We start from the raw sequence: 72,089 nt of genomic DNA on the forward strand, positions 1-72,089 counted from the left end.
TCCCGTACCGAGTACGAAAAGCTGTCTTAGGGACATCGGATGCCCTAATCCTCAATTGATGGTAACTAAATCTCAAATCAATCTTTGAAAATACCTTGGAACCCTGAAGCTGATAAAACAAATCATTAATCCTCGGCAATGGATACTTGTTCTTGATTGTGACCTTGTTCAACAGTCGATAATCTATACACATCCTCATCGATCCATCCTTCTTTTTAACGAACAACATCGACGTACCCTAAGGCAAAGCACTAGGTCTAATAAAGCCTTTATCAAGCAAGTCCTGCAACTGCTCCTTCAATTCTTTCAACTCAGGCGGGACCATTCGATATGGCGGAATAGAAATGGGCTAGGTTCCTAGAGCCAAATCAATGCATAAGTCGATATCCTTGTCAGGTGGCATGCCCGGCAGGTCTAAAGGAAATACCTCAGGGAACTCATGAACAATATGCACATAATCCATAGAAGGAACCTCAGTACTAGAATCACGAACATACACCAAATAGGCCAAACATCCCTTATCAACCATATGCCGAGCCTTCATATATGAGATAACCCTGCTGGTAGAATGACCAGGAGTCCCTCTCCACTCTAAACGAGGTAAGCCCGACAAAGCTAAGGTCATAGTCTTGGCATGACAGTCCAAGATAGCGTGGTAAGGTGATAACCAGTCCATCCCCAATATGACATCAAAATCAACCATATCCAAAAGTAACAAATCTACTCGAGTCTCAAGACCCCCAATCACAACTATACATGAATTATGGACATGATCTACCACGATAGAATCACCCACTGGTGTAGACATATATACAGGAGCACTCAAGGAATCACTAGGCATGACCAGATAAGGTGCAAAATAAGATGACACATAGGAGTATGTAGATCTTGGATCAAATAGAACTGAAGCATCTCTATGACAAAATAGAATAGTACCTGTGATAACTGCATCAGAAACCTCACCCTCAGGCCTGGCTGGAAGAGCATAACATCGAGGCTGGGCCCTACCACTCTGAACTGCATCTCTAGGATGGCCTCCTGCTGGCTGGCCTCCATCTCTAGTGGCCTGACCTCCACCTCTAATACTTCTTCCTCCACATCTAGCACCTCTACCTCTACCTCTAGCTGGATGAGCGGGCGGTGGAACACTCGATGCCTGAACCATGGCTCGGGAACCCTGATAGTGAGAGCTACTCGATGCTCGAGGGCAAGATCTAGCAATATGCCTCGTATCGCCGCAAGTATAATAAGCCATCGGTTGCTGAGACTGCTAACCCTGCCGGCCTAAATAACCACTCTGAAAATTTTGGAGCGGAGGTGCACTAATAGGAGTTGACGGTGCACTGTAGGGCAGCTGATCAAAATACTACATGTAAGAACCACAGCCACCTAGAGCACCATAAGAAGCCTGAAGTGCTGAATGAAATGGCCTGAAGGGATGGCCCCTACCAAAATAATCCTTACCTCCAGATGAGGCACCACTGAATCTGCCCGAGTGACGAGGCCTCTTGTGAGACCCCTGACCACCCCCTGTGATAGAACCATCTCAACTCTCCTAGCCACATTGGCCGTATCTTGAAAAGAAATCTCGCTCCCCGTCTCCTTAGCCATCTACAATCGAATAGGCTGAACGAGTACCTCAATGAACCTCCTCACTCTCTCTCTCAGTGGGAAGTATAAGAAGAGCATGATGGTCCAAGTCGATGAAACTGGTCTCGTACTGAGTGACGGTCATAGAACCCTGTTGGAGATGCTCAAACTACCTCCGATAGTTCTCCCTATGAGTGATAGGAAGAAACTTCACCAAAAATAGTTGAGAGAACTGATCCCAAGTCAAAGCCGGTGACCCAGCTGGTCTAGGCAAACAATAATCTCTCCACCAAGTCTTGGCAGATCCAGATAGATGAAAAGCAGCAAAGTCGACCCTATTGGTCTCTACTATCCCCATGTTCCATAGAACCTCATGATAGGTGTCCAAATAATCATGGGGATCCTCAGAGGATGTACCACCAAAAGTAGTGGTGAAGATCTTGGAGAACATGTCCAACCTTCACAAGGCATCAACAGACATAGTTGGTCCCTCTCCGGTCTATGCCATAACACCAGGCTGAACTACCCAAACTGGCTGAGCTACTGGAGTTTGAAACTGGGGAGCCATCTGCTTCGGAGTGCGAACAACAGGAGTCTAAGCTCCTCCTCTAGCCTGAGAGATGGCTGGTGGTACAGGAAGCAAGTCTACATGGGTGACACTCTCCATAAGGCCCACCAAATGGACCAGAGCATCCTGAAGTACCGAGGTGGCGATGAACCCCTCTAGGACCTGAGCTGGTCCTGCTGGAACTATCTGGGCTGGAACCTCATCGTCAAAATCAACCTGAGGCTCTGCCACTGGTGCTACTGCTCGAGATTTGGGCTGAGCTCTGCCTCTGCCTCGGGCCCTAGCACGACCTCGACCTCTGCCCCTTGCAGGAGCTGCTACTAGGGGCTCAGGTTGCTGGTCAGCTGATAAAGCAGTACATGTTCTCACCATCTGCGAAAGATCAGAGTGGAAGTTCAATTAGCATTGAGAAATCAAGTCGCACGACAGGAAAGAATAGATGTGAAGTTTTTCCTGACTCAATAGCCTTGGGGGATAAATACAGACGTCTCCGTACCGATCCCTCAGACTCTACTAAGCTTGTCCGTGAATTGTGAGACCTAAGAAACCTAGAGCTCTAATACCATCTTGTCACGACCCAGATTTCCCACCTTTGGGGGACGTGATGGCGCCTACTAGTGAAACCTAAGTAAGCCAATCATTCCACGTATCTAACCCTTTTCATTTTTAATCTCTTCACGATTGTGAGTTAACACTTTATAAACAATGGAAATAAATAATCGGAAGAATGAAATGTAATAATTTAATATAATATCGGTACAAATCCATAAACACAAACTACTCAGAACTGGTGTCACAATCTCACAGACTGTGTAAGAATACTACAAATAGGGGTGTGAAAGATAAATACAAAGTTGTTTTTGAAATACATAAAAGAAACAGAATGGAAAGATAAATGCAGCACTACCTCGGGTCTCCGCCACTGGACTGAAGGTAGCAACCTCACTGTGGTCCAAAAGCTGCAACACCGGGATCTGCACACAGTGCTATAGTATCAGCACAACCGACCCCATGTGCTGGTAAGTGCCTAGCCTAACCTCAACGAAGTAGTGACGAGGCTAGGACAAGACTACCAAATAAACCTGTGCAGTTATATCATATACAATAAGTAATAATGACAGAAACTAGCAGTTAAAGATGGGAATGGGAAACATGCTACGTGGAGTATCATGTATAAACAAAAATATCATTAAAGAAGTGAAAGGAACACAAAAATTCAACTGTAAGCAAGAATAAGGAAATCAAAGACAAGTGCACGGTATCACCCTTCGTGATTTTACTCTCATCCTCACCATAAGAATCAATATAATCAGCACGACATCACCCTTCGTGATTTTACCTCACATAATCATGGCACGGAATTATTCTTCGTGCATTATCACTCATATTATGGCACGACATTGTACATCATGCGGCATGGCGTCACCCTTCGTGTTTTAACCTCACAATATAGGCACGATATCACCCTTCGTACATTAACACTCTCAAAATCATGCACGATATCACCCTACGTGCTTTACTCTCTTCCTCACCCAAGCAACAATCATAAAGCATTTTGGGCAAGGGAATCAACAATGTCACAATAAAATCCCTACAAATATCCAGGCAAGGGAAACGATATCATGAGTAAAATATCCCGGCAAGGGAGATAATATCAAAAGCAATAACATCCCGGCAAGGGAGACAATATCATAAACCTATTCTCTTTTTCACAATTACTTCACAACTCAATTCTCAACTCGAGCCAATGCTCTACAATGTTCAATTATCAATAATACTTCCACAAGCCTTGTTCAACAATAGAAATCAACATATAAAGCATTAACAATATGAAATAGAGTCACATCAATCATGGTATAAGACTCACGGTCATGCTTGACACCGACGTATAGATACTCGTCACCACACCTATACGTCATACTCAACAATTAACACACAACAAATAAGACTCAACTCCTAATCCCTCAAGCTAAGGTTAGACCAAACACTTATCTCAAAGCCACGAACACAACCAAGCCTCAACTACCGCTTTGCCTCTTGTTTCCACCACTAATTCACTTGTATTTAGCCACAATTTACTTAATAATATTAATAAATGCTAAATGAATCAATTCTAATACATGAAAATAGGTTTTCAAATGATTTCCCCAAAAAGTCAAAAATTGACCCCGGGTCGACATGGTCAAAACTCGAGGTTCGAACCAAAACCCGATTACCCATTCACCCACGAACTCAAATATATAATTTGTTTTGAAATCGGACCTCAAATCGAGGTCCAAATCCCCAAAATTTGAAAATCGTAAGTTCTACCCAAAACACCCAATTTCCCCAATGAAAACCCTTGATTTTGAATTGAAATCATGTAAAAATATGTTATAGATTGAAGAAAATGAGTTAGAAACGACTTACAATTGATTTGGAGAAGAACTTCTCTTTCAAAAATCGCCCAAGAGAGCTTAGGGTTTAAGAGAGTTTGAAAAATGAAGTCCCAATTAACTGGTCGCAGATGTCGCAATTGCGAACCCCTTCAGGACATGTTGTCTTCGCATTTGCGAGGGAATAATCGCATTAGCGACACAACCCATTTCGCATTTGCGAAAAAAGTGTCGTATTTGCGACCAAGGCCTGCCCAGGCTAGGTTCGTATTTGTGATGCCTGGGTCGTAATTCCCATGCCTAAGGACTTCGCAATTGCGAAGCCTGATCTCGCAATTGCGAGATCAGAGGCCTGGGCAAAAATACCAGATACCAGCACCTTTCCCTAAGTCTAATTTCACTCCGTGGCCTATCCAAAACTTACCCGAGCCCTCGGGGTTCCAAACCAAACGTGCATGCAAGTCCAAAAACATCATAAGAACTTGCTCGTGCAATAAAATCATCAAAATAACACCAACAACTATGAATTAAACCTCAAATTCATGAAATCACTCAAGAACATTGAAATTACTATTTTCTCAAATAAAGGTCCGATTTATACCAAACGAACTCCGATTCTTACCAAACTTCACAGATTCAACTTAATTATTATTTCAAACTTGTACAGAGCTCCGAAACCAAGATACGAGCCCAATAACATCAAGAAATTGCATCAATTCACTTCTAAAAGCCTTTATATTTTAGAAAACAATTTTCTTTAAAAAATCATTTCTCGGGCTTGGGACCTCAGAATTTGATTCCGGGCATAGGCCCAAGTCCCATATTTTACTACTGACCCTACGAGATCATCGGATTACGGGTCCGGGTCCGTTTACCAAAAATGTTGACCAAAGTCAACTTTAATCAATTTTAAAAGCCAATTTCCTTATTTCACTTAATTTTCACATAAGAGCTTTCCGAAAATGCGTCTGGTCCACGCACACAAATCGAGGTGAGACAAAAAGAGAGTTTTAAGGCTTCGGAACACATAAGTACTTTTAAAACAAGTGATGACCTTTTGGGTCATCACAACAACAGTGATGCTGGTACATCTTCCAAGTTAGCTCCCATCGAACACAACAACGTCGACATCCGAAATCTGCACACAATGTGCAGGAAGTGTTGTATAAGTACAACCGACCCCATGTACTCAATAAGTAACAAACCTAAACTGAGGTTGAAAGTAGTGACGAGCTGAAACATAGGTCGGGTCCAACACCAATATCTAATAACAGTTCATCACAATGTATAGCATATAGTAAGGAAGTAACTCAGAAATAAAGTTTTTCGCGTTTTCACAGTTTTCCCAAAATAGTTCCGCCTTTCAACAATATTAGTGAAAACTCAATTTCTTTACTAAGGACGTCGTGAAGTATGAGATAGTTTAAAAATTTGTATTTCCCTTTTCAAAAATCCTTTCCACAATAAGCAAGATGTTTCATTTTCTTTCCAAATAGCAAGTGTGAGATACCTCTCTACGACCACATATCAATGTATGTAAAAATGTCATGAATGACGTGATACCGTACAACATGAGAAACATGTGACTCGATGCATGTATGTCATATATGCATGCCAATGTCATGTATCTCAGAGTTGAATCATGTACTCACACTCTCAGAATACTCAATCTCACTATCTCACACTTTTCACTCATCATGCTCAACCACTCAGTACTGTATATGGCTCAATATGACCCAGGGAAGATCTATCCCAGAATATATATATAACTGACTATAAGCCACCTAGTACCGAGGAAAAAATAGGCCAATCCAGCCTCATGGAGAAGATCCATCTCCAGGTATATATACATAAATGATCAACCACTCGGCACTGTGTAATACTTGTTGCGGCGTGCAATCCGATCTATATATATATATATATATATATATATATATATATATAGCCCTAAGACTCGTTGAGGCGTGCAACCCGATCCATATACATATAGCCATAAGACTCGTTGCGGCGTGCAATCCGATCCATGTGTTTATAGTCGACTACACTCACTGGGGGGTGTATAGACTCCGGAGGGGCTCCTTCAGCCCAAGCGCTAAAATCTGCACGGACGACTCACGTGCTATCATATACCTACACTCAGTGGGGGTGTGCAGACTCCTGGAGGGGCTCCTTTAGCCCAAGCGCTATAATCTACATGGTGTGCAACCCGATCCCATAATATATACAGCCCTAAGGCTCGTTGCGGCGTGCAACCTGATCCAATATAGATAATCAGCCCGAAGGCTTGTTGCGGCGTGCAACCCAATCAAATATATATATATATATATATATATATAATATCACTCTCACTCAGGCCCTCGGCCTCACTCAGTCATCAATCTCTCCAGTCTCACTCACGGGCTCACAATGTCATGAACTAGCCCGACAACAATGATATGATGTATCAATAAACAACCACTGAGACTGAAATATGATATGAATGCATGATTATAACTGAGTACGAAATATCAATGAAAATCAGTAAGGTGACAACAAGAAACAACCACTATGGGTCCCAACAATATCAGCATGAAAGCCTAAACAGGATATCTAACATGATGTACAGCTCAAGTTACTTTATCACATGGTGAGAACATAAATATCAACAAAGTAGGGCCACTGTACGGTGCCCTGAAGACAACGAGGTCTCAATTCACAAGGTGCATGCCCACACGCCCGTTACCTAGCATGTGCGTCACCTCAACACCAATCACATAGCACATAATTCAGGATTTTATACCCTCAACACTAAGATTAAAAGAATTACTTATCTCAAACCGTGACTCCGCTATGCCCTTGCCTCGCGAATCGGTCTCTTCACGCCTCGAATATTGCCACAATTAATTTGAATAAGTCAACACAAATTATAGGAATTAATTCCATATGAAAGCACTAATTCTCCAAAAAAATCCGAAATTTAACTCAAAAATTGCCCGTGGGGCCCACGTCTTCGAATCCGATGAAACTCACGGAATCCGACGAAACTCACAAAATCTGACAACCCATTCAACCACGAGTCCAACTATACTAAAATTACTAAATTCCGATAACAATTAAGCCTCCAAATCCTCCAATCTTATTTTCAAATCCCAAGGTCCAAATCCCCAACTTACACCTCAAAAACATGTAATCTAGTCGGATTATTCGATAATAATTCAATGTTATGGAGTACAAATGATCATAAGTGACTTACCTCAAGATTTCCCATGATTTCTTGCTCAAAAATTGCTCCAAGCCGTATTTCGCCCAAAAATGTCAAAAAGAGCAAAAAATATAACAGCATTAAAAACTCGATTCTGGTCGCTAAAGGCCCAATTCCCGTAGCTAAAAGTGTCAAATCTGGTCGTTAAATGTGCGCACCAGATCCTGTTGTACCAACAGTTTTAATTCCACTAAAAATACTCTAACTCCATTATACAAACTCGGAATTCGACGATTCTTTTTTCTATGTGTAACAAATAATAATACGAACCTAGTCCTTTAATCGAAACTCAATTCGAAGCTCATTTGCTCAATGCGATACCCATTTCGCTCATTAAACAATTAACTCATGTTCCGCGTTAAAACTCAATCGCGACTTGATGAAATTAGGCCAAACTTTTTAGATCACTCCTATAATTCATTATAAAAATCCCAGAAGTCTCGAAATCAAATTTCGATCTCTAGAACTAAAAATGGACCTTTGGATCATTACATGCTTATGCTCAAAACACCAAAATCTTCCAAAACTCTTCCAAAACTTATCCGGGCCTCATGGGACCCCAACCAAGTATACTAACAAGTCCCACATTATGACACAAACATAGTCGATGCCGCAAATTACATCAAACAATGCTAAAACCGTGAATCACACCCCAAATCAAGCTTAATGAAACTAAGAACTTCCAACTTCTATATTCGATGTCGAAACCTTTCAAATCAAGTCCGATTGACCTCAAATTTTGGACACAAGTCATAAATGATAAAACAAATCTATAAAAAATTTCAGAACTGGATTCCGACCACGATATCAAAAAGTCAACTCCCCGATCAAACTTCAACACTTAAATTTCTATTTTAGCTATTTCACGCCTAATTTAACTATAGACTTCCAAAAAGAATTTCGGACACGCTCCTAAGTCCAAAATCACCATACGGAGCTATTGGAATAATCAAAAATCCATTTCGGGCTCATTTACACATATTTTACCATCCGGTCCATTTATTCAACTTAAACTTCCAAAACATGGATTGTTCTTTCAATTAAATTTTGAATCATCTGAAAACAAAACTTGACCACTCTTGCAAGTCATAATACACAAAACGACGTTACTCAAGACTTCAAATAGCTGAACGGGATAAAATACTAAAAACGACAGGTCGGGTCGTTACATGTCTATTATAATAGCATGAGCACATAAAAGAGATGCCAGATGCCTATAATTAAAATTAACTTATTGAATTAAGCTTCTCTACAACAGTTATATTGACATATATAAAAATGGATAAAAATAAGCAAGAATATAACATACTATTTAGACAATTTTTGTGATATATAGACACATATGAAAATAGGTAGAAAGAAAACACAGTATTTTGATTTAAACACATTCTGTGAACCGTGAACATGAGAAAATTTATAAACAAAAGGGTAATTTAATGTTCTAGAACATTTTTCAGTTTAACTAAGATCCTTTCAAACGTGGATGTGATAAAAACAATTGTAAAAAAGATTCAGGATTGTAAGCTGCAAATTTCCTTAAAAGCGAAAAGTGGTGCTAGTATTTTCATACAATGTTAAAAAACTCATTGTCAATATTTCATGACAGAGGCTCTAATATTATTTTTAATTTTCAGTAGTCTAACACTTGTTACTATTGACTCCTCAATGTTTTTCCTTCTTTCCTTTTATCATTTTTTGGTCTTCTTTTCAGTTTGAGAGGAACACGATAACTTCTCGAGCCTTTGGTTCGCTTAGCTTTTAGTAGCAAATAACAAAAATGGTCAATATCTTGTTCATAAATATATGGATTCTTCCGAAGTTTTCATCTTTCACATGTTGATCAATGAGATATGAAATATTTTTTTTAGAATTTTTTCTTGTCAAAATCTGTTCGATTTCTTCTGCCGTTTTTTCATCAGAAACTATTTCTTCCAATAATACACTATATGTTATACAAGAGTCAGCTTCCGTCCCAACACTATCGTCGCTAAGAACTTTTGACCCATTCTTCTCTATGAACACACCATATACTAAGTTTCTTTGATTCAGAGTTACCATGCTAACCATTTATAATGAACTAATTAACGTATATAATTAACTACCATCGTTAGTAAATTAATATGTCAATTCAAAGCATAATTGGCCATTGCTTTGTAATTTATATGTAACCCGAATAATGTTTTGGTCAACGGAAGAGTCGTAACACCAGCATATTCAGCGGCTGATCATCTAATACACATCTGTTTGTTATCAATTATCAACCTAAAATTGAGTCTTTTTATATAAAGTAATTAAGATAGTAGACATCTTGTTCAAACTTTATGAGAGAAAGTTCCATTAAATTTATAATCCTTGTGCAAAATTAATTGTCAGCGAGTGGATAATTCACCATTTTTCAGCAATATTGTGTGAAATCAGTATGAATTAGAGCTTCAATTTAAAGAATTTAATGTTTAGCTAGTTTATTTCAAAATATTAAATATTAGGCAGTCCTAGTGTATTACGATTTTATTCAATGTGAAAAATAATTTAAGCCTAATCCCAATAAATTTTAATTTATTTTAGTCCAATGTGATTTAATCTTGATCGTGCATTGTAAATGTGATCCTATAGTCCTTCCTTTGATTTACTGTTATGCTAGCTTATAATTATTAATATAGTTATCTTATTAATAAAAAAAAATATAATGTCCTAAACTTAGAAAAGAGGGTCAAAATCAGATTTTTAATACTATAAAATCAAAGACAAAACCGTTTAAGTACGTTGGATTGTAATAAAATACTGTGTAGAATGTATAGAAATTCTTTTGAATAACAATGCATTATTAGTTTCGGGTAACAAACTCAAAATATTTTAAGAAAATAAAATTAGTTGAACCTTTATTTTCCACGTCTTGGAATTCAAATGAAAACTAAGAAGTTTCTTCAATTTTGTAAATTAATTATTTTAATTTTAATACTTCGAAAAATCTACTATATACAATTGAACTAACTTCATTCAATTCTAACGTATTTGTTCCACTTTTAGCTAGAGGAAAGATTAGAATATTTAGTTTTAGAATTTACTTTTTCTTATTCATTCATAATTCTATTTCTTCCGCTATTAAGTCCCTATTCTACTACAACTCGTCATCCTATCGCATCTATTTTCCGTTGTGTCCTTCCATTATAAGTTCTTGTCAAAATTAATATAAATAGTTAAGGGTATACAAGTCGATTAATAGTTTAGCGATATTTTAGTCACTCAATATTTAGCACGAAATATTTGTACTTTCATAATAATATAAATATTGTGATGATCAAAAAGGTCATCTCTTATTTTAGAAGTCAAATCTATGTTTTGAGGCCTTAAAACTCTCCTTTTGTCTCACTTCGATTTGCGTGCACAGTCCGGGCACGTTTCCGGAAAGTTTTTATGTGAAATTTAAGAGAAATATTTAATTTGGCCTTTAAAATTAATTAAAGTTGACTTCGATCAATATTTAGGGAAAACGGATCCGGACCCGTAATTTGATGGTTCCGTAGGGTTCGTAGTAAGATATGGGACTTGGGCGTATGCCCGGAATCGAATTCCGAGATCCCTAGCCCGAGAAAATTTTTTTTAAAGAAAATTATTTGCTGAAAAATATAAAGAATTTTGAAAATGAAATGATATGTGATCTTGATGGTATCAGGCTTGTATTTTAGTACCGGGGCCCAGTATAGGTTTAAAATAATATTTAAGTCGAATTTGTGAAATTTGGTAAGAATCGAAGTTGATCATTATATAAATCGGACCCTGTTGATATCCAATTTTTCCCTCATATATTTAAAATGCATACATACTTTCAAAATGGTGCATGAACATCAATCAGTATTTTTTCATAATTTTTCTGTAATTTTAAAAGTATTTTAATTAATTTATTCTAGTATTTTATTATCTAAATAATTACTAATTGCATCAGAAACGATTTTATGGTAATTCTATTGCTTAATGTTATTGTTTTATATTTTACTAAGCTTTAATTATTTCATGAATAGCCCATTCACATGTTAGGGTTATAATTGCAATAACTTTGCAATAATAGCCTATGTGTGCATAATTACCTTATTTCTCAAGAAAATAATATTTTGTATTTTTATAATATTAAATAATTATTTTAAATTATTTTCATGCATAATTAGTATTTTCTTATCATTTATTAGCTATTTTATAAATTATTTTATCAAATAAATGGGTATTTAACAAATAGCCTTTTTTAATTTTGTTTCAATTCCGGAACTAGCCCAAAATTTACCCTTAGCCCAATTGTATATATAGCCCAATACCCAATTTTCCCTACCCAATTAACTACCCGACCCAAAAACCCCCTTAAATCAGGACCGTTGATCTCCCCAGCCCTTTTAATTAGCCTAACCTGTCTAAACCCTAATCACTTCCCACCAAACGCTGCCCTAAACGCTCTCATCTCCCTGTCAAACCCTAAAGTCACCGTCCCACCCAAACACCCCAAGAATCCCTGTTCTAATGGGATTCTCCCATTATTCCCTTACCATTCTAGGTTTCTTCCCTTATTTGGCTCTCGATTCTGGAATAACTTAGGTACTTGCTTAAATCTGGCAAGTATCTCGATTTGGTTCCGTCTGAATCCGTATTTTCCTTTTGAATCTGGACAATCTCAAGTCCATGCGCGTATTTGTAACGTGTCTCTCATATCTCTCTTGATTCACTAAGCCCTAAAGGTTATGGTTTCAGATCCTCTTTGATTTGAACCAAATCTGGTTCAAATCATGTCTTTTAAACATGTTTCTTCATCTATTTTTGCTCTATTATTTATGGATCTGTTGATCTTTTACCGATTATGTGATTTACTCAGACCTAGGGTTTCAAACCCTTACTTTACTCGAATTAAAACTGATTCAATTATGAGTTTTCCTTTAATAAACTCTTATATATGTTTATTTAGTACGAATCTTTATTATTCTCTTTTATTTTGGCTGATTTGGTGTTTACCTAAAACTAGGGTTTTCAGATCTCTTTAGATTGAACTAAAATCGGTTCGATTCCCTAATTTTAAGAGTTATTATGTCTATGTTCGCCCTATATTTTATCATGTGACCGATTTTTTTTTGTATTTCTGTCAATACTCATTTTCCTAAAAAATAGGGTTTGAAACTTTTCTCTTTTCCTTACAGGGTCTGATGAATCTTTCCTTTTCTGTGTTCGATTACTATATTTTTCTTGTGTTTCTCTAATTTTTTCCTTTAGTATTTTCTTTAAATATTCTGAACGATTTTTGTTTTGGTATTTTTGTGCATTTGCCTTAAATATTCAGAACGATTTTGTATGTTTCCCTAATTGTCGATTCTAGTATTTGCCTTAAATGTTCCGAAAAATAATTTGTGTGTTTCCCTGATTTACTGAATCCTTGATTTATGCCCTTAATCACTTCTAATTGATTTCGGAATAACTCTTTATCGTATTTGACTACTGATTGAGTCCATTAACTGATGCTAGCCCAATTTTACGCCGGTTAATTTATCCATGTCGACCTAAACTGATTGCTGATTGATTTTAATGCCTTATTTGTGCGTGATTGGTTCATTACCTTTTGTGTTCTGCCCTATTGCATGCTATAAACTCTTCCCCTTCTCCCTTTTGGAGGACAGACTTCAGAATTCGCCTATTTCTCACTACAAACTTAAGCTCTCTTTCTCTCTCTTACTTCTGTGCTAAGTGACTGTTATTTGGCCGGTTAAAAGCCAAGGCCAAGCTATTCTGGAACCAGCCTATTTCTGTATATTTACTTTCTCCTCTGCTGGTATATGCTAACTCCTATTATCTCGTTCTGTTCTGTATGTTCATGTAGTCCATTTTACCACAACCTTCAACAAGCTCTTGCTTGATATATGATTCCTAACCATTTCTATGCCTTAGCTCTTGTAATCTTACTCTGCTCCGTATGATTATATGATTAATTCACCTCAAATCTCGATATGCTTCTGTTTTGTCATATGTTTCTTGCTTGCTTTCTTCCTAACTAGTATGCCTAACTCATGTTAAAATTATCCATTTCTGTATGCTAGTGTGGATAGTTTATCCTAACATGCTTCTGTTTGAGCCATGATTTCCATGTGCTTCTTTCTAGACTGGTCTGCTTTAATTTCCTACTGTCCTGCTCTATGTGTTTGTTTGATTGGTCATCTTAGCTTCAGCATGCTTTTGTTCAAATATGTCTACATGTTCCCACCTAGTGGTAATTAATAAGCCAAATCAACTTCAGACATTTGAAACCTTGCTGATTCAGTTGTATGCCTCTATGATACTGCAAATATATGGTCAGTTCTGTTTGTACCCCCACTCTTTTGTGATTGCTTTAGTTGAACCAGTGTTCACACCAATCTGTCTGGACTCTGCTTGTCTAAGTAGAATTCTACTTCTGTTTGCTCTTGAAAATAAACCCTTTTTTTTCATAAAACTATCCCCTACCCTTGTATACTATTTTCAACTCCTACTCTTAGTTAACTAGGGTCCTGCTACCCCTCGTGTGAGCACTGATTAGGGTCCATGAGACTCATCTGAACTCTGACACATTAGGGTTGGTTTTCCAATCCTTGGTGAATTTTGTTGAACATCTGATTCTGGTGTGAGCATTGCCCGGGGTCCCTGAGGCCCTTAGGAAATTTGACACATCAGAAACCAGTTTTATGTGTTATGGGTAGGCTACCACTATGCTCAGGGGTGATATGTTTGAAGGCTTGGTTCCCAAGTTGATATTGGGCCTATGAAGGCTTTCTGTAGTATAATGGTTCTTTCATTATGTAATTCATTCATATTGTTCTGTAATAATAATCTTTGTAAAACAAATATTGGGGTTAATAGTAAAGCTGGGAAGGGTTTTATATATCTTTGTTGGGATCGAGTAGAAATCATACCTATAGGATTGTTGTGATTATGCATTAGAAATCATGTCTATAGGTTGCTGTGATGATTGTTTACTTATATGCATTTGAAGCCATGCCTATATGACTTATCTCATTCTTTAAAATCCTTAATCTCCATACTTTGCATCACTATAAGCCCTGTTTCTAAGTCATTTCTAAATTTTGCCTCAATAATTATGTTTTCAAAACCTTCATGTGTGCATTAGAAATCATGTTTCTTGGAATTTCCTTGTTGAACTCTCTTGGCAACTGATTAACGCTTTTACTTTCCTAGAAATCATGCCTATAGGAAACATATATAAAATCAGTCTTGATACTTAGACATCATGCATATAGGAAATAAGTATAAAAACAGCAACAACATTAAATATCATGCCTATAGAGAAAAGTGTACAAAATCAGTTTTCTGTCTCATGAAATAACATTTGTGAATAGTTGCCAACACTTAGAAAGCATGTCCGTAGGGTCTAAAAGACAAAATCTGTTTGTTTATAAAATTATGGTGTGATCAACGTTTAGATGCCACATATATAGGATTCTGCCCGTTATCACTTAGGTAAGCCTGTAGGACAATTAAATCCTGGGTTTAAAATCGTGATTTTCTTGCTGCTTGAAACGTGCTTAGATTCAGTAAGTGATAAAATCAGTAGGCAAACTGATATGTTTTCACTGCCTCACCTTAATAAAACTGCTGCATATTCTGTTTTATACTTATTTAGATATCTTCCATATAGGACTCCTAAAATTATAAAAACGGCTTGTTTGAATGGTGTGCATTTGTTTTGTCTATTTAAGGAGGTAAATATGAGCCCCTTTATTTCTCTTTATGTGACAGTCCTACCTGTTTTTGTTTGTCGCTTAGATTTTCTCCTTTTAAGAACCATAGGTGAGTCTAGAACCATATTAAATAGAGGTCCTAAACACCTCCAAGGCCACAGGTAAGGGACGGGTAGTGCACGCATAGGATATGTATTCGATCTTGTTAGCACGCTTAGGTAATAATTAAGGGGAGGGTAATCGGGTAGCAAAGGATATGATGACCTGTGCGCTAATGCTATGTGTAGCACCTCTATTTGAGGAAAGTTTACCGAGTATTGCACAGAAGTGATCTTATAGGCCAATAAACCTGGGACCCGCTTTTTACTCCTCGTTTTAAAAGTAATATTGGTTTGTTTATCTGCTTATAAGACTAATTCGCTTAAATTGAGTTTGGCCGGGACCCACCGTTGTGGACCTCGAAGGGTGCCTAGCACCTTCCCCTCAAGGTAATTTTGAGTCCTTACCCAATCTCTGATAATGTAAACTAGTACACGAGTTATTTGTTCTAGGTGCCCTAACGCACCTTAATCCGTTAGGTGGCGGCTCTTCAAATCTCATACCCAATTCCCAAAAGGAAAGGAGTTGTCCCAAAAATGTCGAAACCCGGACTCCGCGAGGAAAAAGTTGGCACGACATACCCTAGGTTGAGAAAATAGAAAATTTGAACTATCTTATGAATTTCATGAATTTGAGGTTAACTTCGTAGTTGTTGATGTTATTTGATGATTTAATCGCATAAACAAGTCCGTATGATATTTTTAGACTTGCGTGCATGTTTGGTTTGGAGCCCCGAAGACTCGGGCGAGTTTTGGATAGGCTACAGAGTGATTAGAACTTAGGAAACTCAGCTGATGCATTTGGTATTTTGCACAGGCCTCTGATCTCGCAATTGCGAGATCAGGCTTCGCAATTGCGAAGTGAACAGGCCTGGGAAATGCGACAATAATGTCGTAAATGCGAACCAGGCCTGGGCAGGCCACCATCGCAAATGCGAACTTTTGGCCGGAAATTGCGAAGGCTCTTCTGTCGCAAATGCAATATTTTCATCGCAAATGCGAATGCAGCAGTAATTTTTCTGAACTCCAGATCGCAATTACGATAACTGCGACCTGTTAAGTGAGATTTCAGACGGGATTTTCATCATTTTTCAATTCTATCAAACCCTAAACATCCCTAGGTGATTTTTTAAAGACCCAAACTTCTCCAAATCATAGGTAAGTGATTGCTAACTCATCTTCTTCAATCTAATTCATCTTTTTACATGACTTCACTTTAAAATCTAGGGGTTTTCATGGAAAATTGGGTGCTCTTGGGTAGAAATTAGGATTTACAAATTTTTGGGATTTGGACCTCAATTTGAGGTCGGATTTCAAAACCAATTGCATATTTGAGTTCGTGGGTGAATGGATAATCGGGTTTTGTTTTGAACTTCGAGTTTTTGACCAAGCGGGCCCAGGGTCGATTTTTGACTTTTTGGGGAAAATATTGTGAAATCTATATTCATGCATTAGAATTGTTTTATTAAGCATTTATTGATGTTATTAAGTAAATTATGACTAAATACAAGCGTATTGGAAGTGGAACCGAGAGATAAAGCGGTAATTGAGGCTTGATTTTGTCCATGGAATTGAGGTAAGTGTTTGTTCTAACCTTAGCTTGAGGGAATAGGAGTTGTGGTTTTATTTGCTACGTGTTAGTGTTGAGTACGACGTATAGGTGTGGTGACGAGTATCTATACGTTGGTGTCAAGCATGCCCGCGAGTCTTATACCATGATTGTTGTGACTCTAATATGTACTGTTCATGCATAAATTGATGATTATCAATGTTGAACAAGACTTATGATAACATTCTTGCTAATTGACCATTGTTGAGTATTGACTCAAGTTGAGATTTATTTTGTGAAGTATTTGTTGAAACGATATTGGTTATAGCTGATTCCCTTGCCGAGATGTTATTGTTTATACTATTGATTCCCTTGCCGGGACGTATTATTTCTATTGTTTTGGTGAGGAAGAGTGTAAAGCACAAAGGGTGATGTCGTGCATGATATTATGAGTGAGTGTTAATGCATGAAGGGTGATGTCGTGCCATGATTATGAGAGGTAATGCACGGAGCGGGGAGGCTCGGTTCGATGCAGTATGGGTTATTGTGGATAGGTTGACCAAGTCAGTGCATTTCATTCCTATGGCAGTTTCCTATTGCTCGGAGCGGTTGACTGAGATCTATATCTGAGAGATTGTTCGTCTTTATGGGATGCCCATGTCTCGCAGTTTACCTCATATTTCTGGAGGGCAGTGCAACGTGAGTTGGGTACACGGGTCGAGTTGAGCACAACATTTTATTCTTAGATGGACGGAAAGTCCGAATGTACCATTCAGATTTTGGAGGATATGCTTCGAGCATGTGTTATTGAATTTGGAGGTTCATGGGATTAGTTCTTGCCATTAGCGGAGTTTGGCTACAACAACAACTATCACTTAAGCATCCAGATGGCTCCCTATGAGGCATTATATAGTAGACGGTGTCAATTGCTAGTTGGGTGCTTTGAGCCGGGGGAGGCTCGGTTGTTGGATACAGATTTGGTGCACGATGCCTTTGACAAGGTTAAGATCATTCAGGATAGGCTTCGTACAGCTCAGTCCAAGCAAAAGAGTTATGCCGACCGTAAGGTTCGGGACGTGGCATTCATGGTCGGAGAGCGAGTGTTGCTTCGGGTGTCGCCCATGAAGGGCGTGATGAGATTTGGAAAGAAGGGAAAGCTAAGCCCTAGGTTCATCGGTCCTTTTGAGATTCTTGATCGAGTGGGAGAGGTGGCATACAGACATGCATTGCCGCCGAGTTTATCAGCTGTGCATCCAGTATTTCATGTGTCCATGCTTCGGAAGTATCACGACGATCCATCCCACGTGTTAGACTTCAGCACTGTCCAGTTGGACAAGGACTTGACCTATGAGGAGAAGCCAATAGCTATTCTAGACCGGCAGGTTCGTCAGTTGAGATCGAAGAATTTCCCTTCAGTTCATGTGTAGTGGAGAGGTCAGCCTGTTGAGGCAGCGACCTAGGAGTCCGAGTCCAATATGTGGAGCCGATATCCCCATCTTTTCAAGGACTCAGGTACTTTTCTATGTCCGTTCGAGGACGAATGGTTATTTTAGAGGTGGAGAATGTGATGACCCAAAATGTCATCTCTTGTTTTAGAAGTCAAATCTATGTTCCGAGACCTTACAAACCTCCTTTTGTCTTACTTCGATTTACGTGTGCAGTCCGGCGGCATTTTCGGAAAGCTTTTATGTGAAATTTAAGAGAAATATTAAATTTGGCCTTTACAATTAATTAAAGTTGACTTCGGTCAGTATTTTTGGTAAACGGACCCGAACCCGTGATTTGACGGTCTCGTAGGGTCCCTAGTAAAATATGGGACTTTGGCGTATGCCCGGAATCAAATTCCGAGGTCCCTAGCCCAAGAAAAGAATTTTTTAAAAAATTATTTGCTGGAAAATATAAAGATTTTTGAATGAAATGACGTATGATCTTGTTGGTATCGGGCCCGTATTTTGGTTCCGGAGCCCGGTACAGATTTAAAATAATATTTAAGTCGAATTTGTGAAATTTGGTAAGAATCGGAGTTGATTTGATATAAATCGGACCCTAGGTTGAGAAAATAGAAAATTGGAACTATCTTATGAATTTCATGAATTTGAGGTTAAATTCGTAGTTGTTGGTGTTATTTTGATGATTTAATTGCACAAGCAAGTCCGTATGTTTTTAGACTTGCGTGCATGTTTGGTTTGGAGCCCCGAGGGCTCGGATGAGTTTTGGACAGGCCACAGAGTGATTAGAACTTAGGAAACTCAGCTGATGCATTTGGCTTCGCAATTGCGAAGTGAACATGCCTGGGAAATGCAAAAATAATGTCGCAAATGCGAACCAGGCCTGGGCAGGCCATCCTCACAAATGCGAACTTTTGGCCGGAAATTGCGAAGGCCCTTCTGTCGTAAATGCGAAGGCAGCAGTAATTCAAAGGGTTCGTAATTGCGAACCCCTGATCGCAATTGCGATAACTGCGACCTATTAAGTGAGATTTCAGACGGGATTTTCATCATTTTTCAATTCTATCAACCCCTAAACATCCCTAGGCGATTTTTCAAAGACCCAAACTTCTTCAAATCATAGGTAAGTGATTTCTAACTTATCTTCTTCAATCTAATTCATCTTTTTACATGATTTCACTTCAAAATCTAGGGTTTTTCATGGAAAATTGGGTGTTCTTGGGTAGAAATTAGGATTTTCAAATTTTTGGGATTTAGACCTCAATTTGAGGTCAGATTTCAAAATCAATTAATTATTTGAGTTCGTGGGTGAATGGGTAATCGGGTTTTGGTTCGAACTCGAGTTTTGACCAAGCGGGCCCAGGGTCGATTTTTGACTTTTTGGGAAAAATATTGGGAAATCTATATTCATGCATTAGAATTGGTTTATTTAGCATTTATTGATGTTATTAAGTAAATTATGACTAAATACAAGCGGATTGGAAGTGGAACCGAGAAGTAAAGCGGTAATTGAGGCTTGATTTTGTCCATGGAATTGAGGTAAGTGTTTGGTCTAACCTTAGCTTGAGGGAATATGAGTTGTGGTCTTATTTGCTACGTGATAGTGTTGAGTACGACGTATAGGTGTGGTGACGAGTATCTATACATTGGTGTCAAGCATGCCTGAGAGTCTTATACCATGATTGTTGTGACTCTAATATGTAATGTTCATGCATAAATTGATGATTATTAATGTTGTACAAGACTTATGATAACTTTCTTGGTAATTGACCATTGTTGAGTATTGACTCAAGTTGAGATTTATTTTGTGAAGTAACTGTTGAAACGATATTGGTTATAGATGATTCCCTTGCCGGGATGTTATTATTTCTACTGTTGATTCCCTTGCCAGGACGTAGTATTTCTATTATTTTGGTGAGGAAGAGTGTAAATCACGAAGGGTGCTGCCATGCATGATATTGTGAGTGAGTTTTAATACATGAAGGTGCCGATATTATGAGTGTTAATGCACGAAGGGTGATGCCGTCCTATGATTTGAGAGTTAATGCACGAAAGGTGATGCCGTGCCGATATTTTGAGATTTAATGCACGAAGGGTGATGTTGTGCCATGATTATGAGAGGTAATGCACGAAGGGTGATGTCGTGCCATTTCTGTTGTTTCATACGGTCAGAATGAGAGTAAAAGCACGATGGGTGATGTCGTGCACGTGTTACTGTTTCATTATTCTTATTGATACAAATATGATGTTCATTATGCTTCTCTATTAATTTATTGTTAGAATTTGATATTCCCCGCAGCATGACCCCTTCCCATCTTTATCTATTATTTCCTGTTATTACTGTTCTGTTTGTATATGATCTAACTATACATGTTTATATGGTTGTCGTGTCCTAGCCTCGTCACTACTTCGCAGAGGTTAGGCTCGACACTTACCAATACATGGGGTCGGTTGTACTGATACTGTACTCTGCACTCTTTTGTGCAGATTTCGATGCTGGAACTTGAGAGTAGCTTGAGGTAGCTGCCTTTACTCTAGGGAGACCAAGGTAGATCTGCTGGCATCAACAGAACCTGAAGTCCCCTTTCCCCATTTTAGCTTTCTGCGGTCTCTTTTCATTTCGAGAACAATTGTAGTTTTCTTTCTAAACCAGTGTTTGTAGAAATTCGTAGATGTTCGTGAAATTGTGACACCAGATTCTCGGGGTAGACGTGTATTGGAGTATTTTGAATTGTTATAACATTTCCGCACTTTATAGCTACTTAGTTTTAGTTACTATTTATATCTGTTTGAGCTATTGCTAATGTGTTAAAATTATAGTAGTTGACTTGCCTAGCTTTCACGAGTAGGTGCCATCACGATCCCGACGGTGGGAAATTATAATGACCCGGCCGGTCGTTTCATGAGTTACCGCTCCATTTCCCCCATTTCTGCTTTTTATGTCTTGTTCAGCTTTATTATGTGGTATCGGGTTAGTTGATTCGGGTTCGAAGTAGTCTTGGAGAGGTTTGAGACACTTAGTCTCTTTTGAGTGAGTTTAAGTTGGAAAAGTTAGTTAGACGTTGACTTATGTAAAAAAGGGATCGGATATGAATTTTGATAGTTCGGATAGCTTCATTAGGTGATTTGGGACTTAAGAGAGTGATCGGAATGGGTTTTAGAGGTCCGGTGTAGATTTAGGCTTGAATTGACGAAATTAGAATTTTGGCGTTTCCAGTTGGTAGAGGAGATTTTGATATATGGGTCGGAATGGAATTCCAAAAGTTGGAGTAGGTCCGCTGAGTCATTTGTGACGTGTGTGCAAAATTTCAGGTCATTCGAACGAGGTTTGATAGACTTTTTGATCGAAAGCGGAATTTGAAAGTTTTTGGAATTCTTAGGCTTGAATCCAAGGGTGTTTTGATGATTCGATATTGTTTGGAGTGTTGTGAAGGTTGGTATAAGTTTGAATGGTGTAATGTAACTTGTTTGTACTTTTGGTAGAGGTCCCGGGGGCCTCAGGATAATTTCAGATGGTTAACGGGAGGTTTGGAAATTTGTTGGAGCAGCTTCAGCTGCTGAGTTTTCTGTCATAACCGCACCTGCGGATTGGGGACTGCAGGTGCGGGTCCGCAGAAATGCAAAGGGGGATGCAGATTCGAAAATGGGCGAGAGGAGCTAGAACCGCATATGCGGATGTTTGAGCGCACCTGCGATAGCGCAGGTGGGGGATTTTGATCGCAGGTGTGGTCCTTTGGCGGTTAAGTGAATTTCGCAGATGCGCACCTGAGACCGCAGGTACGGGTCCGCAAGTGCGAGATTTCGACCGCAGAAGCGGTTTAGCTGGGGCAGAACATATAAATTTAGCCCTTCGCAATTTTTGAGTGGTTTTTCACCATTTTCATGCGGGTTTGAGCTTGGGAGAGCAATTTGAAGAGAGAATTCAAGAGGGTTTCGTGGAGTAAGATTTTTGGTCCCTAAACTTATTTCTATGATGGTTTTGACTGATTAAGCTTGAAATCTATGGAAATTAGTAGCAAAAATTAGGGGTTTAAGGCTTGGAAATTGGAGACCTTAATCTAGGGATTTGAGGGGTCATTTGTGGTCGGATTTTGGTATTCTTGGTATGTATGAACTCGTGAGAGTGTAAGGATTCTAGTTTTGTGAATTTTATCGGAATCCGAGATGTGGGCCCGAGGGTCGGATTTGACCAATTTCGAGATTTGTGATGTAATTTGATTATTTTCGTGTGGCTTTCGTTCCCTTAGCATATATTGATGTTATGGTTCTGATTTTGGTTAGATTCATGGCATTTGGAGGACGAATCGAGGGGAAAAGGCGTCGCGGGCTAGAGTTTGTCTTGGCTTGAGGTAAGTAACGCTTCCAAACTTGGTTCTGAGGGTTCGAAACCCAGAACTATGTGTTCTATGATTACTATTGAGGTGACGCAAATGCCAAGTGACGAGCGTATAGGCGTGCACCGTGAGAAATACATCCTGAATCATTTCAGAGCACCGCTTAGTGACTCTTTCTTGCTGATATCTGTGTTATATCTATGTGATTAAATTAATGAGCTGCAAATCATGCTAATTACCATGTTAAGGCTCCACGCCAATACTGTTGAGACCTGAGAGGTCCTTTTTTTGATGTCATGTCATTAGCTTTATTTTTATTCTATACTCAGTCCTGTTCATGCATATTATATCATGCCTTAGTTTCGATTATCGCTTTTTGACATATCATATCATTGTTCGGGCTAGTATCATGACATTTTTGAGCCAGTGTGTGTGAGACTGGGGAGTATTGACTGAGTGAGGCCGAGAGCCGGATATTGATTGACAGTATGGGACCGGGCTGCACGTCGCAACAAGATATTGATCATGCTTTCGCTAGCATTGATATAGCGCTTGGGCTAAGAGAAGCCCCTACGGAGTCTAGCTTCGGAGTCTTTACACCCCCAGTGAGCGCAGTTGATGATATTGAGGGATGGATCTTGTCCGAAGTATTGGTATGGAGATGGATCTTCTCCATGAGGCTGGATTGGCCTGTTTCCTCGGTACTAGGTGACTTATAGTCAGTGATATATATATTCCAGGATGGATCTTCCCTGGGTCGAATGGGCCATATACAGTATCGAGTGGTTGAGCACTGTGAGTGGAAGTATTATACGCAACACTGATCATGCTATATGTGCATTGTTACTTAGGGGTTCCTGAGCTTTATACTCTGCATTGTTCATATTGTGTTTATTCACTGCTGAGGATTTACTTGAACTGTAAGCATGTCTACTTTTCTATACAATTAAATATTGCTACCTATTGAGGTTTGGTTCGTCACTACCGTCAGTCCACAGTTTGGACTTGTTACTTACTGAGTTGGTGTATTCATGTTACCCCCTGCACCCCTGTGTGCAGATCCAGGTATCTCGGGGTACGACATCAGTTGTTGATCACACCAGTTGGAGACTTTCTGTGGAGATTGCGAGGTAGCTGCTTGGCGACCGCAGTTTCGCCTTCTCCTTTCCTTATCTTCCTTTAGTATATTTATTTGGATATTCTCAGACCGTATTGGTCATGTTGTTTCGGATAGATGTAGTAGTTTTAGTCTGCGGTCACAGCATTCCCGGCCTATTTCTGCTTTTGCAGCCCCTTACATCGCATCTGCGGCATCGCACATGCGGTCCCCAATCCGCAGGTTAAATACCACAAGCAGAAAAATGTGCAGCTTCATCAAAATTTCCAAACTCTCCGTCGACCATCCGAAATCACCCTGAGGCCCCCGCGACCTCAACCAAACGCAGAAACATATCCCATAACCTTATTCAAACTTATACCACTCTTCAAAGCACCTCAAACAACGCTGAATCAACCAAAACTCATCGGATTCAAACCTAAGTTTCCAAAATCTTCCGAATTTCGCTTTTGATCAAAAACCCAACCAAACCACGTCCGAATGACCTGAAAATTTGCGCACACATCCCAAATGACACAACGAAACTACTATAACTCTCGGAATTCTATTCCGACCCCTATATCAAAATTCCACATATTAACCGGACTTGCCAATTCAAGCCTAAATCTACTCCGAACCTCCAAAACCCATTCCGATCACGCTCCTAAGTCCCAAATCACCTAACGGAGCTAACCAATTCATAAAAAATTCTGATCCGAGATCATATACCAATAAGTCAAATCTTGGTCAAACTTTTCAAATTTCAAGCTTCAAACTGAGAACTATTCTTCCAAATTCATTTCGGTTACCCTGAAAACCAAAACCAACGATTTACATAAGTCATAATACATCACACGAGAAAAGTCATGACCGAGAACTGTCGAGCAAAGTGCAAAAGCTCAAAATATCCTCGGGTCGTTACATCCTCCCCCACTTAAACATACGTTTGTTCTCGGACGTGCCTAGAGTTGTTCCAAAAGCCAATCAATCACTGAATGACCTTACCATGCATATACCGGGGGTGATCCCACATCACCCTATCTCATATAGGTCCGATAATACAATGTAACTGAAATTTCACAATCCAACCTAGCCCATAAACCTTAGAACCACATTTCCACTCCCGAAATCATCTACAAGATTAGGATCTCACATCTATACTCTGAATAAGCCCGAACAAGCTGTAATAACCCCTACCTGCAACCTCGGGTGCAATTACATGATATACCATATAACTCAAACGCTTGTAGCGATAACTTCTAGTCACAACAGCTGCACACAACCGATAGAAAACCTCTTATCAACTAAAGTTTCATTACCACACTTTCATATACTACCAATGATAAACGAAATACGCAATAAACCTTAACCATTTCTCAGATCGACCATTTGTGAAGCCACTTCTCCTTTGGCGAAAACCATAGCAAATTTCTATGCCGAACCTCGATATTATCCTTCCCACATACTGAAATCAAATCTATTTGTATTCATTAAAGACCCCAACGATCCCACCTAATCACACAATTACTCTGGTGACATGACACATCAATAAAAGCTAAAGCCGCAACTTTTGCAATCCGCACACTAATAAGCAATAATTCGAACATACTCAAATCATCAAATAGCTCAAATAAAAGAGCTGTACCGCAAGCTCACCAGTACCAACACACACAATGCTGAGGAACCGTCACACATCATAGAAACAGAACACACGAATCCAACTCGCAAGGTCATACCTCCGCATAGCTTCGCTCCAATGTGCGGTCTCATCCAAAACACTGGTCCACATGAAACACCTCAACTCACTATGCTCAAAATCGACAACGACGCGCAATTTGATGTCTAGAACCAAAGCAAATCATCATAACCACGGGGAAGCAAATACAAAACACCACACAACCCGAAAGGACATAACTGATACGCCATCCGCCGAGCAATATCCAATACTTCTCCTGCTCGAGTTCCACTGAGAGACCCCAATAACACCGCACTACATGTGCCTATAACCAACAATTCCCATTGCCTCGCAACACGAAAAGGTAATTCTTAGATTTTCTCAAAATACTAATAGGCTCAATAACAATCGAATCACACATTCCTCAGCAATACAACTCGGAGCCAACCAAGTCGACTCAAGTTAGAACATACATCCACATTGGCCTGCCAACAAACCCCTTATCAAGGAAACCCTGAAGCTGCTCCTTCAACTCCTTTAGCTATGTCGGTGCCATACGGTACGGTGCCCGACATCAAATCAATACCAAAATCAACAACCTTGCCCGGCGACATGCCCGGCCACAAGAACACATCCGAAAATTCCTCACCATTGGACCTAAATCAATGGTAGGAATCTCTGCACTGACATCCATCACGAAACCCAAATAAGAAAGACAATCCTTCCTAGCCATCCGCTAGGTCTTAAAATATAAAACCACCCTACTAGGATATGAAATTCGTCGAACCTCGCCACTCAGTCCGTGGCATTCCCGGCATAGCCAATATCGCCGCCTTAGCATAATAGTCCACAATAACATGACACGAAGACAACCAGTCTATACTCAATATCACATCCAAAACCTAACATACCAAGCAACAAGGATCCACTCAGGTCTTCAAACCCCGATAGTCACTATACAGTGCCGATACACACGATCCACAACCACAACATAACCTGTTTATGAGAACTTCCCATCTTCAAATCTATATAGCACACAAATCACCATATCTGATCCCAATTCCGCCATCTGAATACATACAACACCTCTAATACCCAATCATTCCATGAGAGATACTCTAAAATTCTTCTGTGACACCAAGCAAACTCAAATATTAGTAGTCGATCTAATAAGAGAGTGCCACAATATTACCGAAGTACCATCAACTTAATCACATTGCCTTTTTCTGAAGCATATACCCTCATCAAATCACCCCAATTGGCAATACCATTTCTTTAATCACCTGAAGATCATTTCCCTAATCATCTGAAGCTCATTTCTCTAATTATATGAAGCTTCCCCTACCTAAGGATGTTATGATCTTCCTTTCAGAACTGAACCAAGACCTTACACATGCAACTCTCAAGCCTACCTACATACCGCATAAACCATACTGTCCGAGGGTAGCCATGAGAACTTCGTATCCCTTCCGAGCCATAAGCAACCATGTACTCATCTAACCAAGAACTTTCCATTGAGCCCATCTGGAAGAAAATCACTACACCTCCCATGCTCCTCATGTCAGTAGAAAATATACACCTCCAAACCGCAGTAGAAATCGACAAGAACTCTCCGACTCCCCTTTGCACAAAAACCAGGTCTGTCAGGATGGAGTCCTCCTAACTCAACCAACCTACGTAGGCCACTAAAACCCAAGAGCATTGCCGCGAAATACCTGTAGAAACTCATTACCTCGCAAACATCCAAAGAACTGACTATATCTATAACATGCCGACCCGGCCTACAACCAAGCTATCCCACCTATCCAAGTTCCGTCTGATTTTCCTTTAACTTGATACTTCTTCTTGATATAACACCACGATTCCTCAACTCCGACTCACCACACGATACCCAAGTATAAAACCACACCGTCTAAGACTCATAAGCCGCTGACTACTCTTCAAGTATCCCCAAGCACCACATTCGAAATACTTTACTCTGAAGAGTCTTCCTGCGAATCCAACGTCATTACTTTCGCCTTCCTAATACTGCCACATATATTCTCTAATCAATATAAAATACCACAAGTCTTGACACCCTCAAAACGCAAACCTCAGTTTCTAGCCAAAAGTACAACCTGAAAATTTCCAATTATTACATGCAAAATTTTGAACACATTAGAACTATTCTCGAGAGGCATCCACTCTTCTCAGACCACAATTAGCCGGATCAATAGAACCGAACAACCTGTGCCTCATTAGCACTTCTGACATCGCAGAATGTAACATTACCTTAATGCAACCAAGCCACTTCCTTTTTCTATGCACTGCACACCCCTTACCAATAACCTCTCAATACACTCCCTGATTCTCATACACCTATGAAGCATAATATAACCTTTGTCAAAATCTTCCTTTACTCGAGCTATCCTCGGTCTCGATCTCCATAAGCCATCACCGATTCACTAGAACGCCTCAAACTAGAACCAACATAGCACATAACCATGCAATCAACTAATCAATAGCAGACTCCCCCACTTGGCTTGAAGCCATGGATCAAAACACACACAATAACTCATAATACGTATACTCTATTACTTCTATAATACCATAGTGAGATTAAACTCGATCCTTCATAAGCTTATGAAACGCAGACCATCTAGTACTTTAAATCTTCTGCAAATCTCGCATTCACTCTCATAACAGTTAAACCCACTCCCTTAAGCGACACAAATTTAAATTGCAACACATATATTTCAATTGTAATTGAGACCTTCTAACGGACAATATAAGGATCACCACAACTTCAGAACACTCCGCAGGAGATAACCCACCTACTTTACCTTAAATCAACATTTTTGTATACCTTCCACCATCATAAACATTACACAGTCACTTAATCGTCCTGAGTCTTAACTGATACCGCAACATGAAATTTACGTCACTCTCAACTAGGACACATGAAAAGATTCTTTACACACCCATAACTCTGGTCTATACCTCGAACCAAGATGAACATCAAGTACCTAATAGTTCTTCCATCCTCCAGCAAACCCTTCTCATTGTTTCCAGATTATATGAATACACCTCGCAGTCATAACATACTCATCACGTAGCTATCCAGTCATTACTCCCCTTAATAGGGACACAACAGAACATATAGATCCAGAAACACGCGCTCGCCAATCAACAGCTCAGGGCTCAAGCTATAGGCAAAATCCGGCCCCAAGTCTTCTAGACTGGGCCAACATCAACACACAGAGATCACATCTCTCCCCTCGATCAAGGAATCACAAGCCATCGATGTACATCCGATACCGAGTGCTCATGCGCATATACGAACACGTGGAAGGAATTCAAAGAGTTACTTTTCCAGCTAAATCAAGGATGCACGATAAGAATTCAAGAATATGAAGTCTTTCCTAAAGGTTCTGCAGCCTCTCGAGGATAAGTACAAATGACTCCGTACCGATCCCTGTGACTACACTAAACCTGCTCATGACTCATGAGACCTATGTAACCTAGGCTCTGATACCAACTTGTCACGACTGCAAACCGGACCCGGTCGTGAAGACAAGGCCAACCGACACAATTCTCAAGTTCACTTCAAAAGTTTTAATAAGTCAATTTAAGCATTTTTAATTAATTAGATATTGCATAACGTAAGATCAAAAGAATAGTACAGAAATAGATACAGCCCAACATCGGGGTGTCACAAGTCATGAGCATCTACTAAGGTCTAAAATACAATAGAAATTCGGGAAAATGTACTAAGTACAGTCTAATAACATCAAAGGGAGAAAAGCAGTGCTGCGGATGTCGGGCAGCTACCTTGCTAAACTCCAACGACTCTGCCTCTGATCAACCAATACTCGCTACCGGGTGCAGAAATACCTGAATCTGCACACAAGGTGTAGAGAGTAAAGTGAGTACTCCAACTCAGTGAGTAATAACCATAGATAAAGACTGAGCGATAAGAAATCACGTAAAGCATATCAACATACTGTATAGAAGCAGTGTAAAAATCAGTAAGAAAGCAATGAAGCTATGAAATCTCGTAAAGCATCTTAGCTCAGTTTAAACTTCTTTAAAAATGCCTTTTTAATAGTTAAGCAATTAAATGCAAAGCAACTAGAATAGATAAGCACAAAAAATCCTACCCTCGGGCTCAAATACCAACAGAAACAGCCCCTCGGGCAACAACATGGAATAACACACCTCCCTCGGGCTATATCCCATATCACAACGGGTACCCGCACTCACTGAGGGTGTGCAGACTCCTGGAGGGGCCCCTTGCGGCCCAAACACAATATCAAGCCATCTCGTGGCATCATCGTTAGGCTCTCGGCCTCATATGAACAAGCCACCGTGTGGAGTACAAGTCTTAGGCCCTTGGCCTCATAATCATAATTAGTGTATCACTACTGCGGCATGCAACCCGACCCAAAAGTATCCTCACAACAGAGGCCCTCGACCTTACTCAGTCAAAATCACATAAGCCACTCGGGCAATAGTATAACATGATGCTCAGTCCAAAATATTATTCGAAATATCATTTAATATGTTAAAACGGAGTAAACATGGCTGAGTTATGAAAACAGTAGAATATAGCATGACTGAGTACAAGTTTAAAGTCAAAACAATGAGGAAATATTAGTAAAAATCCCATAATGGTTCATATAGTTGGCAATAGGCCCAAATATGGCATTCTGCCCAAAACAAGATGATAGCAAACATTTTTCAATCAAATACGCAGTAAAACAATCATTCGTGATGACTAGGTCACAATCCCCAATAGTGCACGACCTCACGCTTGTCATCTAGCGTGTGTGTCACCTCAAAATAACACAACAATGTGCAATCCGGGGTTTCATACCCTCAGGACAACATTTACAATTATTACTCACCTCTATGTGGTCCAAACTCTAGCCCGCGATGCCTTTGCCCTCACGAATCGATCCCCGGATGCTCCAAATCTAGCCACAATCATTACATAACCATTAAAATATGCTAAGGAAACAAAACCCACTCGAAAATATCCAATTTACATTAAAAATCCCGGAATTGCTCAAACCTAGCCCCCGAGCCCATGTCTCGGAATTCGACAAAATGAACATCAATAGAATCCTCATCCTCTCACGAGTCTATACACATTAAGAACATCAAAATCAGACCTCAAATGACCCCTCAAATCCCCACTCAAAGGTCTCTTAATCTCAAGCCCTAATTGCCCACATTGCACTGATTTTTCCCAAAATTTCACAACTAATTAGGCCTTTAATCACATATAAACGAATTATGAAGTCAATAATCTTACCTCCACGAGGTTATCATTTGGTTTCCTCTTCAATTATCTTTCCAAAGCCTTTTCCCGAATGAAATATGGTGAAAACCCACTCAAAATTGCGAAAGGAACCTTTTTATACTTTCTGACCCAGGCATTTTCACACATGGGGTCCATTTCCCACTTCTACGGTATCGCTTCTGCGACCAAAACCACCGTATCTGCAATTTTCACTAAAGTCACCAAAAATCGCATTTGCGATGCCTTGCCCTCACCTGCGCCTTCGCAGGTGCGGCTCCTCAACCGCTTCTATGGTCACAACATTCCCAGCCTATTTTCGCTTCTGCAGCATCGCACCTGCGGTCCCCAATCCGCAGGTTAAATACCAAAAGCAGAAAGATGTGCAGCTTCATCAAAATTTCCAAACTCTCCGTCGAACATCCGAAATTACCCCGAAGCCCCTGGGACTTCAACCAAATGCAAAAACATATCCCATAACCTTATTCAAAATTATACCAATCTTCAAAGCACCTCAAACAATGCCGAATCAACCAAAACTCATCAGATTCAAGCCTAAGTTTCCAAAATCTTCCGAATTTCGGTTTTGATCAAAAACCCAACCAAACCACGTTCGAATGACCTGAAATTTTGCACACACATCCCAAATGACACAACAGAACTACTATTACTCTCAAAATTCCATTTCGATCAAGCTCCTAAGTCCCAAATCACCTAACAGAGCTAACCAAATCATAAAAAATTCTGATCTGATATCATATACCAACAAGTCAAATCTTGGTCAAACCTTTCAAATTTCAAGCTTCAAACTGAGAACTATTCTTCCAAATTCATTCTGGTTACCCTTATAACCAAAACCAACGATTTACATAAGTCATAATACATCATACGGGGCAAGTCATGCCCGAGAACTGGCGAGCAAAGTGCAAAAGCTCAAAACGACCGGTCGGGTCGTTACAATGATGATGAGCAAAGCAATGATGTGAAAGTGAATGATGAAGTGAGGATAGACATTGATGACAACGTGAAAGAGACACAAAAAGATATGAACCCGTCTAGGGAACATGCGATAGACATATCGGAAACGGTAGTGCCCAAAGCCAAGGCTTGTTTGCCAAGGCCTCCTCCACCATATCCTCAAAGGCTCGCAGAGCAAAACAATGAGAACCAATTCAAGAAATTCATTGATATGATGAAAAGATTGTCCATAAATGTGCCTTTGGTTGAAGCTCTAGAACAAATGCCGAGATGTTACAACCCATATCCACATGTGTTAGTTCATGCCATATAGTAGTTAACATAAATCCAAGAAGGAATTATCTTTGAGATGATAAGAAGTCAATCCTATTGGTCTTAAGTGATACAAGAGTGTATAAGGGTGATTAACCAGTATTAGAAGTTAAACGAATCAAGGATGTTGTAACTTGTATTTTCAGGTAATCTAGCGGTGCTTAATACACTCAAGAGGTCATTTATTAAGTTATTTTAATCATATAATATCCGTATCATAAGTCTTGAAGTCAAACGAGTTATGAAACAAAAGTCGACAAAAGTTGTCACAACTTAGGTTCATAATTTTACTTAAACATTAGGTCAAATGTTTCTAATCTTTTCTAATAATTTACAAGGAATTACAATGTGATCTACAAACTAAATTAAATATCTATGAGTCTAGTTTCCAACTCATTAAACCGTTCATCGATACGATCTCGGAGTAGAGAGATATTCGCATTTTCGCGAGACTGCGCCAAGCACCTCTCTATGGGGCCCACTAAGTCGGTTTAAGATATTTGGACCTATATAGGATGCCTCCAACCCATTTTAAGTCATTTCTTTTCACTATTTTCAGACCTTAGAATCCTAGGAACATCCTCTCAAGGTTCTCTCAAGATTCAAGACCCAAAAAAGGGCAAACAACACAAATCAAGTGTCGGGAATTCCGTGGCGCTAGTAAGTCTCTTGTTCTTCTTGTTGTTGCTCATTTTTGTGTCGTTTCAGCTCGTGTGGGAGGTTGTTTTAAAGGGTTTATGTTCTGTAAATACTCCCTCATGTTCTTAATATCAATCCTAGGTGATTTCAAGCCTTTTAAAGTGATTCTAGTGCCGAAAAACACTAATTGATCGCTAGTTTCGCTTTTTTGTTGTTGTGGCAGCATTGGAGGGATATTTCATGGAAATTTAAGGTCAAATTGGAGTTGTTATTTCTGTATAAAGGTAAGGAACCTCTTACTCTATATGTATTTAAGATTATCCAAGTTGCGGCTAAGCCATTGAAGCTAGAACTTGTGAGATATATATCGAAAGGCTTGGTAGTAATGTTATTGTTTTGTGGACTGTTTTGCGTTGTTGTTGGGCTGCGTATTTTACTACTATCTTGTGGAGTTTTGGAGGAGGAAGGGTGTGGAGAAACACCATATATATGTAGGGTTATGGGCTGATAGTTATTCGTAACATTTCCAGGTTGTTTGACACGACTACGGTGGTCGTCGTATGTATGGAGTGATTAGGCTATGTGTGGACTATTTTGGGAGGCTCAATATGTTTATTATTGATGTTGTTTGGGCTGTTTGGTGACTGTTTTGAATGGTGTGAGGTCATATATATAGGGGAGGTGCTGTCCGTTTTATCGTAAAATAGGTTGTGGTCGATACATAATAGTTATGACGCTTAAATGATAACGATAGTATCGTTTCTCTTATTGTAGACTAAGGAGTTTTGACAATTGCATAGCTTGAGATTGGGGCAGTATATACAAGGTATGTGAGGCTATCCCTTTCCTTCTTTTGCACGACTCCGATTGTACATAATGTAATGAACGAGCTTCCAAGATACTCTACTCTTAGAAGCTAGCAGTACTTACATTGTTTTCCCTCTTATGGAACGATTGATGTTAATGTTACTTCTCTTATTCTTATGTTATCAATGTTGTTCGTACTTCCTAAATCTTATAAGGTTCATAGTGAAGAGTTAGTCCTAATAACGTGTATAGAGGATACCGACCTTACGTCACTCCGAAAGGTTTAGAATGTGATTCCATGAGTCGAGCATGCATTATATATATGTATCTATTTTACTCTACCGAGCCACGCTATAGTTGGCCGGGTACGACACCTATTGTGCAACCACTGATCAGTTGGGTTTTACCGAGCTCCACGTGGCCGGGTACGATTCTACCGAGCCTATTATGGCCGGGTACGATATGATGATGATGATGCCCACAGAGGCGAATGCTTTAAAGGTTTATGTATTTATACATATGTATCATGCATTTCATGTAAGTAGCCCTCAGAGGTACTAAGATGTTACAGGTTGTATATTCTCTATCCTTGCTTACATTACTGATCGTATTTATGGTTCCTTGCCTTACATACTCAGTACTTTATTCGTACTGACGTCCTTTTATTTGTGGACGCTGTATGTCGTGCTGCAGGTCCTGATAGACAGGCAGGTGCAGCTCCCCCACCACAGTAGACTGTCCAGTTCAGCGGTGATTGGCGAGATCCCTTCTCCGGACTTGCCTTGGTCTTGGTATGCAATTTTTGTTATAGACATTATGGGTATGTCGGGGCCCTGTTCCGGCTATGTTGCAACACTTATGTTCTTTTAGAGGCTCATAGACAGGTGTCGGCTCATGTATAGTTTGGTATGCCTTGTCGGCTAGTTTTTGTTGTATAGTCTTTCATAGTAGCGTGGTAGCTCATACCTTATACGTAGTTTCTTGATTGTTTGGTCATCCCCTGCTATATATGTTCATGCCGTCATATTTTATTGTTGGTTGTCCATGATCTAGGTCTACCATTTATATTGATCTCGTCAGCCTTAAAAGATAATAATGAAGGTTAGATGAAATGTACGTTGGTGCTCGGCAAGTGTGGTCGGGTGCTAGTCATGGCCCTTTAGTTTGGGTCGTGACACGAGATATGCCAAGTTCGTAAAATAATTGTTAACAAAGAAGAGATCAATGAATTGTGAAACGATCAAAATGACACATCAAGTGAGTGCTATTGTTCACTGAATGGCTCCAACATTGGAAGACCTCGTCGCCTTTACAATCCTATGCACTATTGGTAGTGCCAATTTCACCAAAGCTTTGTGTGACTTGGGGGAAAGCATTAACTTGATGCCCTATTCTGTGTTCAAGACATTAGTGATTGGGCAACCAAGACCTACATCCATGAGGTTACAAATGGGAGACATGAAAATGAAGAGGCCATTGGGGATAATTGATGATGTGCTAGTTCGGGTCGACAAGTTCATACTTCCCGCAAATTTTGTGATACTTGACTGTGAGGTTGACTATGAGGTGCCAATCATATTGGGGAGACCTTTACTAGCTACATGGAAGGCTTTAGTTGATGTGGAAGCTGGGGAGCTCACCTTCCGGGTGGGTGATGAAAAAGTTGTGTTCCATGTTTACAAGTCAATGAGGTAGCCTAATAGCAATGAAGTGTGTTCGTTTGTGGATCTTGTGACTGAAGTGATTGTTGATGACACAAGTGTTGTGATTAATGTGGAAGACCTATTGGAACCTGTGTTATTGAATCATGATGTGGATGAGAAGGAAGACTTGGTAGAATATGTCAATGCTTTGCAAAAAATTGGTTCATATACATATGAACCCCAAATATTTTCCTTGGACCTTGAGAACCAGAAGACTCCACCAGCAAAGCTCTCAATCGAGGAGCCTCTCACATTTGAATTGAATCCCTTGCCTTCACAATGTAACACCCCGTAAATTTGAATTAGTTGTGGATGCATTAAATGAGTATTAATATGATGGTTATCAATTGGTTATGAATAACAAGTGTAAGAGGCATATCATAACTGATTTGGGGTCCAAGGAGAGACCTAAGTCTAATCCAAGTTGGAAAATTACATGATAGACTAAAATTCCAAATGAGTACGCACAAGACCACAATTTAGACGAACATATCTAAAGATATATAAGCTGTAATGTGATGCACAACCTATCAAATTAAAGGTCTTTGAGTCTAGTTACTAACGCTTTAAACCGTTTGTCATTTAGACATTCCTATAATAAGTTATGATCAAATTACCAAAATCAGACCACCCAGTTATTTTGATGGACAGCGAAGCGAGACTCGCTTCGCCAGACCGGGCGCAGATCCCGCCTTCCCTTGAAGGGGTTGGACAGCAAAGTGAGTCTCACTTCACCAGACCAGGCGCGGCCCAGCTAGGATCTTTTTAAGAAATTTGAGGGTTCACTTCCCCTATTTCTTTTGAATGAATTTTAGGGTTTTCCTCCACTCTCTCAAGACCTCCAACCCCTCCCATATTAAAGGTAAGCAATCCCCATTATCTTGGTGTGAAATCCATCATTTATACACTAGTATGGATGAATCTACACATAAAATACTTAGATCTTCAAGAGATTTCTTCAAGAACTCAAAGGAGGGTTTTGTAAGATTTCTTCCAAGAAGGTAATGTCTTCACCTTATAATTGATTCTAGCATTGGATTAATGATTATAGACTCTAGTTCATGAGATATGAGTTGATGGGTTTGATAGAAAAGTATGGACGGTTATAGGTTTGGGTTGTTGATTGTTGATTATTGGTTAAGGTTGTTGTTTACCTTATGGGTGATAAAGAATGGTATTGATTATAGCAATTTGAGGTTTTAGAATTTATCTAGGAGCAAGAGAATGGGGTTTTGGGTGAAGAAACACCATTAATAAGGGCTATGAAGCTTTATACTCACCAAGTGTTTGATAAAATGCCTAATAGACCAAAGCATGAGTATTATTGCTTATATGGAACCCCTTTGACTTGTATTGATATAGATTAAAGTTGAACGGTTGGCGAATATTTATTATGCTCAACAGAAGGAAGTTAAGGAATGTGAGGCTAACTCTCCGTGTTTGGAAATGTTAATGATTCTCCCTACACTACGTTTCTTTTACAACGTTATTAATTGCCTCTGAAATATAGTTAAGCTTAGTTCCTTGAATAGTTGTAGAACTTTTATTCTCTAGCTTCATAACTCGTTCATAACTTATATCATGAATGTTATGAGCTCAGTGCGTATTCAATATAGACTTGGGTTTGATGCCCCCGAGTTTCAGCATAGATTACTCAGTGTGTCATAAACAATTGAAGTTTCAGTGTTAATAATCCATTCAAGAATACATTTCTTAGTATAGTTCTATTCAGTATTCTAGTTGTTTACCGTGACAATGGTAACAACAATTAAATTTGTAAAATGGGGTTCTTGTGATCTATTTTTATGCTAGTTGTTGGAGCAGTTGATGCTAAGAGTATGAAGTTTAACGAAGAGATACAAGCTAAAACGGGGCAGTAACCAAACTAGGAGACCTGCTGCCCGAGCTTCGGACTGGTCGATGAAGGACCTCGAGACCGATATCCAGCTCGAGCTCGAGCTATCGGGGGTAGTCGGGAATGGGATAATAGTTAAGGTATAATCAAACAAGGCTCTTTATGGCCTATATCAAGCAATAAATGAAGAACAAGTATGAAAGTAATAAATGCTAAGAATGGTCTCGGGCTAGCAAGAACGAGCAAGTTAGAGAGAAGAAAGAGAGAGATATATATATTATTGATCTTGTGGAGAATAGTTGGAGCAATATCAGCCCCTTACAAAGTGGTGTGGATTCCCTTTATATAGGAGAGGGAATAAAATATAGTACAGAGTGCATCAAATGCAAATATATGGGGATGGGACGTCTAGGCACGATGCTAGACTCTACTGATGTTGGTTGTTTGCCTCGGGAATTCCCCACCCTTGGAATCTTTGTTGGGTCGTGGGCGAACCTCGGGGGAGGGAGCTCGATCGTTGTCTTGCAGCCTCAAGGTACTGATATGACTCCCTGAATGCACCTTGATGGCGAGAAATTGACTCTTCCGATTTTACTGTATACAGATAGTCTTCGCGTTTCCTTGAATAAAGTAATAGGAAATGATTTTGAACCGCCATCTCGAGGTCATCATTGTCGTGATGTTAACTATTTAAGACCATTAAATGCCATGTTCCAGAGAACTATGGAAGGTCGCTGTCAGATGCGGTATTCAAGAAACCCACGAACTGCCATTGGCTCGTCCTTTCTCGTCCCCAGTGGTTCCTATAAATGCATCAGTTGCTTTACACTTTCCACTTTCACCCTACATTCAAGCTCACGAGTCAGAATATTTATTTTTGACACTCTTTCATTTTTCATAGAAGGATTTTTACCATTGACATGGCTAGGACCTCTAGGAGGGTTCCCCGATGGAATGATGCTACATCATCATCCGAATTGCCTAAGGAAGAAACCAGAGCGATTCCCTTTTGGAAAAATGTACCCTACCTGATCTCGACATGTCAGAGGATTTTAATGTCGATGCCACTTCATCTACACCGGTCCGGTGCAAGCATGTGTCCCGATACGTTAGCGTCGTGACCGATATTAGCAAGGTAAGGGAGGACTACTGGTGGAGCGAGGTAGTGGGGGTGGAGATTCCTGGTCCCAACGATAATAAAACTGACTTTAAGGTTGGTTTCCTTCACATGTACACCTACCCATTCACGCTAGGTCCTGATAAATCTGTCGAGTCCTCTCCTCTAGAGATAGAACCGGTTATCCTAGATTTATGCGACCGATACCAAGTGACGCTTGGTCAGATCTACCCTTCCTTTTGGAGGATAGTGTTGATGCTTCATCATTTCACCGAAAGGGTTAAGGGTGAGATCTTTACCATCAATCATCTGATCAGGATGTACAACCCTCGATTGTATCGAGGTTTAATCAGGCTCCGCCATCGGTCCAAAAAATCTTTTTTTACAAGCATCGATGAGGGAAAGGATCGAGGATGGATGAGCAGGTTTATCCGATAAGGACCTCGGATATCATCCCAGCCCAGCGGATGCCCTTTCCGGAGAGGTGGAATACCCGACTTAAGCAATTTTTCCCTTAGCCTCTTTTCAACTATTCTTCCTTTCGAAATAATAATCTCTTTGTGCTTCTTGCAGCCACCGCTTGGCACCCGGAGGCGGTTCCAAATTTGTCGGGATGGATTGGGTGGTTGAATGAGAAGTTCCCATATCGCGTTCGGTCTTGGACCGGCCTAGCCAAGAAGCATTGGGTGGACAAGAATCATAGTGAGGTTCTTTTACCGCCTATACTTTGTATTTTGTGTTTCTTTCTAAGCCCTTAGCGAAAGCGTCTTGCGATTATTGCACTGGTGCAGGTCTTGGCGAGAATATGTAGATGAGGCCCCCGGTGGCGAAGCAGGGGCCTTGGATCCTGATACGAGTAAGAAGAGGAAAAGCAGGGCTACTGTTGTCTATCCTTCGGCAAAGAAAACCAGGTCACTAGAGCATTAGACCGCTGCTTCAACCTCAGAGGCGAATCCTGATACCAAGGGAGAGGATGATAACGAAAGCCCATTAGAGAGGAGAACAAGGTCGAGTGCGAGAGACTTGCAGGCACCTCAGCTGGAGGCTGCTGAGTTCGGAATGGCTGGCTTCGGTCGAGCTCGTGAGTCGGGATCCTCGAAGAGGATGTTCATGTAGCTTCAAATTGCGTAGCCCGATTTGATACAACTTCCGCCGGGGGACCACTGGCGTTGATCCTGAGGGGTCGGGGCTCGGAGCCTTCCAGGAACATGGGTTGCCACTTGGAGAAATTGGGGACCTGAACGACTTTATTTTGAGCTTTCCGGTCTTATCAGGGGAATTGCGGGATGCTCACGGGATGATCAACACCACAACAGGGATTCCTCTCAAAGGGGGAGACTTTATTGCCAACATCTTTGATGATGTTATTGACAGATCTGATCTCGATATTCCTGGTGTCGTCAAAGCGACGAAGAAGTTCATGTAGTAGGTGATAGCCATTTCTCATGCATTTCTTTCGTCCTCGAGCATCATTCTTCATCTTTCTAACTTTTCTGCTATGCCGTAGTGTATAGAGATGTACGATCATGCCATCCTCCGGCTCTTCAGGGAACTTTCTTATCATGAAAAGGAGTGTAAGAAAGTTACTTTAAAGCTGCAGGATTCGAAGGCTCGCTCTTCCCGGGGAGGGAAAGAGCTGGGAGAACTTCGGGCCTCTTTGGAAACGGTGCTCTGGGAGAAGGCCAATCTCGCTGCTCAGGTACTTTTCCTTGCTCGTGCCCGGCTTTTTATCCCATATTCACATATATTCCGTTTTCATATACTCATTGGCTTACCTTTTTCAAGTAGGTCAAGCTGAGTGGCTCACAGGTTAATCAATTAAATGCGGAAATCATTGGGTTGAGGGAGCAAAATGCAATAGTGGCCGGGGAGTTGGCGACATCCCGGGATCTTCTTGAGGATGCTCATAGGGAGATTGCTGCTTTGGCCGCGGCTAAGTTCGAGGTCGAACAAAATGTTGTTACTTATCAGGAAGATATGGCCACGGCGCATAGAGTAGCTCGTGACATATCCATAGCAGTTGAGCAGAAACTAACCCGAGCTATTGAGCATGCTAAGGCGGAGGTGAGGAGAGAGACCCTAGAGGAACTCGGGGCCAGAGGTATCGGCCTATCAGCAGAGGAAGAACTGGTGCTTTTGGTTGCCCCTGATAAGGGCGAAGATAATAGTGACGAGGAGTAGTCTCCTAGTCATTTTTGTATCCCTTCCCTTTCTCCTTGTATGCGGCCCGCGGGGGAATGGATTGTGTAAAGATGTTTTGCTTTTTGACAATGTAAAAAAGGAGTTTTCATTCTGTCAGCCCTTCATCTTGCCCTTTGCTTTTGCGTTTTAGCTATTTCCTCTCGGCGTCGACCCTTCGGGGCCTTCTCTCGAATCGACCGGGGCCCTAAAATTTGCCATGCTCCAGGGTTAAATTGATAGCTCCGCTCGAACTAATGTTCGTGATGTCGGGAGGCTCCCCGAGGTCCCGCAACTTTTTGAGTTATGTGGCGCTCGGAGTGATTCTGCCAGTATGCACCCCTAGGAGAGGGTGACGTTAACGCGACCAGAATTAATTAGCTCTCTTGGGTAGGCAGGCAGTTGTTGCTTTGCCCCTATATATTTGTTCATCTATCTCTTAAGTGGCGAATTTGCTGTTCTTGATAAGGCTATCTCTTCTACAGAGCCTGGCGCTTTGTGCTAGTCCTTCCGCTTCCCCCTTTTAGGAGATTTTTGCTCAGATCCTTACTTTTTCCCCCTTAGTTTGCCGTAGCCATGGCTACTGCTTCGACTTCCAATCATCGGGTGGAGGGGAGTCTCTCTTGCATTCTACATTCGGTCGGTGCCAGTGGCTCGCCTCCGATATCAGGAGAGCAAGGCTTGGGATGCCCTGCCTTAAGGAGGGCAGTCACGCTGGCAAAACCTCCCAATGTTCCAGGACATTGAGAGCATGTGTCGAGGATCATTTCATCAGTGAGTGAGGAAAACCTCGAGATGATCAGAAAAGATTGCGGATGGGGGAAGGCGCGATTTTGCAAGTACCTTTCCCTGAGGAAAGCGTTATGACATATGTTGAGGGATTTTTGAGCGTATACACTCATGTTTTTGCACTGGGTTCCCCTGACCGGGTCATGTTTGATTTTTGTTGGAGATATCAAGTAACATTGGCGCAGGTTCATCCCTCTCTTTGGAGAATAGTGCATGCGATGAGATATTTTGTCGAGAAGGTCGGGATAGAATTTACTCTCAGCTACATCGTGAGGTTGTATCGGCCATTGCACTATCGGGGCCTGATTTCTCTTCAGCGCCGATCCACCCGAGCTCTTGTAATTGGAAGTAAGGAGGATGAGGACCGTGGATGGATGAATCAGTTCGTTCGGATCCGAATGACCGATGTCATTCCTCGAGAAATTTTGCCATTTCCTAAGAAATGGAACTTCACACGTAAGTGCTTTATATGAACTATCTTCGTTTCAACCGGAGGTTGGCTCTGTAATGATATCTTTCTGTTCCTTATTTGTATCAACTCATTGGTCACCCGACGAGGTCCCTAATTTAGCCAAGTGGTCTCATAAGTTGGTAGCTTGATCGATTTATGATAGGCCCCGGTGGCGAGATCTCTCAAAAGGGAGATGTGAAGTGAAGCATCATGGTAGGTGCCCGATGCTCTGCCTCCTAAGAAATGGCGTCTTTCTTGCTGGCTTATTTGATTTATCTGTCACAGGTGCCGAGAGTCCTTTCGAGACAAGGTCGTATCCCCTAGGGGAGGAGGAGAGATTGTTGGCCTCAGGATCAAGGAGCGCCAATAAAAGGAAAGATGTTACGGGGTGCGAAAAGGCTCGTAATGAGGCGACTTCTTTGAAGTGGTTAAGGAGAAGTGATTCAGTCGGTCGTCAGCAACCTTCTGGAAGTGGTACGCCATCGGACGTTGCTTCGTCCTTCGGCAAGGCTCAGCGTTTTGGCCTTATGGTGAGTTTTTACTGCTGTAAGAATGTTCTGGCCCCGTGCTATTCTTCCTTTTCTTTATATGGCTTTCTTTCATGCGCCTTTGACAGGCTCAAAGCTGAGCTACTTCGTTGCGAGGCCACGTTGCATGATGCTCTAGATAGGGGGAGATCCCTCAAGCTTCTTTGTGTGGCAAAGGAAAGTGAGCTCGTCTCATTATGGCATAAGGTGGACCGGAGCCAGGTCCGGGAGGTCCTCCTAGAGAAATAGGTACCCTGCATTTCATGCTGGCTTGCACTCCCTTTCTATCATGGCATCTAGATGTTTTGCTATTTCAGTTGAAGGATAAGGCGGATGAGCTGGGAACTCTGGGGCGAGGTTGGCTGAGTCAAATGCGAATTCACCGAGCTGTGGGCACATGTGAGTACCCATTTTATGTCCAAAGAGAGAGCTCAGGCCGGAGCTTCTGCTCTTGAGGCGCAAATCTAGATTATCTGTGTGAACGATTCTGCTCGGGTGAAGATGATCGCAAGGCTTTCATCTGAGCTTTCGAAGGCGAAAACTAAGGTGGTGAATGTCTGGGTCGAGGTTGTGATGAGCAATACCAGGGTAGGACAGAAAATGGCAGCCTATTCGAGGAGCACTGCCATTGCTAAAGCTGAGCTGAAGAGGGCCCTTGATCGTATAAGCAATAGCAAGGAATATGTGAAGTGTAGATCCCGGAGGGAAATCCTCGAGGAGATTCATGCCAGGGGCTTCGATCTCTCAGGGGAGATGGAGCAAGCCAGAGGAGAGGAGTATGATGCCAACTTCCTTCTGTCCGATGCTGAGGACGATGAGGAGGAGGCCACCGGGCCATAGTTGTCGAAAGGGGGAACGTCTATTCCCTGCCTTCTTCTTTGTGTATATGGATTTCATAATATGTCGTAGGTTGAGATTGTGCTTCACTACCAATATGTAAATATAAGAGGGGGGAACCCCACAATTTGTATCTTTTGTACTCTTGATCGTCAGGATCTCAATCGGGTTGATTCGACCTTTGGATTGACAGAAATTTCCGAACCTGCAATATAGACCCGATGTTTATTAGGCCGATAATGGCTTTTATTTTTTGCCCTTAGGCTTGCATACTTTAACCATCTTTGGGTTCAGTCTCTAAGTCGGGCTCCGACTCGAGCTCAATTTAACCTCGAGTTTTATGTCTGCATGGGCTAGCGACAATGGCTCTTATGCCTTGGATCGGAGCGACCTTTTATGTATGTGGCCCTTAGGCATGTATAGTTAACTATTTTGGATCCGATCTCTGAATCAGGTTACGACTCGAGCTCACTTTAATCCTCAAGTTTTCAATTTTCAAGCTGGCGACACTGGCTCTTACGCTGTTGGCCGTTACGACCTTTTAGTGTGCGCCCTGAGGCTTGTTTGGCTAGCGACAATGGCTCTTACGCTTTTTTCTCGTGGGCATATTGTAGGCTTTGTTTTCCTCTCGTTAAGGTCTTTTGAAATAATTTTGCCTGACCCGTCGTCAGTTCGGGAAGAACCTCAATTTCAAGTTGTTAGTAGCGATGTTTGAGCACCTCGAAAGGTTTAGCTTGTAGGCTGAGTAGCTCGAAGCCTTGCAAATTGGAGCTGACATGGTCGAAGCTCGTTTGCCTATTGAGGGAAGCCTATTTTGACAAGTTCTTTTTGAAGTATATTCAAAGTAATGTTGTGTGATTTTGTTAGCGATAGTCGGGCGTCCCTAAGTCGCGTTAATTTGGCTGGAGCAGCCGTTTTGACCGTAGTCATATGTGTTTGGCCAGATCCATTTTTGATCCCGAGTGATAGTTTAGGCGTTTACACCAAGGGTATGTTCTTTCGGGATTCTTACAAATATGACATATAGCCTAAACTTCGGGATTGAGTTTTATGCCTGTAGTAAGGTCTTACAAAATTTTCATGCCTGTTGAGGTCTTACAGTTTGCCATGCCTGTTGAGGTCTTACAGTTTGTCATGCCTGTTGAGGTCTTACAGTTTTTGCTGCTATGTAAAATAGATCTGGTCATACCGAGTTTGCCCGCTCGGAGTCTTATAGCCTCGGGTTTTCTAGCGTACGGTGATTGATGACAGTCTCTAAGTCATCGAGTTTGCTTAGGCTCAAGGGCTATTATTCGTGAGCTCGGAGTTGCCTTGTTGGGGCCTTATGAGCCTGGAGTTCCAACCCCGGGGTCATGCAGGTGCCAAATTGTTGACGCTAACTCTCTGAGTGTTTCAGGACGCATTTGGTGAAGGGACCCTTGCCGTGAGCATGCTGAAAGTTCCTTTTTTGGAGTACGAGATGCTGAAAGATATTCTTTTATTGCTTGGCGTAAATACATATCGTTTCGTTGTTGTAATCTCGGCGCGCGTGGGCGCAGCTCCTTGGACCGTTTGGTCCGGTACATAATTCCCTATTGAAACTTATTCTGCCTTTCCCCAGCCTTTATGAGCGGATGGCGCCTTTAGGGGGGTGCCCTTCATCATTTGATTGCAAAAGGAGGCATGCGATCTTGTCGCATCCTCCTTAGGGGGTACATTGCTCTACTGAGGAACTTGCTGGCGAGGCCCTCTTCGGGGAGGAAGTCCGTCCGAGGGGAAAGAGTGCGATGGGCTCCGTCTAGGCCTTGGGATCTTCGGGTAGAGTTAACACTTCCGCACACCCTGGCTGGGTGTCTTTATACAGGTTAATGAAAAATAACGAATGAATGAGGTAGTTTTTCTTTACCGCAGGATGTGAAGACAACGTTCCAAGGTTTGATATGCTCATGCTATTTCGGGGTGAGGACTCTAGTACAGCCCTCCACCGTGTTTAACCAGGCTTGGTCGAAGGTGTGGTTCACTTACCCTTTGGATCTTTCGAGAGTGTAGATACTGGTGCTGGCAATGCGTTATGTGATACGGTCTCTCCCCTTGCTGCGTGTCGTTCCCCGCAGATGGTTTCAATCTTGTCCTTCATTGGAGGTTTCATTCTTTGGCGAAAAGGGGAAAGTACTATTTTCATACGGCGTGTCCGCGGCCGTCTGAATAAGGCATCCACGCCTTGCGCCTCCTTTGATGATATGGAACTCGGTGTACTGGTCTGGGCCAGTCATGCTGTACTAAGAGAATGGTCTTTCCCTCCTTGTCGTAGCGATCGTCTTTTGGAATTTTCCAAGGATTTAAGAGGTGGTCGTTGTTTTGACCTGGCGGTCTGAACCGCCCTATCATCCTCGGCCTGACAACATTGATCGAGCTACCTGAACTCATGAGCACATATTTTATTTAAAATGGATCAAATGAGGAAGAAGGTTACCAATGCGTCAGTGTAAGGCTGAGACAAGGTCTCAGTGTCTTTTTTGCTGAATGTGTGGGCGTCCTCGGGAACGTATCCCCGGATCCAATTTTCCCTGGTTACGAGCATTTTTACTCTCCCTTTTTTTGGCCCTGGATGTGTCGGGCTCTCTCATTGTTGCTTCGATGCCATTGGCGTGTGCCTTTACGGAGGAATCTGCCGGTATGGTAAGTAGGTTTATGAGGTTGGGCGCTAGGTTATGATGCCTCATCATGGTCCTTTTCGGGGGTGTTTCCCCGAACCTCTTCAATAAGACGGACTCGATCTCATCATCTTTTGGGTCATTGCCTTTCTCTGCGCACGCATAGGTAGTGATGTGTTCGTTGGGATTTTAGGTCCCATTGTACTCAGGGAGTTCTGGCGTCCTGAATCTCTTTGAATTGAGTTCCGGGGTTGCTTCCTCGAGGAACAGTCGTTGCATGAACTTCCTCGAATCTATACTTTTCAGTACCAGGGGCGAGCCCGAGATTTGGTCAACCCTAGAGTTGTAGGTCTCGACCTTTTCATTGTTGGCTGCTATCAATTTCTCACCTGATTCGATCCTTTTGGTGAGATCCTCCAGCATTTTTACTATGGCAGGGTCAGCTACCAATCTGTTATTGCTTGACCTCTATGGTACCCGTTCGGTTGGGGTAGCTTTTTCCGGCGTTGCTATGTTGGGAGTCTTCAGATGGCTTTATAACTGAGCGATGGCCAACTGTTGTGCCTGCAACATTTCAAAAATAACATGAAGACTAACTTCCTGTTCTTCCTAGGCTGGGTTTTTGGGCTTCTTGTCGGTCGCTATGCCGTATGCTCCTGTCGGTGTGTGAGGTTTCATCGATCTGCTGTGCGTCTTGCAAACCCGAGTCCGCTGGAATCGGCCCAGGTGCATCATCGGGGTTCTACGGCGGTGCGCCAATGATTAGAACAACCACACCATTTTCGCCGTGATTTTTGAGGTATTTGTTCTCAACCCTGTTTACCGAGCCAGTCATTTCGACCTGAAATCAAGAGATCTTAGAGAAAAAAAGTGTGAAAGAAAACTTGCGCTTGTGCAATGAAACCAGCAAGAAAAATAATCACTATTATTTGTAGCGCCATAGTGGGCACCAAACTATTTACCGTGAAAATGGTAACAATAATTAAATTTGTAAAATGAGATTCTAAAAATACGTGATATATTTTTATGCTAGTTGTTAGAGCAGTTGATGCTAAGAGTATGAAGTTTAATGGAGAGATACAAGCTAAAACGGGGCAGTAACCAAACCAGGAGACTTGCTACCCGAGCTTCGGACTGATCGATGAAGGACCTCGAGGCCGATATCCGACTCGAGCTCGAGCTATCGGGGGTAGTCGGGAATGGGATAACAGTTAAGGTATAATCAAACAAGGCTCTTTATGGCCTATATCAAGCGATAAATGAAGAACAATTATGAAAGTAATAAATGCTAAGAGTGGCCTCGGGCTAGCAAGAACGAGCAAGTTAGAGAGAAGAAAGAGAGAGAGAGAGAGAGAGAGAGATATTATTGATCTTATGGAGAATAGTTGGAGCAACATCAACCCCTTACAAAGTGGTGTGGATTCCCTTTATATAAGAGAGGGAATACAATATGGTATAGAGTGTATTAAATGCAAAGATATGGGGATGGGACATCTAGGCACAATGCTAGACTCTACTGATGTTGGTTGTTTTCCTCGGGAATTCCCCACCCTCGAAATCTTTGTTGGGTCATAGGCGAACCTCGGGGGAGGGAGCTTGATCGTACTCCTGCAGCCTCAAGGTACTGATATGACTCCTCGAATGCACCTTGGTGGCGAGAAATAGACTCCTCCGATTTCACCGTATACACTAGTATTATGTAACTTAGTGTGATTTAGTATTCTAGTATTATGTATCTAAGTGTGATTCAGTATTTCAGTATCATGTGTTGCAGTATGATTCACAGTTTTTGATTTTAAATCCCTGAATGTTGAACACCTGTATTTGGGCCTGAGGCTGTAGTTTATGCTTTATGCATGTTTGGGCCTGAGGTCGTAGTTGATGCTTTATACATTTTTGGGATACCAGTTATCAGTTATTAGTTCAGTTATCATTTCAGTTTCAATTTCAATAGTTATCATTTCAGTTATCAATTATCAGTTATCAGTTTAGTTTTAGTTTCATCATTTATAATTCTTTCTTTTTGTTGCTTTACATACTAGTGCAATTCAAATGTACTGATGTCCCTTTTGCCCAGGGCCTGCATCTCATGATGCAGGTAATGATTTACGGGTTGATGATTCAGAGTGCTAGGATTCGCGTACTAGCTAGTTGGTCATCCTTAGTGAGTCAGTGTTCTCAATACTTCAATAAAGGCTTCATAGACTAGAGTAACACTTAGACAGAGTCACAAGATTTTTATGTTAAGCAATGTTGTCTAGAGACATGTTTACTTGTATTAGTGTTTCCACACTTTGATTTTTATCATTCAGACTTTCAGTATATCAGCATGTATTAGTTTATCTTCTTCATTTAGTATGTTATGATATCACATGTTGATTTAGCCAGCCAGTTGGTTTGCTCGGTCACATGTAGTCAGGCACCGAGTGTCGTGTTATGTCCAGGCCCAGGTTCGGGGCGTGACAAAGTTTGGTATAAGAGCACTAGGTTCAAGAGTCCTAGGGAGTCTATGAAGCCATGTCCGGTGGAGTTTCTTTTATATGTGTATGCCGGCTACTCATATAAATGGTTAACTACAAAGACATCCATGATTGTCTCATTTCTTTCTACTCTAGATTGTTCCATAAAACTTAGAGCAATAGGTAATCTTCTCTTACTATAGAATTCCATACGTATCGAATGTTCAAGCGATAAGCAAGAAAAGTCAAAGGTTCTAGAAAGGATGATTTGCCTATTGTGGTATTACTATGGAGTACATGTTGGTAACAAATGAGATTCGAGATGATATTGAAAGTGGGATGCAATGAATAGTAGTACACATTAGAGCATAACCTTATCAGAAAGTACAACAGCAGTCATTGTGTTTTATGGTTATCCATTTAACTCAGTAACCATTTATACAGTCTTTTAGTTAGTAGGTTTATGATTATTCAGTATGCCAATTATTTGTTATTCAGTTACCAGATCTCCAATTTTCAGTGTATCCAACTACTACTGACTTGGGAGTATACTGTGATGCCTACGGGTGCTAAAAGAAAGTGTAAGAATAGTGATTATAGCGAAATCATCACATGTTTTAGGTCTTAATTAAGACCAAGACTCGCCGGATTATGTAGGAAGTGAGTTATAAGATGATGGTATTTCCGAAGGACATATTTGTCTATGGTAGTGTATCCGTATGCGTTTATCTCACAGAACAATTTTATTTTTAGTTCTTAGCAATTGAGGCACAAGTTGGATGCTGATAATTTAGATGCCAGACTCTATAGTGTAGTAGGTTAAGAATTTGACCGCAAATAGCCTAGAATTGGTCATTTTAGTTTTGAAAAAAAAAGAGACTAAGGGAAAAATTCCTAGCAGTAAGTAATGTTTGATATTACCAGAGATGTATTTTTCATACGACTCATGCATATGACTAAGAAGACAAGATGTATGAAGAGAATCAACAACAGCCGATGTTGAATTTTAGGGAATGATTTTAAGTTGTTCATATTTATTTATACTAGAACTAGAAAGTACCACCTTAGTAAGTTACTATAAGAAGTAGGTATTATTGTGAGATAAAGGATATGGCAATTCCTCTTAAGTTATGTGACTAAGTTCTTACCTCGAATGTTTATAATCTGATATGATTTTGAAGTATATAGAAGTTAGGGGTTAGATATCCCAATTTTGTTTAAGACAGATGAAATTTCCCTAAGTGTAATCCATGTACATAGTTCAAAAAGAATGATAGTGTACGATAAATGAATATGGTCAAATGATGAGGAAAGTTAGATAAATCTTATGGTTCACTTTATTTATTCAAAACAAGAGAAGAAAATATGATGCTATTACGTGGTTAGTGAAATAATAGGATGTAAGTTTTGGGTAGATACAACAAATTAGCAATTTCAGCAGATCTAGTAGAGGTATAATTTGATTTACTTAGTAAAGTTAGCACTAGTGAGTGGCTATCAGTTTGAAACACCGAACGCATGTTAGAACCCGAAGATTTTAAGTTAAACCCGAAGTACAATGGTAGTGAAAAAAAAGCTAACAGTGAGAGAGCAAACTATAGAAGAGTAGCCTTTAGGAATTATCGAAATGTGGTTTTCCAAGATTGACAGTGTGAGCAGAGTTAAATTATTAAGATTGTGTATGATAATTGTGCATACATTAACTTTCCGTTATGTGAATAATTTAGTTTTTCCTAGCTTAGAAGTAGGTTGGAAGAGGAGTCGTCATTGACGTAGAGTGCAAAGAATTGCAGAAAATACTGAAAGTTATTTGGATCCTAACAAAAAGAGAAGGATCCATAAGTATAAGACCTTTGGTCTAAGGGGCAATGTGAAATATTCAGTAAGTCTAGTTAGAGATTTGAAATCCAAATAGTTAGCATGGATATGAAAAAGAAAATCAGTTCGATAATGAGGGAAAATTGTATAGTTACCACAAGAAATATGTCTAGCATGTGTAAGAGACACAAAGTGAGTAGAATGATCATCGCTTAGTTATTGATGATAAAGTGATCACAGAAAAGGTATAAAACCATGGCTATAAATGTTTTTAGAAAGTACTTAAGAAGATAATCAAGTGTGGGAAGTATAGCTCATGAATGATGTATACAAGAGAAATATGTTGAAAGAAGTTCACTACTTAGCCAAGGTAGGAGTTCGACTTTCAGATACCAAAGATAGTGGAGTTATTTTCTAGAATAGGACATGTTCCTCCTTAGTAGCCGAAGTGAAGGAGAAACGATTTGAAGATCCCTACTTGTTGTAGCTGAAAGAAGGGGTTCGCATGCATAAGACGATGGCTTTTAAGCAAGGGGGATATGATTGTACTTTGAGGTACCAGGACAGATTGTGTGTTCTAACCATAGATGGACTTAGCAAGGGAGGAAGATGTTAGAATCCCATAATTCCAGCTATTCTATCCACCTAGGTTTCCCAAAGATGTATCATGATCTTAAGGAGATTTATTGGTGGAACAATATGAAAAAGAAAGTTGCAGACTTTGTGGCAATGAGTGTTTCTAATGTGAGATATGAATAGCAGTTGTACACCATTATTTCACGTGTCATGTTATAAAAATATAGTTTCCAGTATTCAAATCTCATATCACGACATTTGTGTTTCCAGTATTCATATCTCACGTTAGAACATTCAAGTCATTTTAGTACTCAGATACTCATGTCAGTCCGGTACTCAGATATTCACGCCAGCTTAATACTCAGATATTAATGTGAGTTCATCAGATATTCACTTTAGTTCAGCACTCGATTATTCGTGCCAGTTCAGTGTTCAAATATCCACGTTAGTTCAGAATTCACGTATCCAAAACAAATAAGTATTCATGTATATGTATCATGTTATGCATATTATTATGCCCTATGGAGCTAGTGTTATGCTCTGTTAGCTGGTAGGTATTTTGGAGAAATGTCAATGGTATCTAACCCTCTCATTTAGACCTTATATTATAATCTTCATGTCTTTTAGTGTTTAGTCAGTTTAGTAGCCATTCAGTCTAGTACCTATTCAATTCAGTATCTCATCAGTTCAGTAATCGCGTATTTATTCAGTTTAGTAAGCAAGTGTTAATGAAAGTTCATGTTCCCACCAGACCCATTTAAGGACTGGATTTAGCCGAAGATAGAGCCAGGACAATCATTCGAGGACGAATGATCCAAAGGGGGAGATAATGTAACACCCCGTAAATTTGAATCAGTTGTGGATTCATTAAATGAGTATTAATGTGATGGTTATCAATTGGATATGATAATAAGTGTAAGACGCATATCATAAGTGATTTGGGGTCCAAGGAGAGACCTATGTCTAAGCCAAGTTAAAAAATTACATGTTAGACTAAAATTCCAAATGAGTATGCACAAGACCGCACTTTGGACAAACGTATCTACAGATATATAAGGTGTTATATGTTGAACAACCTATCAAATGAAAGGTCTTCGAGTCTAGTTTCTAAAGATTTAAACCGTTCATCATTTGGACATCCCTACAAGAACTTATGATCAAATAACCAAAATTAGACCACCCAGTTATTTTGGCGGACAGCGAGACGAGACTCGCTTTGCTAGACTAGGCGCGGATCCTGCCTTCCCTTGAAGGTGTTGGACAGTGAAGTGACGCTCACTTCACCAGATCGGGCGTGACCTAGCTGGGGTCTTTTTAAGAATTTTCGAGGATTTACTTCCCCCATTTCTTTTAAATGAATTTTAGGGTATTCTTCCACTCTATCAAGACCTCAACGCCTCCCATATTAAAGGTAAGCAATCCCCATTATCTTGGTGTGAATTCCATCTTTATAGACTAGTATTGATGAATCTACACATAAAATACTTAGATCTTCAACAAATTTCTTAAAGAACTCAAAGGAGGGTTTTGCAAGATTTCTTTCAAAAAGGTAATGTCTTCACCCTATAATTGATTCTAGCATTGGATTAATTACTATAGAATCTAGTTCATGAGATATGAGTTGATGGGTTTGATAGAAAAGCATGGACGGTTATAGGTTTGGGTTGTTGATTGTTGATTATTGGTTAAGGTTGTTGTTTACCTTATGGGTGATAAAGAATGATATTGATTATAGCAATTTGAGGTTTTAGAATTTGTCTAGAAGCAAGAGAATGGGTTTTTGGGTGAAGAAACACCATTAATGAGGGCTATGAAGCTTTATACTCACCAAGTGATTGATAAAATGCCTAAGTGACCAAAACATGAGTATTATTGCTAATATGGAACCCTTTTGACTTGTTGATATAGATTAAAGTTGAAAGGGTTGGCAAATATTGTATGACGCTCAAGAGCAGAAAATTAATGTATGTGAGGCTAACTCTCTGTGTTTGGGAATGTTAATGATTCTCCCTACAATACATTTCTTTTACAACGTTATTAATTGCCTCTGAAATATAGTTAAGCTTAGTTCCTTGAATAGTTGCAGAACTTTTATTCTCTAGCTTCATAACTCGTTCATAACCTTCATCCTAAACGTTATGAGCTCACTGTGTATTCAATATAGACTTGGGTTTGATGCCTCCGAGTCTCAGTATAGATTACTCAGTATGTCATAAACAATTGATGTTTCAGTATTCATAATCTGTTCAAGAATACATGTCTTAGTATAGTCCTATTCAGTATTCCAGTATTATGTAACTTAGTGTGATTCGGTATTCCAGTATCATGTAACTTAGTGTGATTCAGTATTTTAGTAGCATGTATTTCAGTATGATTTACAGTTTATGATTTTAAATCCCTGAATGTTGAACACCTGTATTTGGGCCCGAGGCCGTAGTTTATGTTTTATGCATGTTTGGACCTGAGGCCGTAGCTTGTGCACATATATATTGGGCCCGAGGTCGTAGCTTATTCAGATAAACAAGTTGTTCATTATTTAGAAGAGGGAGTTGCATATCCTTACTTCCTTTGTTCAGTTCAATTATTGGTTATCATTTTAGTTATCATTTATCATTTAAATACCAATTATCAATTCAGTTATTAGTTATTAATTCAGTTATCATTTCAGTTTCAATTTCAATATTTATCAATTATAAATTCTCAATTATCAGTTTAGTTTCAATTTTATCATTTATAATTCTTTCTTTCAATTGCTTTACATACTAGTGCAATTCAAATGTACTGCCGTCCCTTTTGCCCAGGGCCTGCATCTCACGATGTAGGTAATGATTTACAGGTTGACGATTCAGAGCGCTAGGATTCTCGTACCAACTATTTGGGCATCCCTAGTTCTTTCGGGGCATTATGATTACCTTAGAGTCTTCAATATTTTCAGCCAGCCAGTGTTTTCAATACTTCAATAAAGGCTTCATAAACTAGAGTAGCAGTTAGACAGAGTTAGAGCTTTTTATGTTAAGCAACGTTAGCTAAAGACATGTTTCTGATTTGTATTAGTGTTTCCACACTTTGATTTTTATCATTCAGACTTTCAGTATATCAGCATGTGTTAGTTTATCTTCTACATTTAGTATGTTATGATATCACATGTTGATTCAGCCAGCCAGTTGGTTCGCTCGGTCACATGTAGTTAGGCACCGAGTGTCGTGTTACATCCAGGCCCAAGTTCGGAGCATGACACGCACCTCAGGCATGAGTACTTAGGCCCTTATTCCACTACATATTATTCTTTCCTCGTGCTTAACTAACATGCAAGTAGCTGCGACCCTTGTGATGCTCAAAAGGAGGAAGAATGCAATAGGTTGGACATTGACGGATATTCGGGGTATAAGCCCCGCCTTTTGCATGCACAAAATCATATTGCTGGAGGATGCCAAACCCTCTGTGGAACATCAAAGAAGGTCGAATGAGGCCATACAAGAGGTAGTCAAGAAACAGATCATCAAATGGTTGGATGCTGAGGTTGTCTACCCCATTTATGATAGTTCATGGACTTTACCGGTATAATGTGTCCCAAAGAAGGGGGCATGATTGTGATTACAAATGAAAACAATGAGTTGATCCCCACAAAAACTGTCACCAGTTGGAGAGCATGCATGGATTATAGGAAGCTCAACAAAGTGACTCGGAAAGACCATTTCCTGCTTCTATTTCTTGATCAGATGTTGGATAGGTTAGCCGGACGTGCTTATTATTGTTTCTTGGATAGGTATTCAAGATATAACCAGATTCTTATTGCACCTGAATACCAAGAGAAGACCATCTTCACTTGTCTGTATGACACATTTGCATTCTCAAGGATGTCGTTTGTCTTATGTAATGCATCATCTACTTTTCAGCGGTGTATGATAGCAATATTCACAGATATGGTGGAGGACTTCCTCGAGGTTTTCATGGATGATTTTTATGTTGTGGGGGATTCTTTTGAAGAGTGTTTGAGTGATCTTGATAAGGTCTTGGCACGTTGTGAAGAGATCAACCTGGTGCTTAATTGGGAGAAGTGTAACTTTATGGTTGAGGAGGGCATTGTCCTCGACCATATGATCTCAAAAAAATGGTATTGAAGTGGATAAAGCAAAAATTGAAGTGATATCAAACTTCCTCCTCCTACTTCTGTCAATGGAGTGAGGAGATTTCTAGGTCATGTGGTTTTTTACTGTCGGTTCATCTTGGATTTTTCAAAGGTGGTGAATCCCTTATGCACGTTGTTCGAAAAAGATGCAAAATTTGTGTTCAATGATTATTGTATGAAGGCATTTGAGCTACTCAAGTATAGGTTGACTACCACTCCCATCATTACCGCACCAAATTGGAGCTTACCATTTGAGCTTATGTGTGATGCTAGCGACATGGCGGTAGGAGCGGTGTTGGGTCAAAGAATCAACAAGATATTCCATCTGGTCTACTATGCTAGTAAGATCATGAACGATGCCCAAGTCAATGATACGATGACCGAGAAAGAACTCTTAGCCATTGTCTTTGCTATGGAGAAGTTCCGCCTGTACCTCATGGGTTACCAAAGTGATTGTTCATACCGATCACGTGGCACTTCGTTATTTGATGAGTAATAAGGACTCAAAGGCTAGATTGATGCTGTGGGTACTTCTTCTACAAGAATTTGATCTTGAAATCATAGACCGAAAAAGGGAGTGAGAATCAAGTGGCGGACCACTTGTCCCGGTTGGAAGAGGAGGAAAGGCCCTATGATGGCTTTGAGATTAATGATTCATTTCCGGATGAACAATTCTTTTCCATGTCTTCGACCAGGATGCCTCGGTTCGTCGATGTGACTATTTATCTTGTGTGCGACATTGTCCCAAATGAGTTCTGTTCAAATGAAAGGAAGAAGCTCAAATGGTACTGCTTGGATTATTATTGGGATGAGCCATATCTTTTAAAAATTTGCACTGATGGTGTTATTCGAAGATGTGTTCTAGAAGAAGAGCAGTTGGGTATTCTTGAAGCTTGCCATTCCTCACCCTATGGTGGTCACCATGGTGGAGCGAGAACTGCTACAAAGGTCCTAAGTTGTAGATTCTATTGGCCTAACTTGTACAAAGATGCTAGCGAGCTTGTTAAGTGATGTGATGATTTCCAAAGAGCCAGTGGGATTTCCAAGAAGAATGAGATGCCTCTCACCACTATCCTTGAGATTGATATTTTTGATATATGAGGCATCGACTTTATGGGTCCATTTGTGAGTTTGTGTGGGAACACCTATATTCTTGTTGTTATGGATTATGTTTCCAAATGGGTCGAAGTTGTGGCTTTTCCCAACAACGAAATACGCAGTGTGGTGGCCTTCTTGAAGAAAAACATATTCTCCAGGTTTGGCACCCAAGGGCCATCATTAGTGATGAGGGTTCTTATTTTTGCAACAAAGCCTTTGACACTTTACTCTCCAAGTATGGTGTCACTCACAAGGTGTCAACCCCCTATCACCCCCAAGCAAGTGGGCGGGTTGAGGTCTCCAATAGGGAGATCAAGAGTATTCTATCCAAGACTGTCAATGCGAACCGGACTGATTGATCAAGGAAACTTGACAATGCTTTATGGACCTATAGAACAACTTACAAGACTCCAATTGGTATGTCTCCGTATCGGTTGGTGTTTGGGAAAGAATGTCACCTCCCGATGTAATTAGAGCATAAATCCATGTGGACATTGAATAAGTTGAACCTAGAGTGGGATGTAGCTGCCAATCTTCGGGTGGAGCAATTGAATGAACTTGATGAGTTCCAGTTCCATGCTTACTCCAGTTTGTCCTTGTATAAGGACAAGATGAAGTACCTACATGATAAGTATATCCGGAATAAAGAATTCAAAGAAGGTGACCTTCTTCTCTTATTCAACTCTCGGTTACGCATGTTAATGGGAAAGCTAAAGTCAAAATGGAGAGGTCCCTTTGAAGTGGTGCATGTGACTCATTTTGGTGCTATAGATTTGAAAAACAAGAATGGTGAGATCTTTAGAGTCAATGGGCACCAAGTGAAGCACTGCCTTGGTAAGGTAGATGATGGTCATGTTGTGGTTTTGATCCATTTAAAGTCAATGATGGTAACATGCGTCGTGCCGCGATATTAAATCAGGCGCTTCTTGGGAGGAAATCCATGTGTTTTTCTTTATTTTGATTTTTTTCTTAGATTAGGAATTATTTTGGACTAACTGGTTGTGAAGTGTGTGTAGGAATTGGTTGTGTAGTGCAGGAAATTGACATGGAAAAATTTGGCTAAGTGGTGAAATTTCGCCGACCGCGCCCTAAATTATGAGGACCACAGAAGAACTTCGTGGCCACACAAATGTGACTCGGACCACGCAGCTGGAAAATTGAAATTGCCAACACCCTGAAGTTGGCCTGTTGAAAATCCTTAAGACTTCGTGGTAGCGTTCATAATTCTGCGGTCCGCATAATTTGTGTGGCCGCTATCAATATTTCTAACACAAGCCTAAAACATAGTGCACTCTCCTTGCTTTCAATCTCATTCATCAAGTTTGATTTCTTGCTAGATTTAACAACTGGTATGATTCTTTTCAATGAGAATTTTTTCTTTTTCTTTTCTTTTCTCCTTGTTTTAGTTTTATTTTTATCTAGGGTTAAATTCATGCCAAAAATGTCGAATTGATGCCCAAATCTTGCTTAGAATCATATGGGTAGTGTTAAAATGCATAATAGGGGATGGAGTTTGTATCTTTAAGTGTTTAATTTCCACAAATCATGCCTAATCAGTGAAAACCCTAGCTTTGATTGTTCATCAGTGCCAAACTCATTTGAATTTCGTGGCCGCACACATTTTTGTATGGTTCACAATAGGGTATGCGGCCGCGTACAAAATTGTGCGGTCCACGATACCCTAGTTCAAAGGCACTGACATTTGCTAGATTTTGTGGCCGCGGTCACCTTAGTGCGGTCCGTAGTTGATCTTTTGCGGCCGCACTCAATTTTACGCGGTCTACGCATGTGAACTTCAGAGACTTATTGATTTGTTTTCGCAGCTGCACCCAAAATTGCGCGGCCCGTGATGGGTCTTTTGTGGCCGCACTCACTTTTGTGTGGTCCACGATGGATCAACTTTAGAGAGCCAGTAGTCTGAGCCTGGTCTCATAACGACCGTGTTCACTTTTATGCGGTCTGCGATGGGCAGTTCGCGGCCGCACTTACTTTTGTGCAGTCCGCACTGCCCTATTCTGGGAAACACTGACTTTCATTTCTTCTGTAATGCTTCAATGTTGAACCCAAATCCTAACTAACTTTCACTACTTGTATGTTGCAGACAATGGTGCATTCCCAAGTTAGAGATGATACTTCTGAGGGAGGGCAGAACCCTCCCGAGGTAGGGATAAAAGTAAGAGAAAGCTACCTCCGACAATTCAAAAATCCATCAGCAAATTGAGAGCCTCCATTAATGTTGCGGATAGAGATGTGGATTATTCTGAGACCAGTGAGTATGTCCCGTCCCGAGAAGCTTCCGAACATGCCAATAGAGATCCCCACATAATTCCCGGGGAGACTGTATTTAGTTGATGAGCCCACTTCCTCTAAGGGTTTATCCGAGGGCTCGAAAGATGGTAGTGAAGATTCTGAACCCTCTTCCGCACAGGCTCCCCTGGCTCCAATCTATTTAGGTGATGATGATGAAGTCCCGGATGATGGGAGAGTTGGTGATACAATTGTGGGAGGTCTGGATAGATCATGAAGGCCGGAGGTGTAGGCTGATAGGTGTTTTTTACTGAGAAGGCATATTCCTAATTTCGGGAATGGTGTCCCCAACGGTCGCACAATCCAAATGTTCTAAGACAATTCTCGGAGAGAAAAGGGTGGAACTAGTTCTCCGGCCCTGTACTAGATGCCAATGAATACCTCGTCAAGGCGTTTTATGCCAATGTTGCCCACATCAAAAAGGGTAAAAAGTGATGAAGGTCCAGACGTTGAAAATCTGGTTTGATGGCTAAGCACTTAACAAATATGCAGGGTTCGAGGAGGTTGTGTCAGTACAATACCTGGAGAAGCTCGCTTGAGTGAGGCAGTTCACCCATGGCTTGCTGAGATACTTGCTATTTCGGGGTCGACACCTGTATGGCTCACAACAGGAGTGCCAATCCTCAGAAACACCCTTAGCTTTGAAGCAAAAGGGTGGCCAATATTCGTGTGCAACCACCTTGACCCTTAGCTTTGGTATGTATATATTTTTACCATTTGATGTACATATTCATTTCCATTTATGTACATATTCTCTTTACCTCAAGTTTGTATATATTCAGCTTAATTTTTGTAGTTTACTGCGTAACTTCTTTTGTTATTTTCCCTTTGTAGCATAACTTCATATTTCCTTTAGTAGCTTTTTTTAAGTTTTTAGCTTCTTTTTTACGTTTTACATGAACAATAAGCCTTTGGTTTTCTTAATGCAATGGTTCTTTCCAAAGGTGGATATTGTGTGAACCCGGTGGCTCTTCCCAACGATAGATGGCGTGACAACCTTCTTAAGGAATTGAGTCCATTTTCTTTATGTTTTGGTATATATAGTAGTAATGAATAAAAGTGTCTCAAGCAGTCTTCACGTGCTACTAACACATTTACCTTCAACCTTATTGTTAGAAACAAGTTTATTGTCAAAGAATAGTTCTAGTTGTAACCTTTAGAATCTTGTGTTGACTAAAACAATCATCAAGTGGTTTCTTTGAGCCATTTGTGATGTTAAATCTTATCTAGTATTATTGTGGGCCGTCGACTCTGTCTCTTTAACAATCCATAAGCGTGACAGGTGAGGTGTTTAGTTACAAGTCAAAGTACCCGTGCTAATGGTTTAGAAATTGCCCAGAATATTTGTCTAGGCAAAATTTTAAGTGTAGCTTGGCCTGAGAAATGATCGTAGGCTCTCCTTGATTCGATTTGAAATTTGAAATCTTCCATAGCCCACCAATGTGATATCCATAGTCAACCCCTTTGAGCCGAAGCACTTTTTCTTTCAATAACCACGTTACAAGCCTTCATCCGTTCTATGATGACCCTCTCTTGGCATCTGATCTTTCCTTAGCATTCTTGAGAAACAATTGGCAAAAACTTAAGTTTGGGGGAGCGAAGAGGAGTTTGAAAGTGATGAAAGGTACAAAAGAAGAGAAAGAAATGAAGAAAAGGGGAGGCAAAGAAAAGAAAGAAAGAACAAAAAGAATGAAACGCCAAAAAGAGAGTGAATTAATGAAGAGTTGAAAGGGATTCCAAAGAAAATAAGGAAGAAAAATTGAAGTAAATAGAAAAAGGAGAAAAATGAATGTGATGCTCAAGAAAGAGTGACGTTACGCTTCTCTAGTTCCCCCGAGGAAGAACAAAATGACTCAAAGAATCGAGAATGCATGAGTCGAAAAGAGAAAATAGAGTGCTTAAGGAAAGATGAAACTATTTTGATCCAACAAGTCCTACCTTGGTCCAAAGAGCCTTCATTACATCCCACAAAATCCCTACATGATTTCAAGTTGAGTGAGCTTACATTAGTGGTAATTTACATGAGCGGCAAGCTTATGGTACTTAGAGCCAGACTTGTGCCATTCTATTGAGAGAGATGAGCATACTTATTCACAATCCTTATTTGTGAGTGTTACAATTCTAAATTGAGATTTGCTTATGGAGAGTAGAGGAGAAGGAGTTTGGGTTCCACAATGACCTACGTAATAGAGCGAGCTTCCTTGGTGAAATAAAGTCAACTCTAGATGCTCTAGTGTTGCAATAGAACTATGGTACTCAAAAGGTCAAGACATTGTGTTGTTGATAATTCATTTGTGTTGAGGGTAATTATTAGTCCCAATTGATACATGACTGACTCATCTTATGGCAGCTGAAATATCCTTCTGTTTTAGTGGATGTGGGAATTACCTTATTTGCTTAAGGACAAGCAAACGCTTAAGTTTAGGGGAGTTGATAAGTAGGGATTTTTACCTATTATTTGCTCTCTTTTACTTGTGTTTTGAGCCAAAAATACGTGAAGATATTCCCGGAACTAATGTAATATGCTTGCTTGCAGGAATTATTCAAAATGAGCAAAAGGAGTCCTAATCTACTCATAAAGAGTCAAAACTAGAGCAAAAACCAAAATTGGGCCAAGAGATCTGAACCGCGGACCGCACAAATATTGTGCGGCTGCGGAAGCCACAATGCGTCCGCCATAAAAATGTGCGGTCCGCGAAAGGGAGATTCAGAGAGTTCCATTTTCAGGCCAAATGATAAGCGAGGTCTGCGCCAGAAATGTGCGGCCGCAGAAGTCCATTACGCGGTCGCGATTGAAATTATGCAGCCCATGAAACTCATCTCAACCATGATCCATATTTGAAGAAAACGGACCGCGGTCAGAATTACGCGGCCGCGAAAGCAAGAATGTGGTCGCGCTCAGAATTACGCGTCCGTACACCTTCCGCAGGGGTATATTTCTCCGAAAATTTTAGCTAAGTATAAATAGATCTTTTTGACATTTTTAGGTTAAGTTATGTATTAGCAGAGCACATGAGATGGCTGAATATTCCGTTTTGGGCAAATTTGTACTAGAATTATCTTTCAATATTAGATTTTCAACTTTTAATCTAGTATTATAAATTTTATCTTCATTTCATCTTTGATTTCTGTTATTTCCATGAGTAGCTAAACCCATAGCTAGGGTTGTGACCCAACCCTAGTGTGGGTATTTTATGGGTATTTGATTTTAGGGATTGAATGTGCATGGGTTAATGATATTTAGCCTAGTTCTTGCTAGAACTTTAGAATTAGTGGTTGTAAACACTGATTCATGCCTTTATGACTTAGTCTCTACTTGAGAAAGAGTGACTAAGTCTAGGAAAACTAGTCTAACAAGGAATTAGGGTGAACTCAAGAAATTAATAGCCCCAATTAAAGTATTAAACCTAGAGATAGTAATACCCGACTTGAGCTAATATCACTTGAATTGCATGAATACCCATTTGAACTTGAGAAAGCCAAATTGGGAAAAATCACTCAAGCTATCGAGAGGTATAGAATGAGTACCATGGGTAATGACGATATTACGACCCCAATTAATCACGAGCTTTCCCTTGATTTTATTATCCGTCAAATATCCACCTAGGTAGAAGTCACGATCCTAGTCTCTTTAAACATTTGAAAAACAACAACAAAAATATTGTCCTTAGTTTCAGTCATTGCAATATTAGAGTAAAGTTAGAAGTAGAAATCAAACCCAACATTTGTGGAAGTGTAATTAGACTCAAAACCCGCATTTTTCTTAGATATAAACCTAATTCAAATGATTAACTCCATGTGGATTCAATCCCGATTTAGTTGGGTTAAAACTGCATCGACCATCCTCTCTACTCAATAGTAGTGTAGACTTAGACCTGATCACTAGCTACCTGGAGCCAAGTCAATACATAAATCAATGTCACGATCTGGTGGCATGCCTAGAAGGTCAGAAAGAAACACATCGGCAAATTCCCGAACCACTAGCACCGAATCGATTGTCGGAGACTCAGTGGTAGTGTCCCGAACATAAGCTAGATAAGCCAAACAAACCTTCTCGAGCATATGTCAAGCCTTCAGAAAAGAGATGACCTAACTAGCTGTACTAACAGAGGAACCCTTACACTCCAATCTTGGTAAACCTGGCATTGCTAAGGTAACATTCTTGGCATGACAATCAAGGATGGCGTGATATAGGGATAACCAGTCCATGCCTAAGAAGACCTCAAAGTTGATCATATCAAGTAATAGAAGGTCCGCTCTAGTCTTGTAACCCTATAATGTGACCACACATGATCGGTAGATCCGATCCACAACCATAGAATCACCCACACAGGAGTGGACACATAAACAGGAGTACCCAAGGACTCACGAGTAATATCCAGAAAATGAGCAAACAGAGATGACACATAAGAATAGGTAGACCCTGGATCAAATAGTACCAAAGCATCCCTACCGCAGACAAAAATAACACATGTGATCACGACATCTAAGACCACTACATCTGGTTAGGCCGGAAGAGCATAGAATCTAGTTGGAGCACCAGCTGGCTGGCCTCCGCCGGACTGTACAGTAGCTAGCTGACCTCCCCCTGCCTGGCCTCTACCTCTAGTATGAACCTTACTTGCCTACCCTCTACCTCTAGGTGGTCGGATGAACGGTGCCGTAATAATGGACTGATGACCCTGTTGTACTACCTTGCCTCAAAGTCTGGGACAAAATCTCTTTATGTGACCCAGATTCCCACACTCATAACAACCTCTCGGTGCCATAGACTGCTTCCCTAAAGTCATGCCCTGATGGCCTGAATACCTACTGGGAGGACCCTGGATGGCTGGGGGCAGTATGAACTCTTTGCATGGCATTGAAATAGGCATCGGAAGAACCCTGATGAACTGGTGGGCGATAAAAACTCTCTCACATAGCACTAAAATAGGGTCGTACTGGAGCACCACGAAGAGGAGGTTGTGCTGGATATGTGAGTCTGGGCTGACCCCTCCCAAACTAACCTCTGCCCCTAGTCAGGGCTCCTCTAAACTCTCCAAAGAATTGGGTCCTCTTGTCCTACTGCATCTGCTTTCTACCCCTCTGGCGGTAGCCCTCGATCCTCCGAGCAATCTCTACCACTAGCTGATAATCAGTACCCATTTCCACCTCTATAGCCATGCCAGCCCAAATACTAGGATGCAACCCCGCAATAAATCTCTGCACTCTCTCTGCATCCGTAGGAAGTATCATAAGTGCATGGCGAGATAACTCAGAAAATCTCGCCTTATATTTGGTCACAGACATCTGACATTGCTCGAGCTGCTAAAACTGACACCGCAACTCTTCCCTCTAGGAGGGTAGAATATACCTATCCAAGAAAAGCCGTGTAAACTGGTCCCAAGTCATGGGAGGAGAACCCACTGGCCTGCTGAGAAGATAAGACTACCACCATCTGCGGGCTCTTCCCTCCAAGTGGAAAGTAGTGAAATTAACCCATGCGACTTTAATATCTTCATATTATGCAGTCTATCCCTGCACCTATCAATTAAGTCCTGGGGGTCCTCATGTCGCTCACCTTCGAAGACAAGAGGGTATAGCCTAGTCCATCTATCCAAGAGCTTCTACGGCTCACCGACTACAGCTGGTCTAGGCTCAGATACAACCGTTGCAACTAGTTGGGCCTCGTCCGTGAGTAGTGTACCCGGAGTCTGATACACTGGAGCTGCATACCCAGGAGCCTGAGCAGTAGGGGTCTGTGCTTCCCCTCCCATCTGGGATGTGGCTGGGTTTACTAGAAATAAACCAGCCGAAGTCATAAAATCCATGAACCGTAGTATACGCCCCATGACCACCTAAAACCTGATGCTGTCATGAAATCTACCGGAATAAGTTCTGCTGCGGGCACCTCACCCTGCTCCTCAATAAAGGGATCATCTACTAGATCTGCTAGTGGTGCAACTGGGGAAAATTTGGGACGTCCTCGTCCCTTACCTCGGCCTTTTCCCTCCCCGGCCTCTGCCTCGACCTCTAGCAACGGGGGAAGCAGCTCCTCCCAGGTCTGGAATGTTTGTTGCGCGCGTTCTTACCAGAGAAAGGAACTTAGTATACCATCTACTACATGATAGGAGATGAATAAAGAATAGTTTTCTAATACCCTATAGCCGCTCGAAGATAAGTTCAGACGTCTCTGTACCGATCTGCAAGACTCTACCAGGTCTGCCCATAACTTGTGAGACATATGTGAACCTAGTGCTCTGCTACCATGTTGTCATGAACCAATTCCATTATAGGCCATGATGGCGCCCAACACCATCGTTAGGCAAGCCAACACTAATCAACTAGTGATTTCCCATTTTTAAATAAATTATTAAGTGATAATGTTTCCTTATTTGTTAAAAGATTTAGAAATTTGCAAGTGTAACATAAGTAAATGGGAGTAATAAGTACGAATCGTAATCATGTAAGCAAACCAAAATCATAAGTCTACTAGTATGTGTGCCAAGACCTGGTGTCATAATTTTGTGGGCAATCTAGTAGAAAAGAATGCTAGCTTACTGTCTGAAAGGAAATAGACAGAAAATAAAGCATAAGAGAGACTCCAGCTGCTGCAGAATGTCTCAAAAGGGTATCTCATCGGGGAATTTTGAGCTGGGGAATCAAGTTTACGCACCAAACTGGTAGCGAGATGCACCTGCCTCAAATCCTGTACAATCAAGTACAAAAGTGTAGCGTGAGTACATAAAAATATGTACCTAGTAAGTATCTAGTCTAACCTTGAATAAGTAGTGACGAGTGGTCGACTCCGACACTTACTAGGGCCAACAATATAATAATATGTTATTCTAATTAAGCATGATATATAGAGCTAACAATAAACTCTGAACAAGAAATAATTAAACAATTCTTTCATCATATTTAAGTACCGAAAACACTTCTTTCACTTAAAACAAATGATCTCTAAAATAGTAAATTTATACAAATCATAAAAAGGGCTTCCACTTCTATTATAACACACAAATTCCATCGAGGACATTCGGCCCGTTCCAATATAAAATGTAAATTGTGCACTTCCGAGGGTCAAACGGTGTGAACCATAGATGCAACTATTAACCTATCGAGGTGAACGTCCCGCTCCCATGAGAGTAGTGGAAATAGTCACCCCTCTCGCGGAATATACTTGCGACGTGGTTATATATAAATATAATGTAACTTTTCTCAATTCTTTTCAAAATAATAATTTACTTGAAACCTTTGAAATCTTAAAGTCCTCAACTTAATTCCATTCAATGCAAATCAACAACTAGGATCTGGTAACGGTATCCACAAAGCATGGTGTAAGCCTAAAACTACCGGGACATAATAGGAATAGTAGCTACGTACGGACTCTCATCACTTCATGCGTACGTATCCCCCACAAATAATCACATATTAATTAAGTTCACCTATGGGAAAATTTCCCTCTTACAAGGTTAGAAAAGATACTTACGTCGTCTCAAGGCCTACTTTCTGTCCAAGTTTATGCCCAAGCCCTCAATTTGGATGCCGAACAATCCAAAACTATCCAAATAGTGTAAAACTAATCAATATAAGTTTAAAAGTCCATGTCCCAACTATTAAAGTAAATTCCAAGCTCTAATTGCAAGATTCCTAAAATTTATCCCCGGGCCTACTTGCCCTAATTCCAAAAAATTTCGAAGAAAGTCGTTACCCATAACCTTAGGAATATAAATATATGGTTTTCACTAAGTTCCATAACCATTTTCGTGGTAAAATCCCATTTTTATAAAAAAACCTAGGTTTTCCTCTAAACCCATGATTTTCACTAATTTACATGTCATAATCTACCTATAAACTACGTATTAAACTCACATTAGGTATAAATTACTTACCTCACAAAGATAGGTCAAAATCCCCACCTTAAGAGCTCTCAAATCACCCAAGAGTGTAATAAATGATTCCAAAATGCGTAAGTCCCGTTTTTAACACTCATTACACAACTGCCTCCTTTATCGCGAATGTGAAAGGGGCCCCGCGTTCGGAAAGGCAAAGGCTCAGACCCCTTGAAGGCTCTACATCGTGAATGCATCTATGGACTGGCGAACGCAAAGGCTGGCTTGCCCTACCCTTCGCGAACGCAAGGGCTCCTTCTCGAACGTGAAGAACAATGTAGCCCAGCCCAGCCCAGGCTACTCTACACAAACACGAGTCGCCTCACGCGAATGTGAAGGTCATCAGACCAGACTTTCATGAATGCGGAAAAGCTATCGCGAATGCGTAGCACATTTTACCCCAATCCCAATTCCTTCTATACGAACGCAATGGTCCCTTTGCGTTCGCGAAGAAGGAAACCAGAACTGGGCATTTCTGGTTTCTCATACTTTGCTCCGAGGGGTACGAAACTCACCCGAGCAATTCGGGATCCCATCCAAAGGCACTAGAAGGTCTTTAATCATAATGCAGACTTGCTCGAAACGTGAAAAACAACAATGAAACCAAGAATCATACCCCAAAACCAAATTGAATCAAACTTTGAACTTCAAATTTTCCAAATTCTCCAAATGCGCCGAATAATACTTAGACTACTCAGAATGACACCAACTTTTGTGTGCAAGTCTTAAATGACATTATGGAACTATTCCCAATCTTGAAATTCAATTTGTACCTTGATATCACTCAAAACCCGCTCCAAACCAAATTTAAAGTACTTCAAATTTTTTCAAGAACCAACTTTCACTATTAGGCACCAAAATGCTCCCGGTTCATCCAAAATCCGATTCGAACATATGCCCAAGTCCGAAATTATCATACAAACCTATTGGACCGTAAAATCCCGATTTTGAGGTCATTTACTCAAAATATTGAATAAAGTCAAACCTGGCTTTTTAAGTCAACCTTAAGGAACCAAGTGTTCCGATTTCAACCCGAACTCTTCCAAATCCCGAACTAACCATCCCCGCAAGTCATAAATCAGTAAAAGCAAGTACGAAAAGTAGTATTTAGGGGAACAAGGTTCTATAAAGAAAAATGACCGGCCGAGTCATTACATTTCACCACAATTCTAAGTTTACAACCTCTTGCGAACCTAAGGATTAATGTTGATCCTTGTAAGAAAACGTCACAACTATTGCAACTACTTCAAGTTAACTCTAACTTGAAAAATACAGCTCAGTTTTACAACCTCTTGCAAACCTAAGGATTAACTCTAACCCTTGTAGCAACATACCACGGATTATTGCGACTACTTCAAGTTAGCTCTAACTTGAATGATACAACTAAAGTACCTAGTATAATTTGCTTCTAAGAAAACTGAAAGGTACAATTCAAAATGCCTACTATACTGGAACTAGAAATAAATACATACACATAAAACTCTTTATGGAATTGGTTCTCAATCTGGTTCGTGTAGCTTCATGACCACACTCTTGAATCTCCAGGAATTACTCACAAAATGCCTTGCTATTTTGCTCTCAATTCTGTTTTTTCTTCAGTATGTGTGTGTCACCTATAAAAGAGAACACAACTGATATTTATACAGTTAGTAGAATAAGGATTAACTAGAGTTTTAATACTTTACTCTTCCTTGGTGAAAGAGTTCTAGTTAACTTGAATCTCTAACTTTTTTTTATCTAGGATAGAGTTGTCTTCAAGTAAGGAGTCTAGCTCCTCATCAATTATGTAATCTTTTGGTTCAGTTAATATCATATATAACTGCTTATGCTTATCCCTTACACGTACATGCCTTTTGCTTGAATCTGATCGTTCCCTGTGTACACTATCCATGGACCTGGTTCATGCATGTGGTCCTTGTCAATCATCAAAACCAAAACCACTAAGGTCAACAAAGTCTCCATTTTTGATAATGACAAAGTCTGTGCTTTTCAGAAGCATGGAACCTGTTTCCCCTCAGTTGATCATCAACACAATGTTAGAACATATTTTATTTAAAATCATAAATCATCAAGGAATAGGTTCATTAGGTTATAAATATCACAGTCCATAGCAAAAGCACAATATATCTTCCCCCTTTTGTCATCATCGAAAAGTTGTATTATTTAGTTAAGTAACCAAATTTTAGCAGATCATACTCATGGACATTGAGGCTAATTCAAATACAATTATAGATTAAATTTTCTCTTATCAATCTAAGGGATATTATATCAACAAACAATTAGAGCAGAAACAATGAATTTTATTGATAAGATTATTCCACAAGGCACAAGAAGAAATAAAAGCATAGAACGATAAGCAAAAAAAACAACAAAAACAATCCTACTTGGGCTACTGATTACAAACTAGGCTAGGAAGGGTTCACGACTAGGAAGGACCATTTTCTTGGTTTCTGTCTTGAAGCAGTTTCAATATGTCTTGATGAATACCTTCATTCTTCTCTATCTCCTTTGCAAGCTAATTCTTGAGAGAGTCCCTCTCAGTTTTCACTTCAGCCAGCTTCTTCTTCAAACTTTCAATCTCAGCATCTTTAGCCCTACTATACTGCTCCAATGCTCTCACTTTGTTGTTCTTGGGCACTCTCTTGGATGAACTAGGTTCTTTGAGAGCAATATGGACTCCATAGTAAAAGTTAGTCAAAGTGTTGACCCCAAAATAGTCTTTACTCATGCAAACATACCTTGTTTTTAGGGAAACCTTGAAATGAGCAAGCACAACAATAAGGATAAAGCCACATGGAATGACATGAGTTTTAGTGCCACAATCAACCCTATGAAGGAGACGTATTATGAACCCTGGCCAATTTATCTGCTTCCTACTATCCAAGCACTCCATAAGGACTAGATCTATGATGGTAGCTATGTGTCTTCTCTCTTACCTAGGTAGAACCACTTTGTTGACAAATTCAAAGAGCACTTTATGGGTAGGTTTCATTTCACTCTTATGAGCGATAAGTAATAATTAAATCCATGATTAAATTTAAGGAGAGTTTATCCCATATTTGGTTGGGAGAAAATTGCGGTATAATTAATCCCGAGATTAGTTATCCCGGGATTGTAGTATTTTGTTCCCCATAAAATGGTAGAATAACTAATCTTGGGATAACTTCTTTCCAACCAAACGACCTCTAAGAAGTCTTCATTTCAGGATTGTTCTCTTTTGGAACTTCACCACTTTATCTTTTTCCTCATCAGTATCCTCTTCTTCACTCTCTTCCTCCACAAATTGAACTCTTCTTGATTTCCTAACAAACCTGATTCTTTTTGACATGGCAGATTCATATATCATAATGGACTTTTCTGGGGGCTTTTTCTTAGAAGTCTTTCTCTTCTTGGTAGTGGGAGTTACAGCCTCCACTTCCTCTGCCTCATGTTCATCATGAAAGACCAGGTCCATATCCTCTATCTCAATTGTTTCACTTATTTTGTCACAACCCAAACCGATGGGCCACGACGGGCACCTGGTACCTTACTCAATCGAGTACCAACATAACGTATCTTTTTGTGTCATACTATCATAGATAATTGAGCCGGAAGGCTGACATGAGATAAGTAGGGTACAACATGTGATACCAACTAATATATAAGAGATGCGGGTCCAGAGAGCAAATAGCCACTCGTACACTAAACATATGCCGACAAGGTCATATAGTCTTTTATGTATATGACATCTATCTACAAGACTCTAAGAATACATAATTTTCATAAAGGTCGGGATAGAGTCCCGCCATACCAAACAATACACGTCTAAATAATACTAACCAAACAAGAGACTTTGAAACAAATGGAGTGCACCAATATCTTCCGCTGAGCTGATAACCTACATGGAGGGCTCTCGACCTGTCTATCGGGACCTGCGGGCATGAAATGTAGCATCCCCAGGCAAAAGAGATGTCAGTACGAATAATGTATCGAGTATATAAGGCACATAAATAAGTACATAAGAGACATGGAAGAAATATAGAGTACATGACCCAACCTGTAAGTCTGGACAACTCTGTAAATCATGAAATACTTATAGTGGCATGCATATGCATATGAATACCATATTGTGCATAAGTACATGTGTTCATAATGTCATCAAGCCTTTGAGGGCATCCCATCATATCATCTCAGCCACTGTGGTCAAAATCATCAACGTATACCAGCTGATCAGGTGGTGGTGCATATATAATGTCGTAACCTTTTCCCATATCCCATATACATATATTTACATATATATATACATATATATGTATAAATGAATGCAATGCATGAAAATTACATCAATAAAATCTTTTGGAATGCCATAGGACCATTATGCCTTTGAGTAATATCATAATGTAAACTTTTTTCAACTTACATATTTTCCTGAGACCCATGAATAGATGATAAAATAATAGGACACATGGAAATTCAAGAACATAGGAACCCTCTAATTCTTCTATGAATAGAGTCATTTATGGAAGTTGTGCATTTTCTCGTTTCATTTGTGTCGTATAGATCATGCCAAAAGAAAGAAGGGATAGCCTTAACATACCTGAGTCGAGTCTCTTAAGAAAGATTACATCGTACTCCCTTAATATTGCAAAATCTCGCATTAATTTGAATTGTTAAAGGTTTTGGGCATTAGTTATATGTTATATAATATGTAGATGCATATTGGAGAAATGATTTAACGTTAGTGCTTGCTGAACTTTTTCTTAAGATATGTAGGGAATGATTTTTGGATTTTAAAAGTAATGAAAGCTTGCTGAACTCTTTCCTTAAGAGATGTAGGAAATGATCTTTGATTTTTGAAATGTTATTCTTAACCTTAGGTCCCATTTTGCAAGCTTCGTGTCACTTTAAGGTTTGACTCCTTTCAAGCCAATATTATGAGTCATTTATTTTGAATATGGGGCTGCCACATCATACTATTTAATTTTTATCCAATATATATCCCCAATTAATTAGGTAATGTCCCGTTACTCGGTAATTAATTAATTACCCACATAATTAAGAATTATCTCAGCTTACTTAAAATACTACTTGCTTTTAACATACCTCGTACATCTTACTATCAGGGACATGGGGTACCTTGTATGATACTAGTCCATAAATACCGAGTATTTTAGCTCGGCCGGAATTTTATCTCAAAATGTCAAACTTTGACAAAATTCATTTTCTTCCACTTGCTTCCCCTCTCATCTTCACAAATTTACTCTTCACTTGTGAAATAGCATAATCGTTATAATCTCTGAATAATCTTTTCCTTGGACTGATGTTAATTACCTTACGACAAATTCAACGTACAATACTATAGGGTGCAAAATTGTCATAATTTAATACCGCGAAGCATAACATTATCATAATGTAATACTGCAAGGCATAACATCATCGTAATATAATACTGCAAGATGTAACATCATCGTAGTATAATACTACAGGATGTAATATCGATGTAATATTATGGGGCGTAACATCATTCTCCCATTTGGAACATTCGTCCTCGAATGTTGACTGATGCTCTTATCATTTTCATAACTTATAGCTCTTGTGAATATCTTAATACTCTCCTTGCCATTTAGGCAGTTGTTCTGTGAATAAATCCAAAGGTCAGGGAATTTCCCCTTTTGGCCTCTTTCCCACGCCATGACTTGTGATCGAATTCCTTCCAATATCATAATTGTTGCTACCTTCTATCATGCAACCTCCATGATACTGAACTTGTAAGTGTGCCTATGTGACTCTTCTCTTCTTTTTCCTCTGGCTTTTAGCCACTCTAGGCCTTACTTTGTAAGCATATACTAGGCTTAATAGGATGCCTCTCTGGGCATCTATAGGTGTACTGAAGTTCTTCGCTTGGTACTTTGTAGAACTTGCGAAAATGGCTATATATTATTTCATAGACCTGGTTATCCAGTCGTATGAATTTACTGTACCTACGTAGGTCATACTATACCATATTTCTTACTTCGATTTATCGTTATTGAGGTCTGAAACCAACTCTAGGTCACTCTCGTTGTTTA

Source organism: Nicotiana tabacum, chromosome 3 (assembly GCF_000715075.1).
Source record: "Nicotiana tabacum cultivar K326 chromosome 3, ASM71507v2, whole genome shotgun sequence".
Classification (NCBI taxonomy): domain Eukaryota; kingdom Viridiplantae; phylum Streptophyta; class Magnoliopsida; order Solanales; family Solanaceae; genus Nicotiana; species Nicotiana tabacum.